Genomic DNA, 57,519 nt, shown 5'->3' with positions numbered 1-57,519 from the left:
AGAGGATCAAATCAAATCAGGCTAAGCCTAGGCATGGCCTGAGGGAGGTGGGGGGTTGAAACTCTAGAATATCAGAGGATCAAATCAAATCAGGCTAACTAGGAATGGCCTGACGGAGGTGAGGGGGGGTTGAAACTCTAGAACACCAGAGGATCAAATCAAATCATGCTAAGCCTAGGCATGGCCTGAGGGAACATCAGAGGATCAAAGCAAATCAGCCTAAGACTAGGCATGGCCTGAGGGAGGTGGGGAGGAAGGGGACCTACGTGGAGAGCATCATCCATCATCCATTCCTCGAAGCAGAACTATGTCTCCGGCTTGCGCTCAAGGATGTCGATACCCTTCTACATGAAGCTCCACCCATTCCCTTCAGACCAATCATCTTGCAGTCATCCTTGCCCTGCCCACCTCGAAGCAGACCTACGTGGAGAACACCAGAAGGGATGTGTTGTGTTGCGTTCGTCGCCGCGTGGGTTTGTGTCGTTTGGGGAGACATACGCGGGAGGACGGGATTGTCGCACACTGGCATCAAAGACATTTTGACTGGTTCCGACAGTACAAAAAAAAGGACATATTGGCTGTAGAACCGGGTGGTTGACTGGTTCCGACACGTACGATTTGATTCTGCTGCCGCGGGTTGAGAAGGAGGAGCCATCGCAGTGGTCTGGTACATGCGAGGGATCAACAATTTGGCTGTAGATCCGAGTCACACGTTGTCAGGTCAGTCAGACGGATGTTGCACCATGCTGATGTTGAGAGAATTGCTAGTAGAGGATCAGCTTCTTAAGAATGTGCCAGCAAAAGCATACACCTTGTTAAGAATGCATGATTTTTCCACTAGTATTCACTTCTTATTAGGGATCCCTTTCTGCCTGTTCGCTGCCGCTTCTTCTTGTTGGGTGTATGTCACTAATCAGAGCAGGGCAGGGGATTTCTGCCCTTCCTAGTCGATTTCACCCTGAATATCCTGGGGGTCCGCATCGCCGTATCCGTGCGTCTTCTTCTGATTATCCGTGCGTGTTATTACAGGGGGAGCTGGCACCAGTGCCGGATCACTCGGCTATAGTGCGGTACAGCCAAATCAGGGGCTTAATAAGCTGCAGAATCGCACACATGTCGAACAGTACAGTCGATGCCAGGCCACACGGCCAGTGGCAACGCAGGCATCTGCTCGGCGTCGGCTGGTGTCCGAATTGCTGCTCCGGCGGATAACCACTCTGCTTGTTCTGCAGAAAACAGAGCTTCTCTCGCCTCTCCTTAGCTGCCCTGTTTGACTTATGCACCATGTATTGTTCTCTTATTACTGTCTCCGTTCTCTTGTTGAATTCATGCTGATACAAAATGTTTGAAATATCGCCTCAAGGCCGCAGCTCCTTCCGGATTCGCGGCAGGAAGCAGCTCTCCCTCGTTTCGCCCCCGTTGGTCTCGGTGCCCCCCACCAGGAAGCAGCTCTACCTCGTTTCGCCCCCCAGAGGGTCTGGCTGCCCCCAACTAGGCAGCATACAAATAATGATAACCAATTGGACACCTTAATTGTTTTTGTTCAGTCTAGGACACAATCAGTAGATGAGAATGCTTCTCCTCGTTGGATTAGAAGGGACGTGGGTCCTCTTCTGTTGGTAGTTTCCACGTGTCCCACTTCATAGAAATAGTTGCACCCAAGAATCACGGTGGATTAATTAGCATTAGGAACGAGTGGGTGGTCCACATTTGTTCCCGTCTATTTTGCTTCGTCAAAGTAACAACACCAGAAAATCAAGCATGTACAAAACTGCAAATCTATTTATTTCTTTCTTTCTACTTTTTCATATTCACATATTTTCTACTCGATGAAAATATGTTTCCACTGATCCTAGATTTGCTTCCGGTACATGTTGATTTTGGTTAGGGATGGCAGTTTTGCCCATGGGTATGGGTATCCACGGGTACCCTACCCGAAAATACTGGGCATGTGCAGGACTTCACAAGATTTTGTACCCATGGATAATGGGTATCCTTACCCAAAAATGTATGGGTAGGGCATGGTATGGAATTACGCCCATGAATAACTCAATGGATACCCAGAAAAATTTAATAACTAAAAATAACTCCTTTGAGATGTCGGGTCAACGTCCTACTCATATGGCCCAATCCATAATACCTTATTTCCTCAACCAACCACAGCTCATAGGCCCATAGCCACAAGCTTGCCACTCCCCCTACGTCCCATGTGACCCCTTAAAATGATGAAATCTCGATTCATCACTAGTGGTTGCTTGTCCAACTCTCGAACCAGCGATCTGTAGTTCCCGCCGCTGCCTCCCACTATATTTGGCCTTGTACCAAATTATTATTGTACTCCTTTGCCGCCTCCAATAGCCACCCCACGGAAAGAGGCCGTGTCGGTGCTAGACCGATCGCACAAAATCACTTAAAATTTAGAATCATGTATCTAGTTTTTTAAATGTGAATGCTATACATTGTATCCATCAGATACCTTATAGGATACCCGATAAGTATGGGCATGGATGTCAATTTGTGCCCATGAGTATTGAAATGGCTGGGTATAGAAAGTTTTTATGGGTATGGGTCTGGATAGAAATGAGTTGTACCCGCCCATAACCTACCCATTGCCATCCCTAATTTTGGTTCGATTTAAGTATCAATCTAATTTTCTTTTAGTGATTTTTTCTTAAAAATCATGAACTTTTCATAAATTCTTGAACTTGTTTCAAACCGAGATACAAATTCGTAAACATTTCTCAAATTCACATACATTTATTTTTAAAACACGCAAACTTTTTTTTCAAATTCATACACTTTTTATCAAATCGGTGATTCAAAACCGATGGACCTTCTTTCCAATTTTGTGTTTTCTGTATCAAAATCAATGAGTTTTTCGGTAAAACAAAATAACCGAAAATAGCTTTGCTGTTTGGAAAATAACCGCATATATAAGTTGAACCACTCGTCACCCTCCTTTTATTGCCCTTCATCCGCCTCACTGCAGCTCACCCAACGACGTGGTACTAACTGCGCAACACATCGGAGGGTGGCACACGCGGGACGCGGAAGGCCTCTAGCCTAGGTTGCCTGACGCACCCAGGCCCGCCAGCATGTGGGCATGGCCATTGAAGGTCTCCATGCAAAATTTGAAAGAACCCGGACACCAAGCGCACGTTGCGCCACCTGCAGACTGTATTTTATGTTTTTTTACTAAAACACCCCTAGAAAACGTATATAATGTCAGAAAGCAACGGAATTTGGCATGCATGCTTTCCATGGTGATGCCAGTGTGTGGAAAAATTTGGATCCATTTCATTAATATGAAAAAAGAACACGTTCGAGACTACCGATAGACGCGAACGATCCCAGTCAAACATGGCGTAGGTCATGTCTTGCATGAAATGACACAAAAATTTGCCAGCGTGTGGGCATACCCTTGGAAGGCCTCCATGCAAAAATTGAACGAATTCGGATACCAAACGCATGTCGCGTCACATACGGGCAATATATTAGGGCTTTTTCACGGGGAAAACCACGAAAAATGCATAGAATGTTAGAAAACAAAGAAATTTGGCGTGCATGCCTTCCATGGTTATTCCAGTGTGTGGAAAAAAATTGTTCCGTTTTATAAACCTGAAAAAAATGCTTCGAGACTTGTCATACTGGCAGACCCGAACGATCCCGGTTGAACATGGTGTAGGTTCTGGCATGCATGAAATGACACCAAATTTTTCCAGTGTATGGATATGACCAAGGTAGTCCACGTAAAATTTGAATGAATTTGGACACTGAACCCACGTTGCATCACGTGCGGGCAGTATTTTAGGGTTTTTTCACTAGGAGAACCCTAGAAAATGAATATAATGTCAGAAGGCAACAAAACTAGGCATGAATGCCTTCCATAGTAATGCCAATGTGTGGAATTTTTTGGCTCCATTTGGTTAATGTGAAAAAACTGGTAATAGATGGTGTTGTTGATGGTGAACTCCTTGCTCTTGAGTTCAAATGATAGTCTCCCAACACTCAAACAGTCTCTCATAGATTTGGCTTTGGCAGGAGAGGGGATTGAATGGAAAGCAACTTGAGGAAGGCTAGAAATCAAGGTTCAAATGATTGGATTGGAATTTCTTGATCTCAACACATGAGTAGGTGGTTCTCTCTTTAGAAAATGAGTAGTGAAAGTTGTGGTTCGTTCTGATGTCTCTCTCTAGAGTTGGTGGCGGTGGAAGGGTATAAATAGGCAGCACAAAAAATCCAACCATTACAAGCCTTTGACCCAACTCGATGACATCGACATGACAATCTCGGTGAGACCGACTAGTGTAAACAGATGATCCATCCATCGGTCCTATGCATAGCTTGGTGTTGGCCGAAAACAAAACGACAGACGTGCCACACAAGATCGAGTTTTAGCTTTTCTCCATCGCGTGTGTGCTTCCGCGGGAATGGGCAAGACGTAATGTATCAGTACATGCTCACACGTCAACGCATGCATATGTGTGTCAACACACTCAATAATCAAAGGCAGTCTTGAAAAATGCATTAGGCCCTACATATATGGATGAAGGGAGTAAGTGCTGTGACGGGTAAGAGACGATGATGCCAACAATGCAAACACATCGTTCAGCAGCACTCTACAAAATGTCATCCTTCCAAGCAAACTCAAAACAAACAGCTATCTTAATGAAAGGCAAAGAGATAACACAACAAAGTTTTACAAACATCAATATGATCCACAATCTTTCAAGACCAGCTTTGGTTCACATAATAAACTGGACGAGCAAGTCTCTCTAGTTATCATGTGATACACAGTACCACAAAGGAACTCACAAATCCACCAGCAAGACATCAGCTAAAGCTTCTACCCACCACCAACCGTGGAACCCATGCAGCCAGAATCTTTTACTCGAATCCAACCTAGATAAGATGAAACACAGGAAACTGGAGTGCACAGACAAACTAATCTTCATCCATACCACCTTGTTTGGGGGGTCGCGGACCTCCTGCTGGCTTTGCCATGATGATCTGTGTTCCACATATTAGCATATGAATAAACGGCCATTGTTTTATGCATATGAAGATGACATGAAAGATTGACAATCCTACCTGGTCAACCCGTAGTACTGTACATACAACATCTGCTGAGTATTTTAGAGCGAAGGACCTGATTGAAGGGGAAAAAGTGAAGTGGGACATAACAACCTATGTACGCACTTCAAACTTTAAATACACAAATTAATATATATTTTGTGGAATAAATACACATATTAATAAACTGGGCATGAAAGCACGGAAAATATAGATGACAACACAAATTATTGAACTGGGTATGAGAAAGAACTGATTATGTACAAGGCACCTTGACGTAGCATTTTCGTGGTATCATGGACAACAGCCGGTAACAGTATATTCGCATCATATCAGGATATAGATTGAAACGATAAGGACCATAAACAGACATTGTCAAAGCTTGTAGAAGGATTTCCACACCTATTGACAACAAGATGTTGAGTAAGGCTTACTTTGTAATGTAGAGGTCCCATATTTTCATACTTGACGCATCCTTGCAAGCACCATCCTTCAAGTCAATGCCAACTTTCACATTGCCAGCAGCATGCTCAGCATAGAGGGAAGATATTATCCCCATTGCACCAAGTCCAGCATTTTCAGAAAGTGTTCTTGGAACCATTTCAAAACTTTCACCAAATTTTGCAATGGCATACTGATCCAACCTGCATAATTGACGAACAACAGATAGTGTAAATTAAGAAAAGATTAATAAGTAACATTTAGTTTCATAAACCAACTACCAAAGCTGATTATAGCAATTACATGGTTCACATATCAAATATGTCTGAGTCCTGCAGAGGAATGGAACTCTAACAAAAAATACAAACAAATGATTTTATTAATACAAAATTCTGGATACCAATCCATCTATCCTTGTATCCTAATTAACCCCAGGACAACATGCACAATAGGACATGTATATTTATTGCCACTGTGCTTGAAATGCATGAGACAATAAAATTTGCACAGTTGAAGGTGGTTAATCAACAGAACTATTGTTTGTAACCAATGTGCTCTTTTACATGTACATATGAAATTTATTTATCTCCGAATCAAATATAGTTACCCTGTTTCCTTCAGAGAAAACTGCTTCAATCTCTTTGCCAGTTCTACTTCTGTTGCGGCAGCTCCAGGAATAATCCGACTGTCCCTGCACATACACTGTTATAAACACGAACAGTTATATTACATTTCACAAATCAGACGATAGTGGAGCATGACTAATTAAAAAATGTATGGAGATTGGTTTCCACCTACATCACATACATACCTTGTACGTGTTTACGCCATCATCAACAGCTCTTTCAAGATCATCTAATATACTATCAGTACTGCCTCGTAAGACAACAGTAGCCACTGAATTTCCACCTCCTTCATTTTGGACAACAGTCACCTATAGAGCAAAGCAGATATGTTGAGAAAGCACAAAGTGATGTTACTCGAGAAATCGTGAAGGCATGAAACATACTCGAGCACCGCCAATTTCTTCCACCGAAACAGAGTCTGCATATCCTAATTCGGCCGCAGTTGGCCGGCTAAGCTTCAACTGTTTTTTGTATAACACATGGCATCAGAATAAAGTTATTATTGCTAATAAATAAAGAGTTTTTGAACCCAGAAATTACAAGTGCTACAGCCCCAGTAGTACGGCACAATCTCCGAAGCTCAAACTTTGAGCTGACTTTCAGAACCATTAGCCTGTAAACCATAATATCTATAATTATAAGTATCACTTGTAAAGCAGGACCAAATCATGGTACAATAAAAATAAACCTATATTTGAGATGTCTTCCACTATTACAACCTCCAATTAATGGTTATCTTAAAATGTAGAAATAAGTTTCACAAGAAAAAACTATACTAAACCAAGATGACAGTTCATATAAGAAGCAAAATACTTACTTGTAACGTTCACAAAAATGCAATGCCATATCGCCAACTGCTGCTCCACTGACAATAGCCTTGGCACCTGAATCAGCCACAGATTTAATAAGCTCCTCCACCTTTGCTTCCTCAGTTTTAGCATAGTTTTCAAGCTGCACAACATCACAAGCATGTGTTTTATAATGTTACTACATATATTTGTCAGACATAGGTAAATTATGTATAACCCGTTCTGAGTGCATTGAACCAGCAAAGAATACAAACAAAAAATGAATGTTTATCTTATACAACGAACATACATGCTCAGCAGAATGTATAAGAACTGTTCCCTTCATTTCAGTTGCAGCAGTGTCAACACCACCGGCAAATACCGCAACCTAAATAATGAAACAAAATTAGAACAATTGAAGGAACCCCAAAAATCATGCTTAAAATATTACACATGCTTAAAAGGGGGATTACAGCATGTAAAAATTACAGTGCATCATGGTACATTGATGTAAGTTGCATTCTACTGTGGATCGGTTCGTGAAAACACTGTTGGAATAGTTGATTTCATGAATGATGTAATGCTATATAAGTGTACACTAAACAACAGTCCATGATCAGAGCAGAGCATACACAATACTGATCGTCTATGTGTACCAAAAATCTCATATAAACCATGCAGGATGGTTGACGAGGTTGCAATCAGTAAAACTTAGCTACAAAACACAAAATAAGCTTCAATGTTTATTAATAAGATGGATATGATTTAACTTGGCTAGAAAATACTATGCAGCCCACAAATTTAGGCAACCAACATTAAAGAGAAAGCAGTATCATCATAACTCACAGCAAAACTTCAAAAAGGTTAAATTTTGAATTATTGAGAACTTAGATTTTTGTCGGAAAATACATATAGCAGAATAAACTATAGATAGTGGACGATCTGATTGTGTGTTAGTACTGAGAATGTTGGAGCTGTTTATACATAAGAAAATACATTATTGTAGGTAAACAGATAACACACACATTATCGATAAAAACACAGTATTAACATAGTGTACAATTTTGAGCTCACCATCGCATTCTCCACTTTTTTAATGCTCCCAACAGCGTCATGTTTCAGAACCATCCCACGGACTACAGAAGAATCGTGCAGGCCGCCTCCAACCAGCTTTGCCACTCTAACATTGTCAACATTAAAATTTGCCGGATTTTCTGGGCAAACTTGGATACAGGCCTGAAAAGCCATGATAAACAGATGAAACAAACCAACGGTTAGTGATATATATATATTTCATAATGTCGAAAAAAAATACTTGCTGTCAGGTACAAGACAAGTATTAGCCTACATCAGCGACAAGTGGACACATCACATCCTCCTGGCCAAATTGCTTGCTGGCAACAACAGATTTCATCCTCAACACGACCTCTGTTGGACCTTTGAACCTGAGCATTGATAGTTGTGGATGACACTAGGAGAGTTGGGACAATTTTCGTTGGTTTATTTCTCACACAATGCCATGCCAACCTGAGGGGTTGGGGATACATATTTATAGGCTGCTAGCCAGCCAAGGCATATGCTAAGATGCTGCTAAGATGCCAGTCTAAGATGCTAGTCTAAGATGCTAGTCTAAGATGCTAACTGACAGTCCTTGATGGTCAAGAACAGAACTCTATCCTAACAGCCAGTCCTTGATGGTCCAGGACTTTATCCTCCTAACTGCCACAAGGACCATGTGCTGCAGCCCCACAAGGACCCTAGTACACAACTTATCCATCATTCTCCCCCTAAGTCTTGTACGTCGTCTTGTGGGAGAGTTGAATCATCCCAATCCTGGAGCAAAGTTCGAGGAACTTGACCCTCCCAAGGGGCTTGGTGAGCAGGTCTGCGAGCTGATCCTTGGTGTTGATGTAGCTCGCCTCGATGCTCCCTTCTTCCACACAGCCGCGGATGAAGTGATACCTCAGTCGGATGTGCTTGCTCCGTTCGTGGAACACGGGGTTCTTTGCCAGGGCCAGGGCGGACTTGCTGTCCACCAGGAGCTGCACCGTTCTGGTGTCTTGAACGAGAAGATCACCAAGCAGTCGAGCAAGCCAGAGCGCCTGAGTACAGGCGGTGGAGGCCGCTATGTACTCAGCCTCACAGCTGGACAGGGCCACCACCTGATGCTTGACTGATTGCCAGCTCACGAGACACTTGCCGAGGAAGAGGAGGATCCCGCTCGTGCTCTTGCTGGTGTCGATGTCGCCGGCGTGGTCGCTGTCGCTGTACCCGACGAAGTGTGCCGCCCCAGGGCACCTAGGGTAATGGAGGCCGTGGTCGAGGGTCCCTGCTATGTAGCAGACGATCCTCTTCACTGCCTGCTGGTGTTCCGACGTTGGTCGCTCCATGAACCGACTGACATAGCCGACGAAGAATGCCAAGTCCGGCCGTGTGTGAGTGAGGTAGCGAAGGCTCCCCACAAGGCGTCGGTACTGCGTAGCATCCACTTCCTCCGTCGTGCTGTCGCGACTTAGTTTCAGCCTCTCCTCCATCGGAGTGAGAGCTGGATGGCAGTCGGTGAGCCCAGCTAGCTCAACGATGCGCTTGGCGTAGGCGGACTGTCGAAGCGCGATCCCGGAGTGGTCCTGGTGGACCTCAATCCCTAGATAGAAGGAGAGGAGCCCCAGGTCACTCATCTGGAACGTGGCCTTCATGTCTTCCTTGAACGCCGCCACCTCTGCATCTTTGGTGCCGGTGATCACCAGGTTGTCAACGTAGACGCCCACCAGCAGGGCATTTCCTCCACTCCCCCGTCGGTAGACGGCAGCCTCATGCGGGCTCTGCTCGAAACCCATCTTCTTCAGTGTGGAGTCCAGCTTGGCGTTCCACGCCCTGGGTGCCTGCCGCAGGCCATAGAGAGCCTTGCGCAGGCGGAGCACCTTGCCCTCCTGGCCGGGAATCGTAAACCCCGGTGGCTGATGCACGTAGACTTCCTCCTTCAAGTCGCCATTGAGGAATGCCGACTTAACGTCCATGTGGTGCACACGCCAGCCCTCCTGGGCAGCCAGTGCAAGGAGAAGTCGCACGGACTCCATCCGTGCCACGGGAGCGAAAGCGTCGTCGAAGTCGACTCCTTCCTGCTGCAAGAAGCCTCGGGCCACCAAACGAGCCTTGTGCTTGATGATGGCGCCGGCTCCATCCCTCTTCAGCTTGAACACCCACTTAAGGGTGATTGCGCGGTGACCTCGAGGGAGATCAGCAAGCTCCAAGGTGCGGTTTTGCTCGACCGCATCCATCTCCAACTTCATCGCGGCGCGCCATGCCGCGTCTCTCTCGGCCTCTGCAAAGGACCGTGGTTCGCCGTCTTCACACACGAGCTGTAGCTGCGCCTCCAGGTCACGTGGCACCAGTCCTGGCACCGGCTGGTCGCCGAGCACATTATCCATCGTACGGTACCGCAGCGGTTCGCCTCCATACCATGCGTCGACCCGCTCCTCGTCGTGAGTGAGCGGGGAAGCGAACTTCATCGGGTTGTGCTCTGCGTGAGCTGGTGCTGATGAAGACGAGCCCGGAGTGGCGACCGCCGGGGCTGGAGTATGCGGCGTCGCCGGTTGTGGTGTCGTCGGTGTAGCAGGCGCCGGAGTCGATGTAGTTTTGGGGGCCGGGGTAGACGTGCCCGGTGAAGAGGAGCTGCTTGCTCCCCCAGCTTCCTTGAAGTGAGCGTACTCGACAATGAAGTCGTCATACGTCGGCGTTGAGCCGTCGTCCACCGCCTTGTCCCATTGCCACCCTCGCCCTTCGTTGAACACGACGTCTCGCGCTGTGCGCACATGTTGTGTCTTTGGGTCGAGGAAGCGGTAGGCCTTTGAGCCCTCCGCGTAGCCGATGAAGACTCCCGGAGTGCTCCTGTCGTCGAGCTTGCCGATGTGGCCGAGCTCCTTGGCGAACGCAAGGCAGCCAAAGACCCGCAAATGAGAGACCGCCGGCTTCCGCCCATGCCAGGCCTCGTACGGAGTTCTGCCGTCGAGTGCCTTAGTAGGAGAGCGGTTGAGGATGTAGACGGCCGTTAGCACCGCCTCTCCCCAGAAGACAGCCGGCATCCCTCTTTGCTTGAGGAGAGCCCGAGCCATCCCCACAACCGTCTGGTTGCGCCGCTCGACGACGCCGTTTTGCTGCGGGCTGTACGGCGCGGAGTAGTGGCGCTGGATGCCCTCATCGGCGCAGTACGACGCGAATTCAGCCGCCGTGAACTCGCCGCCGTTGTCAGTGCGCAACACGCGCAATTTGCGGCCGCTCTCCGCCTCCACACCAACCTGCGCGCGCCTGATGGCGTCCGCCGCTTCTCCCTTACTGCCGAGGATCATCACCCACATGTAGCGGGAGAGATCGTCGACGAGCAGCAGGAAGTAGCGTCGACCTCCTGGTGTGGCTGGCGTCACTGGGCCGCACAGGTCTCCGTGCACGAGCTCCAGCTTCTCCTTAGCCCGAAAACTCGCCTGTTGGGGAAAGGGGAGTCGTCTCTGCTTTGTCAGTACGCAGATGTCGCAGAACTGCTCCACATGGTCGAGGCATGGCAGGCCTCGCACCATCTCCTTGGCACTTAGACACTTCAGGGCCTCAAAGTGAAGGTGCCCAAAGCGCTCATGCCACTGCCACGCCTCGTCGTCTCGACGGACAGCGAGACAGACCGGTTGTGCCACCTGCACATCAAGGACGTAGAGTCGATTTTCACCTCTGGGCACCTTGGTGAGAAGGTGACGCTGGCGATCCCAGATGCGTAGGACCCCATGCTCAATCAGCACGCGTGAGCCGTTCTCATCCAGCTGTCCCAAGCTGATGATGGAATTCCTTAGCGCCGGGATGTAGTAGACACCGGTGAGCAGCCGGTGCTCTCCCATCTTGGTGGTGAAGATGACGGAGCCGACGCCCTTTATCTCCACAGCGGAGGCATCCCCGAACTTGATGGAGCCTCGCGCATCGGAGTCGAGCTCGGCGAAGAATTCCCTTCGACCGGTCATGTGGTGGGTGGCGCCTGTGTCGAGGCACCACCCCGTAGCCTTGTCCTTCCCGGAGCCATCGCCGAGAAGAGCGTGTGCTTTTGGCTCATTGAGGTGGATGAAAGCCTTTGCGACTGGAGTCGCCGAGGGTAGCTCAATGCTTGCATGCGCCATGAACAGAGCCGTCTCCTCCTCCTTTGCCTATGCGACGTGAGCTTGGCCTTGTCGTGGTTGCCGACACTCATTGGCCCAATGGCCAAACCGGCCACAGTTGTGGCAACTGTTGTCTTGTGCCGGCTTGGGCTTGCCAGCGGCGCCGTCCTTGGCGCCTCCGCGGGCGTCACCTTCGGCACGTCCTTGTGCCCTGCCCGGGGGGCCTCTTCGCGCCTTACGCTGCTTGCCACGCTTGCGGCCTCCCGTCGAGGAGGAAGGCTCCCCCTTCCTCCTGTCACCAAGGCTGGGATCCCACTGCTCCCGAGTTAGGAGCAGCTTCCCGCCGGTGGTGACGGGCCCCGAGGGGGGCTGTGGCTCGTCGGTGTCGATGACCTTGAGACGGCCTATCGCCTCCTCGATCATCATCGTGGAGAGGTCCAGCAACGACTCGATCGAGCGAGCCATCTGCTTGTACTTCTCGGGAATGCACCGAAAAAGCTTCTCGACAGCTCTCTCCTCGGTGTAGGTGGCATCGCCAAACTTCACCATCTTCTGCAGCAGAGTGTTGAGACGGAGTGCAAACTCATCAACGTCCTCACCTGGCTTGAAGCCTAGGTTCTCCCACTCCTTATGAAGTGCCTGCAGGGTGGACTTGCGAGCACGGTCGCTGCCGATGCATGCTGCGGCGATGGCGTCCCAAGCCTCCTTGGCAGTCCGCTTGTTGGAAAGCGAGAACTGCATCTCGGGCGGGACTGCGGCGATGAGGGCGTCCAGCGCCCGTCGATCCTCTAGGTAGTCGACGTTGCTGTCCTGGACTGCCTCCCACATGCGCCGCACCTGGAGCCTGACCTTCATGATCCCGGCCCACTCGACGTAGTTGGTTTTAGTGAGGGTAGGCCACCCAACACTGGAACCAACATCCCTGACCACAGTCCGGACCTCGTAGAGGCCGCGGTCCTGGTCGTTGCAGCCGCCGTCGCGGTGCGCGCCTCCACCTGGAGCGCGGGCGTGCTCGGCTGCCCACTGCGCCGTCCGCTCCTGCGCCACTTTGGCGCGATCTGCGTCGGCGCCGTCGTCCGCAGGCGCGGAGCTGCTGGAGCTGCCGGGGCTGCCGCGGAGTGCCTTGGCATCCGCCGTAGCCTCACGGGCTGCTTCTGCTGCTGCTGCTGCTTCTACCTCCGCCCTGGCTGCTTCTACCCCCGCTCTGGCTGCTGCCAGCTCCGCTGCAGCCAGCCTCGACACTCTTGCCACCGCAGCAGCCGCTGCTATAGTCGCTCGCTCACGCTCCTCTGCCACGGCGCGCTCGGCCTCTTGCCGGCGCCGCATGCTCGAGGTAGCCGTGTGCTGAGAGCGACCTGCAGACATGGCTCGCTGCAGGGGGGCTGTTGCGTGAAGAGGAGGCTGATGAAGACGAGCTGCTGCTCGACAGTCCGGAGGGAGGAAGGTAACCAGAGGCAGACGGAGCAGCTGCTGCTACCGACTTGGGCTGCTCACAGGAAATGCTCAGGGTGCAGGTTAACCTGGCTCTGATACCACTTGTTGGACCTTTGAACCTGAGCATTGATAGTTGTGGATGACACTAGGAGAGTTGGGACAATTTTTGTTGGTTTATTTATCACACAATGCCATGCCAACCTGAGGGGTTGGGGATACATATTTATAGGCTGCTAGCCAGCCAAGGCATATGCTAAGATGCTGCTAAGATGCCAGTCTAAGATGCTAGTCTAAGATGCTAGTCTAAGATGCTAATTGACAGTCCTTGATGGTCAAGAACAGAACTCTATTCTAACAGCCAGTCCTTGATGGTCCAGGACTTTATCCTCCTAACTGCCACAAGGACCATGTGCTGCAGCCCCACAAGGACCCTAGTACACAGACTTATCCATCAACCTCCTCCTTGTTCCTTACATCCATATTTTCCGAGCCTTTCTCAACTAGATTCTCCAAAATCTCAAGCATCTGCTCGTACAACACAAAGATTAAACAAATGCAAGAGTTGCCCACAATCATATACTCCAATATGACAGGATCAATAATACAATGCCTACTTATTGGGCGGTGAATGGATACCTTATTAATGGCCTTGGTGTACCCAATGATGATCTCACTTGGATGCAGTCCCATCCTGATGAGCTCCTCGGCCTTGTCGAGAAGTTCACCCGCAAAAGATATGGTGAGGTTAGCCCCATCTCCGATCTCCTCCTGTTGCGCTCTGGCGGCGAGCACCAGGAGCTTAGCAGCAGGGTGCTGGACCTCAAGCTCGTTCACAATTGTTGCAGCATCATTCGTGATGAAGTGCTTGTCTAGATGATTAATGACCATCTTATTCATTCCTAAAACAGAAAACTAACACTGTTAAAAACCCACCTTCAGCACACGAACAACCCAACACAATCAGTCGATGTTACCCTGACGGCCAAACACAATTTCATTGGTGATAATGAGCTCCAGCCCTGGTCTCTTTCATCACCAGAATCAGCTCATCGTTAATGGACCCATAAAAAGAAAACCTGTGGAGGTTCTCTGCATCTACCATCCTAACGGACTGCGAATCGCAGAAAAACGGGCCGTGTGACCAAGACCCTTAACCACTGCTAGGGTTAGACTAACAACCTCCACGCAACTGCCCGTGTCGGTGTCGATCAAAAGAGCGCGCCGGCATCCGACAGCCAAACAGCGTCAAAGGTCCACGGAACGGGAGAGGAGCACTCACCGTTGGGGCCAAGGGAGGTGCGGGTGATGGCGGAGAGCTCGCGGGCGGCGCCGATGTTCTTGAGGACGGCCTCGTCGAGGCCCGAGAGGTGCTTGTGCCCATCCTTGAGGATCGACTGGATCCTGTGCCCCCCGCGATTTGCGCCAAGGCTCACCATCGTCGGCGGCGGTGAGAGCGTGCGGCCTACGCGGAGGCGATCTGGTGGTGGCCGGCGACCCGGCGTGGGGTGAGGAGAATCGGTAAAACCCTACGACGTGTGTGGCGGAGTAGAGGGACAGGACAGATAGTTTTTCTTCAGATGAAGAGGCCCCCCGGCCCTAGAAGCTGGAAAATTCGGCCTAGCTACTGAACGGGCTGATTTATAGGCCCGAGAGACAACACATTTTGGGCTGGCCCCGAACTGCTCTCTTGGAGCTGGCCCGAACGGTAAAAATCTGCAAAGCTGAGAGAGAAAAAAATACAGAAAGAAAATTGTGTGGAGGCACCTCAATGGTTTACTGAGAGGGACGAACTACAACTTTGTTTCCTCCATCTGAATCACTTGGCTAGCTTGGCAATACATGTTATGTACCTCGGATAGACGCATAAGGCATGGCTTGCAAGCGCAGACCTCCCCATGCTTCTTTTGCCTTTCGGATGAGGAAACGGTCCATCACATTTTGATGCACTGTGTGGCGGCTAGGGAAACTTGGTGTCGCTGCTTTGCATGACTGCGGATTAAGGCCGCCATTCCATCCCACCATCACAACCTTGAGAATTAGTGGCTCCTTGCTCGGCGGCCCTTTCGGAAGAAGGACCTAAAGGAATTCGACACATTGTCATGCTTACTGCGTGGAGCATGTGGAAGTAACGCAACAACCGAGCATTTAATAACACTGGTAAACAATGCTCGGTCTATGCCCTTGTTGATCAGATCATTCAGGAGCTCTACACTTGGAGGGTGGCCCGGACGGTGTCTTTAGATAGCTTTGTGAGGAGTCAGCCTTCACTCGTTCTAGGTGTGCCGTGTGTTCTGGCAGCACGACTTATAGTGTTTCCTCGAATTCTTGTAAACTGTTTTGATGCCTTGTATAAAACTAAGGTATGCCATTGGCACAATCTAAAAAAATAGAAGGAGGAAGACTCATATAACCAATTAATTAACTCGTGATGGTGGTACCTTGTGTCATGATGAGAGGATACTGGGTGGAATGGCCCCTGGCATTTATGAAAATCGGTAGAAGTCTGATAGCACGGTGGGTCTTGAAGAGGTGTTATCGCATGTACCTTGCAGAGTTGATGCATATATAAATGAGATGCTCAATGTGTCATACTTTGCTAAGGAAGTGAAGGACGTCCTTTTTTGAATGTTGCAAACAAAGGCTCCGGATCCCGATGGTTTTCTATCGCTATTTTTCTGAAGAATTGCATTTTATGTCATGGTGAGGTGTCAAATTATGGTGCTTCGTGTTCTGCGCAGGGAAGACACCCCGGATGCTATAAATAAAATAATCATTGTTTTAGTTCCTAAGGATCTAATCCAACCTCCTTAACCGAATGCCCACCAATAAACTTGTGCGCTGCAGTCTTTACGATTATCGCAAAAGTTCATGATAACCGGTTGAAATGGAATTTCTCGGAGATATTCTCTCATGAATAGTATGTGTTTGTCCTAGGGAAGCTCATTACTTGTAGTAATATAACGGTTTATTAGTGCTTGCATTTCATGAAGAAATCTAGAAGTAAGAGGAAAGTTTATTATGCCTTAAAGGTTGATATGATGAAGACATATTACCATGTGGAATGGAGCTATCCCTAAGTGGTTATGCGGAAGAGTCATTTTACAGTGTATCCGATCGATATGGACCGTCCATAGGAACGAATTCGACGGTCCAGATCCGATGCAATACATTGATGTTACATGTATTATATCAGACCCCGAGGGGCATATTCGAGAGAAAAGATATTTCGAACTGATCAGATTTTCCCTCCCAAATATTTTGAGGGTATTTTTGGTATGAATTTCAGGGCTATTTTCGGTTCGATTTTTATCCCATTCGTTAGGGTTTTACTCGCTCGCCACGGCAAGGTGTTGCAGCAAGATCCTCGCCGGTGGGGAGGGGCAGCGGCAAGATCCCTCGCCGACGGTAGGGTTTTATCCCCGCGATACGATCTTGTCGCGCGTCGTGGCCCCTCCCTCTATCCACCCGAATTCCCTCACTCTCTCGCACCTCCTCTTCACCGACGAACAAGAGAGGACGATGACTGCCCTCCCCGCGGCAGCCGCCGGCGAAGATTCGACTTCATCCCACCTCCCATTCCTCTATGCTGGTGCCTATAGCCACGAGGTCAGTCTCTACCTCTTTCCCACTCTCCACGTGGTTGTTCGCGTCCTCAGACTCACCTCTTCGTCATGTCCGCAGCTTGATCTGGCCATGCATCTCGCCCGAAGGCAAGGCGGTTGGGCCTATCATGTTTTCACTGCTGGCAGGGTATTGTGTGACTGAATGAAGCCGGCCGGCCTCGACGTCCAGTCCCATTCGTCAGACCTCATCCACATGATGGCAAGATCTACGAATGTTCGATTGGTGCATACGTATTCTTGTATATTTCATTCTAGCTCTATTATTTCAGTTTGACTGATAGGTCAGACGTTGGATTTGGAGATCACGAGAGATGAAAATCTATCAATTCTGAAATGTACTATAGACAATTCATAGCTTATGTTGCTCAATATTTATAATGCTCGCTGCTGATTGTGCAGTTGCTGCACTGGGATCAACAGACTTGGCATATGCTTTATAATTGTTTTAGATTCACATTGGATATCCACCATTTGAAGATTAGTGTAAATTCTTATTATGATGTTTTAGCCTTGTTAAAGGCAGAGTAATGATCCTCGAAGAAAGCAGATACAAAGGAATGAGCATTCGATTCTTGAATATGTTGCAATACATAATCTTCCGTGTTTTGTTATGTGCAGTGTATGTTAGCTGGACACATTTGTCAAGGTGAGTATATGCCCGACCCCTTGCTTCACTGACAGCTCGCTTTGCGGCCTTCTTCGCTATCTTGTACTTCTCTATGTTGTGTGCACTCCTATCCAGGTATAGGCGTCTGAAGCAATCTTTCTTCTTTTTAATCGCCTTCTAGACATCATCATTCCACCACCAGGTATCCTTACCTTCGCTTCTCCTTCCCCTGGACACTCCAAACTCCTCTGAGGCCACCTTATGAATGCAAGTCGCCATCTTCATCAACACATTGTCTGCATCCCCTCCTTCCTCCCAAGGGCCCACCTTAATGACCCTCTCCTTGAACGCCTGAGCTACCTTCCCCTTGAGCTTCCACCACTTCGTTCTAGCAACTTTGGCACGCTTATCCCACTGGACACGAATCCGAAAGTGGAAGTCAGCAACCACTAGCATATGCTGAGGTACAACACTCTCTCTAGGTATCACCTTACAGTCTAGGCACGCACGCCTATCTTCTCTTCTCGAGAGGATGAAATCAATCTGGCTAGAGTGTTGGCCACTACTAAAAGTCACCAGATATGATTCTCTCTTTCTAGAGAGGCTGTTAGCTACAATCATGTCGTAGGATAGAGCAAAGCTTAAGACATCTTCTCCTTCTTGATTCCTGATGCCATAGCCAAAGCCCCCATGCGCCCCTTCAAACCATGTGTTAGATGTACCTACATGGCCATTGAGGTCTCCTCCTATGGAGAGCTTCTCGCCAATCGGTACACTCCTAACCATGTCTTCTAGGCCTTCCCGAAACTCCCTCTTGGTGTTATCATTGTGGCCTACTTGCGGGGCATACATGCTGATAACATTGAGAACTAACTCCCCAACTACCAGCTTGACCAGGATAATCCAGTCCCAACATATCTTGACATCTACCACTCCATACTTGAGGCTCTTGTTGATCAAGAGGCCTACGCCATTTCTGTTTGCAGCCGTTCCCATGTACCACAACTTGAAGCTGGTATCCTCCACCTCCTTCGCCTTATGTCCCCTCAATTTGGTTTCCTGGACGCATAGGATATCAACACCTCTCCTCACCGCTGCATCAACTAGCTCCCGAAGCTTCCCTGTCAGAGGCCCTATGTTCCATCTACCTAAGCGGATCCTCCTAGGCTCGGCTAGCTTCCTTAACCCTTCCCACTCATCGAGTCAAATGCGAAGACACTTGCTCATTTTCCACTACATCCGGGCACCGATGTAGTGCGCCACTAAGGATGTGACGACCCGACCATCGCTCACTTGCCACCGTATCCGGATCAAGATACGGCGCGGCACCAGGGGGTGACGGCCCCGCCCTTGCCCATTTTCCACCATACCCGGATTCCGATGTGGCGCGTCGCTGAGAGGGTTACGCCCCAATGAAAATATTTTGGGTTTCATCTCCATAACAGTGGCTTAGTTTTTACGTTGGCTCGCCAAGCCTATCACAACCCTCCTCCTTTACCCGGGCTTGGGACCGGCTATGTTTAGACAACATAGGCAGAATTATTTTCATAATACCAACTGAAAATCTTTACGTCTTTTTTTACCCCCGAATTCGACTACTTTGCGTGAACAGGATAATTGGCCCACAGCTCTAATGAATCATGACATAAAGTCCTCCAAGACCGACTTCATTGCCACAGATCTGGAACAATTTTTTTTGTGAAATGTGACTTTTCATACTTTTTTTTTGTGAATCAACAAGACAATCTGAAATGTCTCTTACTTAAAAAGCATGTTTGTGGCCGATTTTTCTCATTGGGTTTCCTTCAAAACGCCTTCGACTGTGCCATGTTTTATTAACTTACCAAATAGAAGCATGCTTTCCGCCGATAACTGCCACATGTGTGGCACAATGGACACTCACCCACACGACCCTGTGTGGCATATCCAGCAGGCAGCCCACACGATGTTGTGTAGGCGAATATTAGAACTGTCCACACGTGTGGCAGGAGAAACACCCTACCACACGATTTCGATTCGTTCGGTACTAGGGGAACGATCCCCCGTACGAATTCGTTCGTCATGGGAACCCATAGCCTGCAGGCCTCCACAGTAGGCCCTTTCCCTGTGAAAAAAGGAACAAAAAGCCCATTGATAAAGAATTAAATGAAAATGCCCAGATCTTGTTTTTTCCCATGGTAAATAAAAGACCAGATTTTGCGCAGCTACAAAAAAATGCCATCAGCTTTGAAAATAGTAGAAAATTTTCCATTCGAATTTGACCAAAATATTTGGCATTATATTGTTTTTTAACAATGCCAAAGGTTATAAACACATATTTAATCCCCCAATGAAATATGGCAAATCTGCCATGACAAAAAAAATTCAATATTGCCATGAGAACAAAACACAAATAGTCGACAAATTCATGTGAAAAGAACACACAAATTTGACAGGACAATAAAAGATTAAAAAGCAATGGCATTTTTAATTACAATTGCCATGAAAGTTTAAATTAAATTGCCGTGTTTTGAAGGAGAATTTGGACGTGTTTGAGAAAAAACACAAAAAGTTGAAAATCAAGTATGGACAAAAGATATTTTCCATGGCAGATTGGTATCAACGAATTGCCGTGTTTCGTATGATGAATTTATCGTGTAGAAAAAAAACACAAAAAGATGGGAATTCAAGTATGAACAAGAAACTTACCATGGAAGGTTCGTATCAAGAAATGCCTTATTTTGTATGATGAATTTACCATGTGTGAGAAAAAAAATGAAAATCAAATATGAACAAGAAAATTGCCATGTCAGATTCATAGTGAAACTTGCCACGGCAGAAAAATTCATGTAAGCTAAAGTGCCATGATTTGAAAACTAAATTTGCCATGACCAATAAACTAAATTTGCCATGATTTGTAAACTAAATTTGCCATGAACCAATAAACTAAAATTTTCCATGATCAATAAACCAAATTTGTATCAAAACTTGGCATGGCAGGTTTGTATCAAGTATTGCCGTCTTTTGGTATGATGAATTTGCCATGTGTGTAAAACACACAAAAACTTGAAAATCAAAAATTGGAAAAATTGCCATGGAAGATTCGTATCAAAACTTGCCATGGCAAATTCGTATCAAGAATTGCCGTGTGTTTGTATGATGAATTTGCCGTGTATGAAAAAACACAAAAAGTGGAAAAATCGAGTATGAACATGAAAATAGCCATGTGAGATAGGGATGAAAATGGCGCGGAAACGGATGGAACTGGTTGCTATCATATTTGCTTTCATATATTTTTACAGAAGCGGAAACGAATACAGAAACCCCGGAAACGAATACGGAAATAGATACTACCGGAAACAAACACGGAGCGAATACAGAGCGGACACGGAAACAAAATTGTGTGTTGACCAGAACTTAAACCCCCTGGAATCATAGAGAAATACAAACAAAAAACAAACAAATTGATGGAATTCTTAACATGGCTACAAATTAATATGGTTGTGTCGGTAACATAGGGTAGTATTGTAGTAGTACATGACAATTCCGTATATAGTCTAGCTGAGTATGTATGTGGTAGTAAAAGTTGGTACTCAAATGATACATTCTGCTCATTCTACTCATTGTGTCATTGTGTGTTGTTTGGTAGTTGGCTACAAAGTAGCCATGAGGCTATAGTAGAAACAGAAATTCCATATTAACCAATATTTTAAATAGCGCGCTACAAAATATAGCGAGGCCCTTCTCTAAATGCTACACAAGTTATAGCGCGCTAATAGCGTGCTATATTTCAAAATAGCGTTTGCAAAAAAAATCAAAATATCTATAAATAAAGTATTTAAGCAACTAATTTTTTCATAGGAGCAAGCAATATATGCATCTGATAACAGGAGTGAGAAAGCTAGTGAGAGAATCTGATAAAAGGAGTGAGAAAGCTAGTGGCCGTGGGTTGGTTTTGGCCTGCTGGGCCTGTTGGGCTGTGCTTATTTCAGTTTTGCATGGTCTGCACGTTATAACGTTACAACGTTACAACGTTATAGCGTGTGTAGCGTGCTAATTACGCGATTAGCACCGTAGCGTCTGATTTTGCCAAAACGTAACGTCTCCCTTCCAAATATGCTATAACCGCGTTATAACGGCGAAATAGCGTGCTATTTAAAATATTGATATTAACTGAAACAGAAAGTTCCATTTCCACGTGTGTTCCACCGGAAAACACCATTCCGTTTTTGTTTACGTTTCCGCATAAAAAATGCCATTTCCATTTTCATTTTGCAAATTTCCATTTCTGTTTTCATATTTCCTCTTCGTTTCCATTTTTCCTCCGGAAAAGCGGAAACTTTCCACTCCATTTTCATCCCTAATGTGAGATTCATATCAAAACTTGCGACGACAAAAATTGTGTAAAATGAATTTGCCATGATTTGAAAACTAGATTTGCCAGGATCAATAAACTAAATTTGCCATGATTTGTAAACTAAATTTGCCATGATCAATAAACCAAAATTGCCATGATCAATAAACTAAATTTGCCATGATCAATAAATTAAATTTTCCATGGTTAAGTGAGAAAAAAATATAAAGATTGTCATGGGAGTGTTACAAAAAAACACCTACATTTGCCATGTTTAGTATACAAAAAATGTTGTGAATTTGCCGTGTGAATTTAGAAAAAATGTTTCTAAGTTTGCCATGTGTAGAGAAAACTTGACATGTGAACATTACATGAAAAAAATGCCATTTGACAAGTTTTAAATATTGTCATGTGAAATATTCCCCATGTAGTTTGCCATGTGATAATTACTAGATTTGCCATGGTATAATTAAAGTATTTGCCATGTTTGGAAAATTGCCATAGTGCTATATTTGTGTGGCCACCTCTAAAATAGTTTATGTGTTATATTTTGTACAATTTGAGATGGATGATGTGAAAGCAAAGTGTTATGGGTTTGCCATGTGCAAATATAAGTTGCCATGTGCGATGATAGTAGTTTGCCATGTTATTGAACTAACTTGTAGTTGCCATGGCAACATTCTTCTGATAGATATGGCAAAAGAACGTAGAAATTTGCCATGGCAAAAGTAGAGTAAACATTTGCCATGGAAAATGAAGTAAATTTTCCATGCTACAAACGATGTCTAGTCATAGTGATTTGCCATGGTATAAGAAATTAAATGATGTCTAAAATTCATGAGAAATGATAGAAAAAGATGAGTATAAATTAAAACAAGTTGCCATGGCAACTTGTTATAATTTTTGAGTTGCATCGTAGCGTAGTTTGACTTTACATGGCAAAAACATATTTTAGTTGACATTAACTATACATTTGGTAGTGCTATGAACTATAATTTGTAAATTTGTCATGAAATTTGGTTAATTAGCATCACATCAGACTAATTAGAAAAATCTGTAAATTAACTACATATAACATGATCGACTGAAAATTGGATCTCACAGAGTTGCATCGTATATATAAGAATCGAGAACAGTGCATCCCCTTCAGTGAGGAGCTGTGAAGTCATCTGAATAGAAAGACATAAATAAGACGCAAACATACATAAGCTCTTGATTAACATCATCATCCAGCTTCTTGACTTGGTCTCGAATCTCCAAATTAGCACACAACAAAAACAAGTGCTCGTTTACCTGCGTGAGTGAAAGGTGTCTCCGTCGTCATGGCTTTGGCAAAGTAGGACGTCCAAGTCCATGGCGGCATGTACAACAGAAACGCCCTCCATCGCCTCTGCTTGACTACAGTTAATTCTGAAACATTTTTAGATGAATTGCATCGAATGGGAACCTGAAGAATTGAGGCGAAATTGTAAAATGCAAGTGAAAGAGAATTGTCAAAATTTCCTAAAAGTGGTGGTTCTTTTCTTTATGGATCGGGTAGATCCATATGTTCTGAGGGGGAGACGAGGCCAGTTAATTCATTATGCTTATTTTTCAGTGAAAGTTGTATCCGAACATGTTTCTCAACATGAAAAAAAAGTCATATTGAGTTGTTAGAGAAATCAAGTTATAGCCAAAATAGTGTATAAATGGCACCTCACGTACCATAGAAGAACTGTGGGAACTTGACAGGAAGCACCACCGTCTCTTGCGGCGCCTGACGGGGATCCCCTCTGTATCGGAGACGAACCCCGAGCCTGGTGTCGATGGCGTCGTGCAGCCATGGCGCCACCGCAGCTCGACCCTGCCGTCCCACCAACTCCGACCAGCAACGCCGCCACGACCTAGCTCTCCAAACCAAATCCATCCAACTCGCTGAAGCCCAGGCGTGCACAGCCTCACCAACTCCCTATTGTCTTTCCCATCCTCCTCCTAAGCTCGGCTTGGGGCGGCAACGGCGAGCTCGGAGGGGACCCGGGAAGCAGGACGACGACCTTCGGTCTGATTCCGGCCAGGTCCGCCCCGTGCACCACCAGCAGCACCTGCTACATCGCCGGCTGATTCCCTTCGGCGCTCCTCTGCTCCGAGATGCTAGGGGCCGCCGCGGTAGCCAGCGCGTCCGCGAGCACAGACAATAGCCCATTCCGTCAAGCTCAGCGGTGAGCCTCGCCATCTGCCGCTCCACTACCAGCTCCCATCACGCATACACTCAATCTCGCACCGGAAATCCGTGGACTGCGGGCTTCCGCCGGAGCACGAACAAGGCTGGGGGCGGAGATCGAACCCCAGCAGCAGCCGCCCCTGCGTCCTTCCTTCTCCGGTACGCCTTCCATCGCCGTCGGCCGGATCCACCTCCGCCCGCCACCGCTCGGTGTCTCCGTCCGCCTCTGCTCGGGGCTGCCGTCAGCCGCTGCCCGGGCTATAGTGTGTGTGACGTGCGGGTAGGTGGGGAAGAAAGGTGAGGCAGAGTGGGGGGAGAAGAACGCGAGATCGGGAGTGAGGGTGCGGCAGAGTTTGTCGCGGCCCGCACGCGGCTGTGGGATGACGTGACGACGTACAATGCTCTAAAAATCATGCAAACTGATCCAACCACAGATGAGGCGTTCGGGCGGGATGCTACGCACCACACGTGTGGGTGTTAGTATTTTCCTAATTTAATTGGCTGCTAAAGTATATTTAAGAAAATAAACATTAACAATAAAATGAACAATAAAATGGTAGGTAAATCATGATAAATGCGTAAAAACCATTTGTAAGCCCTTTGCAGCGCACATATATTTATCTAATGTATAAAGAAATTAGCGCACATTACCAGATGTGTTTGTAGCTTACGATGAGGAGAGTGGTAGTCCATAGATAGGGGAGTATGGTTGTTTCTCTTTATTTATCTACTTGTGAGGGAAAGATGATGATACTTTTTTATTTCAAAACTTTTCTCTCACACGCATCGACCGATCGTGCATTGTACATTTTTTCTAAAAAATTAAGATTCTATAGATCTGATGGGTGAGAAGGAAGAGCTAGCTATAGTTCAAGCCTTCAAGGAGAGGCTGCTTCGGGTGCCGGAGCCAAGGGGCACTCCTTCTTGCATATCTTCATCGTCGCGTAGCAATATTCATCACCTGCCAAGCAGCAGTAGCACAACGGTATGTCGAGTTTGCAGAATGACGAGTCTTTCTTGTAGGCGCACAGCCCATTGGGCAAACTAATCTTCTCGTCGCCTCCGCCGTCGATGATCTGGCCTGAACGAAAACAGATGATTAAATAAGATTGAAACCAGGGTGATTGATCCATGATTAACAAAGAAGCAACACAAGCAATCGTTGAAATTGTGGATCTTACATCGTGCATTGGTGGCAAGGAGGAGGCATACGGTGAGAAGAAGTGCAACCATGCGGATGCTGGTCATGTGGTTGTTCATCATGTGTTATGTATGCTGATGAGTGATGACGGTGAAGTGATCAGACCGATGGACTGGAGCACTGCCTATAGGCGTACGTATATCTTGTACTTGTACTACGACGAGATGCTCGCTCCATGGAGGGATAAATGGTCTTCATGGGTACAGAGAGAATGGAAACTAATCTTCTGTGTTATGGTCGAATCAAATGATCAAATCAGCCGCGATTGTCTCCCATGTTTACACCTGTATCTATCCAACGTATAACTTGCCTTTTCTACCAACGATTATCTTGCAAATTACGACCTTCTCCCTGCAATTATCTTACAAGTTACAACCATCCTCTGGTAAAAAAGAAAAACTACAATCATCCTGCATATGCAAAACCCGTCTTGCATGAATCTACGCTGATGAGCGGCAGTGGCAACAACGTGGAGTGGACATGGATGGCATATATATAAATTTTCTACTATACTTAAACGACAAGCAGAATAGAATGGTGCCATATATATACATCAATGTGCATTCAGGTATTGTACGTGCATTCTAGGGAATTTGTGGTTTGCGTTTTCCTTAAATGTGCTCATATAGTTTTGAAATGTATTTGGATGTTTTATTTATTTTTTGTATAAATATGTGTTCGTGCCTTCATAAAAATGCTTTTGTAATTTTGAAAGTGTTCGTGCATTTTAAATTGTTTGTGTAGATTTGAAAAAGTGTTTCACATATTAAAAAAATGTTCATATAATTTAAAGAATTTCACCCTTTTAAAACATGAAGTTATAAACGGTTTTCCCATGTTTGAAAAAGAGTCCACAATGTAAAAATTACTCGTGCAGTTTAAAAGTCTCTAGTTTCAAATGTTCACCTGTTCAGAAAAATAGTGTTCTTGCAGTTTAAAAAATATATAATTTGAAACTGAGTGGGAGTATGAGTTACGGTGTATAGTTCTGTGCAGGGTATATCTCGCGGATGGCAGCCCTCATGGCCAGCTTAATGAGATTAGTATATAATGTTTTTAAGTATTTCCTTACGCTGGCAGCATTGAATGACAAGTTTGTCATGAAGTGACCGAGATCACCACCTATTGATTGACCATTCTTGAATGCAATCCGATAAGATGTATGTTGGCGAGGGCGGAAGGAGCATAAGAGGGGACAAGGGTGGGGGCGGCGTACTGAAATAGTGGGCGTGGATCAGTGGAAGGTCTTAAACCCTGCTTACTGGGTTAAAGGCATGCAATTTTTTCTCCCAATGCAAGACAAGGTGTGTATTTCCATATATGATACTAAAGTACAAAGCATTTTACAGTCTATCGTTCGTGAGCACATATATCACCCGTGAATGAAGTTTCCCCAACAAAGTTAGCCCATTGATATAATTGCTCACCTCCTCAATGTTCCTGAAACAAAGTTAGACCATCGACTCACCGACGATCTTGAGTACTTCACATGGTTGATCGCAAGTAGGGCGACGAGGTGAAATAATGGCATTGTGGTATTCTTGGCTTACCGCTACTGAGAGGTGTCACACCAATTCTATGTTGCCATCATGGTCACACATGGCTCGGGGACGTGGTTGAAGGTGAGGGAGATGGGGCTGGAGCTAGAGGGAGGAAGATGAGAGGGCAGGAGCTAGTCACGACGGGGACAACAAAAATTATAGCGGTAAAGGCATCTAGTGAGGGAGACGAGAAAAATCTCTACCTAATAATAAAGCACGTAGGGTTTCTGGTCGTACGTCGTCGGCGTGTTTACAGAAAATCCCATGCTGTTTTGGGTATTCAACTTGCAGTACTATTATAACTCAACCGGAAGCCGTACTAACAAGAGAGAAAAAATAAAATAAATAACCCACCCACCCGCACGTCCCTGCCTCCCAATCCCATCTCCACCTCCTGCCGCCGCCTGCTGGCCAAACCACGCGCCGCCGGCCACCCCCGCTCCGTCGTGTGTCGCCGGCCCACCCCCACGCCGCTACGCGTCGTCGGTGCATCAGTCCTTCCCCACATCGGGGGGCCGCCTGGACGAGCAGTACGACAGTAATCACCCTTGCCTCGGGAAAGCAGAACAGAGTCGTGGGCCGCTGGAGTGAAGCTGGGGCGGCCGTCGTAGCCTGCAGTGGAGGAGCGGCGCTAGTATCGAGCGGGACTTGCGCTTGGACGTCACGGGTGCTCCTGACGGTGGCTCCCGACACGGTCGGAGAAGGTGGGGCGGCGCGGATCTGGCACTGAACAACATCGGGAGCTTGGGCGTCGGGGTCGGAGGTCCATGGCGCGGGTGTGATGCTCCCTATACAGAAAAGATACGGGGAGGTGAGAGGTGAGGGAGAGATCCAGAAGGGGGAGGAATAGAGAGGGAGAAGGTCAGCAGAGCAACAGCCGGTCGCCGGACGGGAGGCAGGCGCCCTGGGTCGAGGGGAGCTCCTTGCTCCAGCGTGGTTGGTGCTGGCGGCGGCATACGGGCGGTAGCGTTGTGCAGCGCGGCTGGCTTGTTTATGGGCTCCTAGCTGGCGGCTGGACTGCGCGCGCGAGGGCAGGTTGGGCATGTGGCGGAGGCGTGGGAGGAGGAGGTCTGGTGGGGAATCCGTCTGGTGGTGCTGGTCGACAAAGCGTTGGATGGATGCGTGGAGAAGATAAGATTCTCGGTGGGATTGAATGCTTGTCGCTACTGCTTTTTCTAAACAATGCGTTGTAGCTGCTGCTAGAAGTCGGTCTCATTTTTTTTGCGTAGAGCTAGATCTCTACTAGCATACAATCTACTACTACTTGGCTGTTGTTTAAGCCTACCATAGCTTAATCTTAATTATGAATATTAGTAGTTACAGTACTTAAAAGATGTGTGAATGAAATATTGGAAAGATTTGTTCAAAAAAATATTGAAAATAAATACTATTTCTGAAGGGAAAAGATATCTGGGGCTCACCTATGGACTATCTGATTATCAATATATTCCTCAAGTCTCGATGTTCCTGATACCGTTGATGAGATAGAGAGGAGGGAGGGACGAAGAGTTGAGAGGGTACGACAATGGTGCATCCTGCTCGAACTGGGTCTAGAGGAGGGGCTCCGTCCTATTTGCCCCGCACACCGGCTAGGGAGAGAGAGAGAGAGAGAGAGGGAGAGAGAGAGAGAGAGAGGGAGAGAGAGAGAGAGGCATGCGGTCATGGCTAGGTCGACCATGTCCTTGGTCCTTTCGTGCACCACCTTCATGCATGTAGCTACTCCCCTCCCTCATATCATCTCACCCGCAATTCTGCATGTCCTAATCCTAATCTTGTTCGAGCTCTTATGATGGTGTCAAGGGAAGTAGCCGCGTTGGCGCAGTCGGTGTGCTCCTACTGTTGGCGGTAGCGTATCAACAAAAGAGCACCAAGCAATGTAAACTCTTTACTATCTAATACGTCGTCTAACCTTTGAAGTGGTCAAGTATAAAATATGAATTCATGATAAGACGAAGAAGAATCTAACAGATTGAAAGATAGAGCTCGGTATTTCACCATGAGATAAACTCTCAAATATCACGTAAACCCTGGAATTTATTTCATACCCGTTGCAACGCACATGCTCTTACTAAAACGCTAGCTTTTATTATTAATAAGGGAATTCTCACATTCGACCATTGTCGGTGTCAAAACCGGCGGATCTCAGGTAGGGGGTCCCGAACTGTGCGTCTAGGCGGATGGTAACAGGAGACAAGGGACACGATGTTTTACCCAGGTTCGGGCCCTCTTGATGGAGGTAAAACCCTACGTCCTGCTTGATTGATATTGATGATGTGGGTATTACAAGAGTAGATCTACCATGAGATCAAGGAGGCTAAACCCTAAAAGCTAGCCTATGGTATGATTGTTGTTATTGTTGTTGGCCTACGGACTAAAACCATGAGATCCGGCGCGTATATTGCCTTCGGCGTTGCAAGGCGGGTTCTTCTTCAAATTCCATGTGCCTGCCGAATAGTGTCCGGCTTCCTTATAAATGTTGCGCTCCTTGGCTTCCACATCTAATAATGGCCCTCTTCCACGTGTCGTAAGAATGCGAAAAGCTAGGGTATTTTTGCGTTTTACCCCCTAGCCACGCGAATGAGCTGCCTATAAGAGAGGCGAGGATCTAGATCCAACTCACACCATCCTCCTTTCGCAAGTACTCATCGAAGCGCCTCTGACAAAAATCCATTCCATCATGGATAGTCGACGCGGCTCCTCCTCTCGCGCTCCCAGCCCTCAGCCAGGAGATTGAGGGAGATGTTCAGTTCCACACAGCGAGCTAGTGACGCTCCAAACCGAGGGATATCTTCCCCCAGCCTTCATGGTTCTGGTTCGAGCCGGACTGGCCACCTACAGGGGTGGAAAGCAGGCGGAGAGCGTCCCCAATCCCTCCAAAGGAGAGCGGGTATGCTTCGTCCCTTATCTAATATGGGGACTCAGATTTCCCATACATCCGTTTCTCCGGGGGCTCATGGAGTTCTATGTACTCCAGCTTCACCATCTTACACCTGCCTCCATTCTGCACATCGCGGGCTTCGTAGCTCTTTGCGAGCTGTTCTTGGGCGTCGAGCCCCATTTATCTATCTGGAACCCCTAAGAAGGCGTCCGAAGACTGGCCTTCGGAATGGTTTTATATGGAGGACGCCCCTCTGCCGGATCCAGTTCGGATCGGCCTCCCGGAGTTCAGCAACGCTCCCTTGAAGAAATGCCTGAGTTGGCGCCCGCGGAGCTCTCAACAGGAAGATGATGGGAGCGTCCAATATCTGATGGGCCGGATAAGGTTGCTGGCCCACTCCGGATTGACCATGATTGGAGTCATGGCCACGTGCATTATGCGAGGGGTGCATCCGCTCCAATATAGGGGCCACCCCATGTGGGATTTCAACGGGGAGGATGACTCCACCCGTCATGGCTGCAAGGGGCCGGGATCGGCCGCCGATCTGGTAAAGATCCCATCCGGCTTGTACAAGGGGGAGAAGGAGGACTTCCTCCGCACGAGTCCATTGAATGGATTCTCCATGAATAACCCCCGGAGCTGGGTAAGCGGACGTTTATCTGTCCGATCCATATTCCCAAATTCAAGTGTCTCACTTTGTGATTCTGACGCAGGAGCTGCGTCGGGACGTGGAGGGCATACAAAGCCTGACTCCACGGCCTGAGGATCTGGGACGATCTCTTGATCCGGCCTCCGCAGAGGATCCGGACACAAAGGTGGAGCTGATTGACGGGGTGTTCCACCAACTTAGCATGGACAATGCTCCAGTCGCCATTACGGCTGACTACCCCGGTTTATCTCCGGCTTCCCAGGTGACCACGACCGGAGTCCTGACACCACCATTTGATCCATGCTCATTTCTGACCATCGTATACCAATGGTGCATCGCAGGAGGCGCCTTTAAGGCGGGAAGCCGAACCCGCGGCGGCTGACCAACAAGGGTCAGTTCAGCCCAGCAGGCGGAAGAGGAGTGCGGCGCGAATCGAAATGTCACTGCAACGGTACGGCGCACCGCTGTTTTTAAGGGAAAGATCCCTAGGAGGTATATTAACGCTCATGATTTCCCAGGAGGAAGAGCGCTCGCCGGACAGTGTCCAGAGAGGTTGCCAATCAAGCCTCCGCCAGCCATGCTCCAACGCGTGGTCCGGAAGGGGAGGCGAACACAAGGCATGAGCCGGATGCTGCTCCAACGGAGGATGCCGATAGGCTGTCCGCCACCAGGTCCAAGGTGGCGAGCGCCATGAATCACAGGCGCCGCTGGATGGTTCTTCGTGACGCGTGTTTCTCTCCGGAGGCACTGAGTGTCTTTAATGCGGGAGACGCGCACCTCCGTGCCGCTCAAGATGGTTTAACCAGAGCCATGGAGCAGTATGTGAAAGACATACGGGTGAGGAATTTTAATAGTTATATATGCCAGTAGCCCCCAAGACTTAAAATAGTTAGAATAACTGATTTAAGGATCATTTGTTTATGCAGGATCTTACGGAGAAGAATACCTGTCTGTCCTAGGAGCTTCAAGAGTGCAAGGCCCAACTTGAGGCCGCACTAGCCGCCGCAGGTGGAGCCACAGAGACCCCCTTTGGTATTACATACTTTGAAAAGATAAGTAGTTGATGAAGTGCGGCGTGTGCGTAAGTCTGACAATTAAATTGCAGAGGGTGCCGGACTGGAAACGGACAAGCAACATCTGCTACGCCAGCTGAAGGCTGGCGAGAAGGTTCTTATGAGGGTGCAGCAGGAGAGGAACAAACTCCAAGAGGCCAACACCCAGCTGGGCGAAGAACTAAAAGATGTTCGGGTCCAGCTGTCCGACTCCGTAAAGGAGAATCGACGGCTTCGTCGCGGCATTTACAGTAAGTGTTTGAGAAAACTCTTTTGAAAAGAAGAGTTCGGCGAGGAAGTCGATTGACAGAAATGTGTCTGTAGGTGTGCTCACGGGTCGTCCGGCGGAGGAAATGCCTGCTTCCACGTATTCGGCAGGCGATGAGCGGCGTCGTCCGGGCCTTATGTCCGTCCGTCTCCCTACCCGAGGGTCTTCGAGGGCTTGCTGACAAGCTTCAGGGAGTACGACAGCGCTTCCGTCTGTGGAAGATATCGGCCTGCCGTCAAGGCGCCAGGGAGGCCTGGGCCATGGTGAAGACGCGATACACGAAGGCTGATCCAAACCACATGGCCGAGGTCGGACCTATGGGGCCCGATGGGAAGGAGATCCCTGTGAGCTTAATGTACGGCCATGTAGAGTTGGCCGCGTAATATTCCCAATGGGACTGTAAACTAGACAGCCTATTAGATGGGATTGAAGAGGAGTTCAATCAGTCAATTTGACGATGTAATTTTAAAATGACATGTAAAATGCCTTCTAGCCGGATTGTTGATCGTTTGTCTTTGCGGACCTTTTCGCTTCAACCTCGGGACCCAACAGTCCGGAGTGTGTCCGAATACCCTAGCGGTTATAAAAACCGGGGCATGCATGGAGACCAGGCGTAGGGGTCATTAGTGCTTTATCAGACAAGTGCCCAACTAGTTATGTTATATTACATGGTTAGTAAGAAACATCTTCCAGGGAGAATAGTTCGGTTAGGGGTTCCTTTCCCTGGGGGGCATGCCCTAAGGTGCATGTCCGTACTGTGAAAAGAGCAGAAAAAGCATCTGGGGGCAGATAAGTTTAAATAAGTAATAAATCATCTTTCAAGTCACCGACCGAATATTCCCTTAAGAACGCTAGCTTTCGGCTTCATCCAGTCTGAGGTACACATTCGGCTGACCTGGCAGTAACAATCGCAGAGGTGCTCCCTTTACCTCCTAGCCGAACAATCGGGAATGTAGGGGTAAGCATAGGAGCCAGGCAACCCAGATTGGCCAAAACTTTAGTCATATCGATGCATATAATGGTGAATAAAAGGTACATGCGGAAGTATGACACATGTGTTGGGCATGAAGCCCGTATAAATAAGCTTCTGTTAAAGAAGCCCCCAGGTATAATGAGTGCTAGTAGCACATCAAGTATGTGCGAACAATGCGCAGATCAGCCCGTCAAAGGCTTTTACTAAAAAAAGGAAGGAGGAAGAGAACAAGAGACAACGAAAATGTAAAAGGTGGATGGGGGAGGGAGACGAACTCTGAGTCCGGCGCTAGGCGTAGAATCTTCGGAGACGGGCTGCGTTCCATGGGTTCGGCTCGAGTCGGTTGTCAGAGGCGTTGCGTAGACGGTATGCTCCGCCGGTCAGGACTTGGTCGATGATGAAGGGACCTTCCCATTTGGGCTTAAGTTTGTCCTTTTTCTTGTCCGGCAGGCGTAGAACAAGTTCGCCAACATTGTAAGTTTTGGCCCGTACTTCTCTGCTTTGATATCTTCGAGCCTGCTGCTGATAGAATGCGGAACGAGCTTTTGCCACGTCCCGCTCCTCCTCTAAGGCGTCCAAACTGTCCTGCCAATCCAACTCGGCTTCTCTTTCTTCGTACATGCGCACGCGAGATGAGTCATAAATTATATCGCAGGGCAGAACTGCCTCTGCGCCGTACACCATAAAAAATGGTGTGAATCCGGTAGTGCGGTTCGGCATGGTCCGCAGCCCCCAGAGTACGGAGTCGAGCTCCTCTACCCAGTGCGTGTTAGATTCCGTGAGGGCCGTGAAATTCGTGCCGTTATCAGTGATGATGCTGTGGGGGACACCATAACGGTGTACTACCCTGGATATGAAGTCTATCACGGGTCCGGATTCGGCCGTTTTAACTGGCTTGGCCTCTATCCATTTGGTGAATTTGTCCACCATGACCAATAGGTATTTTTGCTTGTGGGTTCCCCCTTTAAGGGGTCCAACCATATCAAGCCCCCAGACCGCGAACGGCCAGGTGATGGGTATAGTTTTGAGGGCGGTGGGTGGCATGTGGCTTTGATTAGCAAAGAGCTGGCAACCGACGCATCGTTGGACTAAGTCCTGAGAATCTGCCCGGGCAGTCGGCCAATAAAATCCCGTACGGAAGGCCTTGCCTACAAGGGCCCGGGCTGCGGCGTGGTGCCCGCCGAGTCCGGCGTGAATTTCAGCCAGGAGATTTTGCCCTTCCTCTTCGGAGATACACCTTTGAAGGACTCCGGTTGTGCTTTTCTTATAAAGTTCTCCCTCATGGACCTTGTAGGCTTTAGATCGCTGAACTATGCAGTGGGCCTCATTTTGGTCTTCGGGGAGTTCCTGCCTAGTTAAGTAGGCAAGGAATGGTTCCATCCACGGGGCGATTACTGCCATTATTTCATGGGCTGAGGGTGTTATTTCATTGGCTGAGCCACCGACTGTGTCAGAATGTTCCGTGTTGGGTGGCACGGTTGGTTCCGGGTTGCTATTTCCGGACTCCTCTTCCCATAGTACGGATGGCTTAAATAGCCGCTCCAGGAAGATGTTTGGAGGGACGGCGTCGCGTTTTGCGCCGATGCGTGCCAACACGTCGGCTGCCTGGTTATTATCCCGGGCTACATGGTGGAATTCGAGTCCTTCGAACCGAGCTGACATTTTTAAGACGGCGTTACGATAGGCTGCCATTTTTGGATCCTTGGCGTCAAAGTCTCCATTTACTTGAGATATTGCGAGGTTTGAATCCCCGCGCACCTCTAGGCGTTGAATACCCATGGAGATTGCCATCCGGAGACCATGTAGAAGGGCCTCGTATTCAGCTACATTGTTAGAGTCCGTGTACATTATCTGAAGTACGTATTTGACTGTGTCTCCGGTTGGGGACGTCAGTGCGATGCCAGCCCCCAAGCCGGCCAACATTTTAGAGCCGTCGGAATGCATGATCCAATTGGAGTATGCGCCGTACTCTTTAGGGAGTTCGGCTTCGGTCCATTTGGCGATGAAGTCAGCCAAAACTTGCGACTTTATGGCTCGCCTTGGTTTGTAGGTTATGTCAAATGGTAAGAGCTAAATGGCCCATTTTGCAATCCTGCCCGTCGCGTCGCGGTTGTTTATAATGTCGTTGAGGGGTACTTCGGAGGCCACTGTTATCGAGCACTCTTGAAAGTAGTGTCGCAGCTTCCGGGATGCCATGAACATCGCGTACGCTATCTTTTGATAATGTGGATACCGGGACTTGCATGGGGTTAAGACAGTGGATACGTAGTACACTGGTCTTTGAAGAGGGAATTCGTGTCCTTCTATTTCTCGTTCGACGACGAGCGCTGCGCTAACAACTTGATGTGTTGCCGCGATATATAATAACATTGGTTCGCCTAGGTTGGGCGCGGCCAGGACCGGATTTGTTGCTAATATGTCCTTTATTTCTTCGAGTCCGGCCGTGGCAGCATCTGTCCACTCGAAGTGTTTGGTGCGCCTTTTATTCCGGACTAAGGTTGTGTTCAGGGCCGGATTGTCCCAAAATCTAGTTTCGGTTTTCCAGGCACTCTCCATCGCATAGTATTTTCGTACTATGGTCGCCAGGTCGGCGAAGCGCGTGACCTCGCGATGACTTATGGCGTTCCTGATTCCCTTGTCCATGCAATTATTGCAGAAAATAGAGATTGCGTTTTCCTCATGGCAGTCCTTTATCCTGTCCATAACTAGGAGGAATCTGGCCCAGTAATGATGTACTGTTTCATCGGGCTCTTGCTGTATTTGAGATAGAGCGCTTGTGTTTGGGTGGGCGGGTGGAACTAAATTTGGAACCCTGCCCAATCTGAGGCTCAAAGGCCGAGGAATTTTCGGATTTGGAAGCTTGGATTGCTGGAGGTCGTCCAACGAATCTAGTCCGCTGCCTGACTTTAGGTTCAGTACTCGATTGACGTCCATCCCTCCGCGGGAATCCGGCATGGAGCGGGAATCCGGACATAACTGGTTTTTAACATAGAGGAAGAGTCGCCGCGTTGTTCTTCTACCACAGTAACATGGTGGGTAGCCTGGGGAGAGTTAATTTCTCTCAGATTGGTTTTAAGCCCAATCTGATCGTAGTCTGTAGCGACTCCCAGGGCGGCGATGCGATCCAAGAGCTCGTTTGCGGAAGAGAGCTCTATCGGATCCAACTGCTCGGCGAATTCCGAGTTGATGCGAAGATCGCTTTTGATGACCCGAGAGGTCATCGTCGAAGCGGTGGCCGAACAACCATAAGAAAACCACCTAGCCGGATAGCTTGACCGGCGGCCAAAGCTCCTTTGGTGATGGTATCGTCTTTAAAGACGGGAAAAGGCATCCTTCCTGATTGCGACGGCACAGAGGAACTCTCAATGAAAGCACCAATGTCGGTGTCAAAACCGGCGGATCTCGGGTAGGGGGTCCCGAACTGTGCGTCTAGGGGGATGGTAACAGGAGACAAGGGACATGGTGTTTTACCCAGGTTCGGGCCCTCTTGATGGAGGTAAAACCCTACGTTCAGCTTGATTGATATTGATGATGTGGGTATTACAAGAGTAGATCTACCATGAGATCAAGGAGGCTAAACCCTAGAAGCTAGCCTATGGTATGATTGTTGTTATTGTTGTTGGCCTACGGACTAAAATCATCCGGTTTATATAGACACCGGAGAGGGCTAGGGTTACACAGAGTCGGTTACAATGGTAGGAGATCTACATATTTGTATCGCCAAGCTTGCCTTCCACGTCAAGGAAAGTCCCATCCGGATACGGGACGAAGTCTTCAATCTTGTATCTTCATAGTCTTGGAGTCTGGCCGATGATGATAGTTCGGCTATCCGGACACCCCCTAATCCGGGACTCCCTCAACCATATTATCAACACTTATTAACAATGGATGTAAAAGGATGCACAATGGCATATGAAGCATGTTATGCCCATTCTTCCGTCCGGTGCAACGCACATGTATTTGTACTATTTCTAACAATAAATGGGCTATTGCTTTTTGCGGCACGTAACGGAAATTGTCCCAAAGTTGTAAAGTATTACCCATCAATACCACCTATAAGTGATAAAAATATTTCGCACAAGGGAATCCTCTGCCTTGGCCGGCTCATGCAGTAGGGACCTCCCATACTGCGCTCTGCGTGCCGGGAGAAGACGCCGCACGTCCGTTTGGACCGGCCCATGTCCGGGTGGCCTGGTTTTTAAATTTTCTTTTTTTTTTCGTTTTCCTTTTTGCTACTTTAAATAATTTATGACTTCAAAGAGTACTGAAAATTTAAAAAATGACTTGAAAAAGTCCTGAAAATTAAAAAAAATGAGAATTTTGAAATAAATTGTTTAATAAATCATAAAATATTTGTGGATTGCAAATATTCCGCAATTTTATCAAAAAATATTCAAAAAAGTTTGAAATTTCAAAATCTATTGTTTTGGAAATAAATCATGATTTTTAAAAGTTCAATTATTAAAAAAATGTTAATGAAATTGAACAAAATTTCGCCAATTCAAAAAAAGTTCATGAAAAATATCCTAAAAATTTAAAAAACGTTCATGACTTATAAAATAGTTTATTCATTCATAAAAAAATTATTGATTCAAAAAATGATCATGTATTTCAAAAAATGTTTGTTAAATGAAAAAATGTTCGTTAAATAAAAAATATTCGTGAAATTAAGAAATTGTTCCAGAAATTTCCAAAGCAATGTTTGTCCATTCTAGAAATGCACCGATTCAAAATTGTTAAAAATGTTTGCAAATAGTTTAAAATGTTGATGAATCAATTTTTTTATTTTAGAAAATGTTCAAAAATTTGTAAAAATGTTAATGAATTTGGCAAATGTTCATGATTTCAAAGATGTTCACGAGTTTTAAAAAATGTTCATGATTTCACAAAATTGAGAGTGATAGTGTATCTCGGTGATGATGTAAAATGTGATCATGGTTATTGAAGATTATGATTTTTGTCCCGTTGCAATGCACGGGCCCTTTTGCTAGTAGGTGCTAATAGCCTAATGGGCACCTGCGTGTAGTACATGCCACATACATTCAAATTGAGTACTCGAGAAGCAAACATGTGGATGCCCATCCTCACCTCAAGTAATTCACATCTTCTCTGTTTGTCAAATTCGATACATAAGAAACAAAGCACACCATCCGATATGTCCTAAATATGTGATGTCGAGTAGTGTTTCTGAAACATACAAACTTAATGATTAGATATGTTTTTTCTATATATAGTTTATTTCTAAGGAACCGGCAAACTCTGATTCATGGCGATTGATGTTTCCTCCATAGGAAGCATAGGCCTTGTCCTAGTTAAGTACAAAGACGAAAACATAGTAAATTAAATAATATGTTATGGTAAAATAAAACCTAAATAAAAAGTTATCGTGGCAACATTGTCTCGAATATTATTTTTTACTCATCCGTTCGTCGGTTCTGGACTGTCGCAATACCAGATAATTGCTAAACAAATTCAAGTGGAGGATCTATTTTACAGCAATTCCATGCAACAAACCGTTTAGTTTGAAAGCTTTCCGCACGATAATATAAATCCACTTATTGCACATAGTTCCATGAGTATAATTGTAAGACATATGTAAGTTAGAATTAACCGAACAATAACTCAACAAGGAGGCACACATATAATGGAGAAGTAACACATTAATGTTCTATAAACTCTGTGCATAACCGGTGATATTGACAAAACAAAACTTAGCTAGAATATATCAAAGATATATATGTAAAAGACAGATAGATGCCACTGACAAAGGCAGAACCTTGCAAAGATAGTTGGATCATGGATCATATAACAAAACCGATTTGAAGATATATCAGACATATTAGTAGACTTGGATTTAAGAGTTGTTGGTGTCAGAGTCCTCTTCAAACTCCCCATCGCCCGAGTGGTACTCTGAGGCCTTGTACAATGGGAGGTGCTTAGAGAGATGCTTAGAAAAATAAATCGGGTTTTTCAAAGCACCGGTGCCTATTTTTACAGGAGAGAGGCTTAGCTAAGCGTCTATCTTGTACAAATAAGCATTGGTGCTTAAAAAAAGCCTGATTTATTTCTCTAAGCACCTCTCCTAAGCACCTCCCATTGTACAAGGCCTGAGTAGTCTGAGTCGTCTTCTTGCCGAACCTCCTCCTCGAAAGCAGCTATCTGCTCTTGCCCTTGCTCAAATACTGGTGGCCACCGCCTACAGATAGGTATCAAACTCCCACAAGAACTGCCGCAGTATCCAAAAAGATATTTGAAATATGTTAGTACTACATACGAGTACCTGCTTAGTCAACTGTGAATCTTAATGCAAGAAATTTGATCAAGCAGGTACCATTGGTTGTGGATCCATATCGCGCAATCTCCTTAGAAAAGCGATAATTTCCTGGTCGGCCTCCTCTTCTGTCTTCTCGCCTCCATGAATCCGCCTAATGTTGTTGTGAACTTCTATCTCATCCTGGCCTTCCAAAGAATCTGAGGGATCGCCTTCCAAGAATGGCTGACGGATCCGTAGAGGGAAAGCTCCCCATGGAATGGTGCATGCTCTGAGGAGCTTGGCAGCAAAGTTGTTGGGGTCATTAGAGTCGGTGACTGTGATCTCACTAGAATCCTTCCTTGCCTCTTCCCACAATTCCTTGGCCTGCGCCTGCAACTCCGCCCTTCTGAAATTGTAGTCCTCATCCACCTCCATGTAGCCCCTTGTCCGAGACTCCTCCATCCAGTCCTCTTCACCTTCGTCATCATAATCATCTTCTTCATCTTCATCATCATCCACATCATCGTCATGCTCATCATCATTATCTTCCCCAGAAGGCTCCTCCTCGGTGAGGTCCCCGCTCCCAACCTCCTCGGAGATATCGTTTCGGGCTTGTCGTCGGGCGTCGAGGATACACTTTAGGACCAGCGATTGCATGATGTCAACATAGTCCAGCCGGATCTTGCCACGCAAACGGAGGTGAAGATCGATGAGGTCATCAGAGGCTAGCTTTGCCGCCCATGCGTGGGAGTGGCTACGGCACCGGTGGAAGTCCCTTGGCGGCAGCCACACGAAGATCGCCTGCAGCACAAGGTCAGGAAGGTCCTGCTGCTGACGTTGCACCGCCACCTGATCACCCGTGGTCTGCTGGATCGACGACGACAATACTTTGGTCGACAATTTTATTTATTCTTCTCAAAGATCGATCGATTTTGTGAGCACGTGTTGAGAGAGATGAGATCTTTTTTGCGGGAAAATTAGAGAGCTTTATTCATTGAAAGCACACTCGGTGCCGTCAGCCAATAGGCTAGTCACCAAGAAGCTAGGGGTTTCATTGAGCCAGCTTTCCGTCACATTCAATGTGCAAGCACGCTTCGCACATAGACGCGCCGGAATGTTCGCCACCCGATTTACATGGTGAATATCGAAAGAAGAAAAAGTAGTACAAAGCTCTCCTATTTCTAAAAGTAAAGGAGCTACAATTGAAAGAGAATTGTGTCGAGATAGCCAGAACTTCGCCAGTTCCAAATAGTCAACTTCCATAATCACATGCAGAAATCCTCGAAGACAAGCAAAGTGCACTCCATCTTGCAGCGACAAGCACTCCATCATCAAGGGATTTGAAACTCCCATTTATGGTTTGCACCAAGAACCCAGGAGTGCAGAGGATGATTGGGCCACTCCTCCTGCACCGCCCCGGCCTTCATCAAAATTCAGAGCGCCGTCGGTTGTGATCTTGACCGAACCCACATCCGGGGGCTGCCAACCGTAACCCGGTAGAACCAAGGTTTTCTTATGATGTAGCTGAAGGAGGGAGATATACTCCTTAATATTTCTGATAGTTACTGTAGGGTCTCTCCCCTCGTCGCCATGTTTGATTCGGTTCCTGGAATGCCAAATTGACCACATGGTAGTAGTGATCTTGGCACATTCATCGGCAGTGAACTGAGGATCACATGTGATGTCTCGTGCCCACGTATCCGAGTGGAGAGGGGGAAGACGAAGACCAAGCCATGTCCACGCCTCTTCCCAGAAGCTATGTGCATGTGTACAATGAATCAGTGCATGCTTCAAATCCTCCTCCATAGAGCGGCAAACATTGCATTGACGAAAATCTGCAATGTGTCCATGGTTAAGAGTAGCATCATCTGGAAGAATGCCACGTAACACTCTCCACCAGAAGACTTGCACTTTTGGGATAACAGTCAACTTCCACAAGGATTTCCACAATTGTTGATCGTCCGATGAGGTTTCAGTAGCCGTCCCTTCCTCTAGAGCCAAACGCTCGTTCTGAGTCACGAGAGAACCGTACACCGTCTTCACAGTGTAGTTACCTGATTTATCAAATGCCCATGCGAGAAAATCATCACCCCCGCCTTGCCTGAAAGGAATATTAAGTATGGACGTGGCATCCTGGGCGGTAAAATTGTCCTTGATCACTTCATGCTTCCAAGACCAACTCCGTGTGTCGATGAGATCCGACACCCGATCAATGTTTGTATCTGTAGGCCTCTGAGTTGGTGTCATTGAGACCGTGCTTGGGATCCACTTGTCCTCCCAAACTGAAATAGTAGAACCATCTCCCACTTCTGAGATTAAACCTGTCTTCAGGGCATTCCTTCCCGCCACAATTGCCTTCCAAGTTGCCGACGCTGACTTGGGAACTGGAGCATGCATGAAATCGGTGTCTGGGAAGTAGCGGCCCTTGAGAACTCGTGCACAAGGCGAATTTGGGTTGGTGATGAAGCGCCACCCATGTTTGCCCAACATAGCTAGGTTGAAGAGATGCGGGTCTCGAAACACCATCCCACCCTTGCACTTGGGTTTAGATGACTCCTTCCAAGAAACCCAATGCATTGTTTTTTTGTCAAGAGAGCTACTCCAAAAATATTTTGCCATGGGAGAAGTCAGACTCTTACAAACTTTCTTGGTAAGAAGGAAAGTTCTCATGGGATAAGTTGGGATAGATTGAATTACAGACTTGAGCAGTGTCTCAGGGCCTACACGCGCAAGCAGTTTTTCCGACCACCCTTGCATCTTTCCGCGAGCTCTCTCAATGATGTGATCGAAGATACCATTAGTGATGCATCCAACCGCAGTGGGGACACTACTAGGGAAAACCCTAGTAGTAGCGCGAGTTTAATGCCCACTAGTAGCGCGGGACACCGCGCTACTAGTAAGGCGCTACAGCTATTACTTAGCAGTAGCGCGTGCGACACGCGCTACTGCTAAGACATATAGCCGCAACGTGTGTCCACTCCCGCGCTACTGCTAATCTAGCTAGTAGCAGCGTGTTTACTATCCATCGCTACTAGTATTCTTTTTTTCATTTTTTTATTTTTAGTGTATTTATACGCCGTTATACAAATTTTGGTACAATACTAATTATGAGGTTTATATCATTATGTCCATAATAGTGTGTCAAATGAAGGTGGATTAGGTTCAAGGGGAGGCAACATGTGGTGCATGTCAAAAGTATACTACTAATCCAAACTTGATCTAGTTTGGAGTAGTAGTACTTTCGATGTGCACCACATGTTGCCTCCACTTGAATCTAATCTGCCAGCACAAGCTATTTAATCATCATCATAGTCATTACCACCAACAGTAGCTATTTAATCATCATAGTCATAGTGTAGCACATCATCATCTTCAAACTCATTCTAGCTAGCTAATCACCACCAACACTAGCTGCGATAGCTATCTAATCACCACCAACACTAGCTAATACTAATCATCATAGTCATTACCACCAACACTTGCTATTTAATCATCATAATCATAGTGTAGCACATCATCATCATCAAACTCATTTCTCGGGAGCTAATCACTCCTGCTGCTCTCTCTCAGGTAAAATAGCATAAAACATGTGTAGCACTCCTGTTTCATCATGTTGGAGCATGCAGATGAACCTGTCTCCTAATTGTGGGCTACGCTACTGATTGATGCCCCCTAGTACTTCCCTATGATCGTTCACAATTTTGCTCTAGTCTTTAACTATTAAGCATTCCTCACTTTTAGAAATCCTGAATGCACTAAAGTGCATTGTAGGATGTCTTGACCGTAAGCTAACCATTCTTATACGACCTTTAGTCTCCATCCAATGAGGCACAACATTCATCGGGAGTCCCTGTTGAAGAACATCGTATAGTAACATACTTAGCAATGAAGTTTAGCTTAAAAAATAATGTATGCAAAAGATGCACTGAGGAAAAATAGTAAAATCTTACCATCTTTCCTAAATAGATTTGACCATAGTTCAGTACGAACACTATTGGTCACACGTTTTGAGTTCTAAGATTTTTAAGTCCAGAAAAATAATTTGCCTTGACAATATGAAGATCCTCAAGCCATGAAATGTAATGACTTATCTCCTCGCAGTTTAGTTCAGCCCTGGGACAGTAGTAGGTCCGGTCTACCAAGCGCTGGACATGTTTGCTTGAATAGAAATAAGCTGTCAATACAAATTAGTTGTCAACTATTTTTGAATAAACAATGTCAAAGACATAAATATGGTTGAGAAACTCACATGATGGTATAACTGGAGGCATCTACACATCGACCCAGATGTCGATATTACCTTCAATATCATCTTCCGGACAAATATCAAAGGTGATAACCATATCAGGCTCAAATGCATAAGTCTTGCATAGTGCTTGCCAAGTTTTGCATTCAAAATAGGTGTAGGTGTCTCCGTTGTATAACTTTGCGTGGAAAGTATAACCATGCTCGACAAACTAGAGTACAAAACAAGAGGAAAACCATTAGGAAAAGTAGATACGACGGAGACGTATCAGTGCTCTACATTACGCTCTTACCTAGTGCTACCTCTTGAGCACTGCGTTAGATTTTCCCGAAGAGGAGAGGATGATGCAACAAAGTAGCATAAGTATTTCCCCCAGTTTTTGAGAACCAAGGTATAATTACAGTAGGAGACCACGCACAAGTCCCTCGTACCTACACAAAACGATAGCAACTCGCAACCAACGCTTAAGGGTTGTCAATCCCTTCACGGTCACTTACGAGAGTGAGATATGATAGAGATGATATTTTTGGTATTTTTGATAGATAGATGCAAAGGAAAAAGTAAAGGCAGAGTAAAAACAAAGCAAGTAAATAAAGTGATATAGATTGATATGATGAGAATAGACCCGGGGGCCATAGGTTTCACTAGTGGCTTCTCTCAAGAGCATAAGTATTCTACGGTGGGTGAACAAATTACTATTGAGCAATTGACTGAATTGAGCATAGTTATGAGTATATCTAGGCAATGATCATGTATATAGGCATCACGTCCAAAACAAGTAGATCAAAACGATTCTGCATCTACTACTATTACTCCACTCATCGACCGCTATCCAGCATGCATCTAGAGTATTAAGTAAAAACAGAGTAACGCCGTAATCAAGATGACATGATGTAGAGGGATAAATTCATGCAATATGATAAAAAACCCATCTTGTTATCCTCGATGGCAACAATACAATATGTGCCTTGCAACTCTTTCTGTCACTGAGTAAGGACACCGCAAGATTGAACCCAAAGCTAAGCACTTCTCCCATTGCAAGAACTACCAATCTAGTTGGCCAAACCAAAAAGAAATTCGAAGAGACTTGCAAAGATAACTCAATCATACATAAAAGAATTCAAAGAAGAATCAAATATTTTCCATAGATAATACTGGATCATAAACCCACAATCCATCGGTCTCAACAAACACACCGCAAAAAGAAGATTACATCGAATAGATCTCCACGAGAGCGGGGGAGAACATTGTATTGAGATCCAAAAAGAGAGAAGAAGCCATCTAGCTACTAGCTATGGACCCGATGGTCTGAAGTAAACTACTCACACTTCATCGGAGGGGCTATGGTGATGATGTAAAAGCCCTCCATGGTGGATGCCCCCTCCGGCGGAGCTCCGGAACAGGCCCCAAGATGGGATCTCATGGATACTGAAGGTTGCGGCGGTGGAATTAGGTTTTTGGCTCCTGTTCTGATCGTTCAGGTATACGTAGGTATATATAGGAGGAAGGAGTACGTCGGTGGAGCTCCAAGGGGCCCACGAGGTAGGGGGCGCACCCAGGGGGGCCTCTATCCTCGTGACCTCCTCGGGCACATCTTGGAGTAGGGTCTAAGTCTCCTGGATCACGTTCGGTTGGAAATTCACGATCCCGAAGGTTTCATTCCGTTTGGACTCCGTTTGATATTCTGTTTCTCCGAAATACTAAAAAAGGCAAAAAAACAACAATTCTAGGCTGGGTCTCCGGTTAATAGGTTAGTCCCAAAAGTAATATAAAAGTGGAAAATAAGGCCCAATATAGTCCAAAACAGTAGATAAAGTAGCATGGAGCAATCAAAAATTAGAGATACGTTGGAGACGTATCAGGCATCCCCAAGCTTAATTCCTGCTCATCCTTGAGTAGGTAAATGATAAAAAAGAATTTTTGATGCGGAGTGATACTTCGGCATAATTTCATTGTAAATCTTCTTAATTGTGATATGATTATTCAGATCTAAAAGATTCAAGACAAAAGTTCATATTGACACAAAAATAATAATACTTCAAGCATACTAATCAAAGCAATCATGTCTTCTCAAAATAACATGGCAAAAGAAAGTTCATCCCTACAAAATCATATAGTTAGGCTATGCTTCATTTTCATCACACAAATATGTTCCCAACTTCTATACCCCCGATGACAAGCCAATCAATTGTTTCATACTTTAAATAATCTCAAACTTTTTCAACCTTCACGCAATACATGAGCATGAGCCATGGATATAGCACTATGGGTGGAATAGAATATGATGATGGGATTGTGTGGAGAAGACAAAAAAGGAGAAAGTCTCACACTGACGAGGCTAATCAACGGGCTATGGAGATACCCATCAGTTGATGTCAACATGAGGAGTAGGGATTGCCATGCAACGGATGCACTAGAGCTATGAATGCTCAACAAAAGAAAAACTAGTGGGTGTGCATCCAACTCGCTTGCTCATGAAGACCTAGGGCATTTGAGGAAGCCCATCGTAGGAATATACAAGCCAAGTTCTATAATGAAAAATTTCCACTAGTATGAAAAGACAACTTATGAGACTCACTACATGAGGAACAAGGTGCTACTTTGAAGCACAATATATGAGACTCACTACATGAAGAACAAGGTGCTACTTTGAAGCACAAGTGTGGAAAAAGAGATAGTAGCATTGCCCTTTTCTTTTTATTTTCTTTTTTTGGGCCTTTCTTTTTTTCTTTTTGGCCTTTCTCTTTTTTTTGGCAATGCTCTAATAATTATAATCATCACACTTCTATTCATTACAACATAAGGATTACAACTCGAAACTTAGAACAAGATATGACTCTATATGAATGCCTCCGGTGGTGTACTGGGATGGTGCAATGAATCAAGAGTGACATGTATGGAAAATAATGCACGGTGGCTTTGCCACAAATACGATGTCAACTACAAGATCATGCAATGGCAATATGACAAAAGTAATGTATGTCATGATGATGATGGTGGAAGTTGCATGGAAATCTATCTCGGAATGGCTATGGAAATGCCATTATAGGTAGGTATGGTGGCTGTTTTGAGGAAGATATAAGGAGGTTTATGTGTGATAGAGCGTACCGTATCACGGGGTTTGGATGCATCGGCGAAGTTTGCACCAACTCTCAAGGTGAGAAAGGGCAATGCACGGTACCAAAGAGGCTAGCAGTGGCGGAAAGGTAAAAGTGCGTATAATCCATGGACTCAACATTAGTCAAAAGAACTCATATACTTATTGCAAAAAATTAGAAGTCATCAAAAATTCAAGTACTACGCGCATGCTCCTAGGGGGATAGATTGGTAGGAAAAGACAATCGCTCGTCCCCGACCGCCACTCATAAGGATGCACAAGCTAGGTACACTTCATGTTTCAAATTTGTTACACAACTTTAACCATATGTGCATGCTACGGGACTTGCAAACTTCAACACAAGTATTTCTCAAATTCATAATCACCCAACTAGCACGACTTTGATATTATCACCTCCACATCTCAAAACAATTATCAAGCATCAAACTTATCTTAGTATTCAATTCACTCAAAAGAAAGTTTCACATATCTTGAACACCAAGTATATTAACATTAAGCAAATTACCATGCTATTAAAGACTCTCAAAATAATCTATGTGAAGCATGAGAGATCAATAGTTTCTTTAAAACAAATCCACCATCGTGCTCTAAAAGATCTAAGTGAAGTACTAGAGCAAAAATTATCACGCTCAAAAGATATAAGTGAAGCACTATGAGCAAAACTATCAAGCTCAAAAGATATAAGTGAAGCTCATAGAGTGTTCTAACAAATTCCAATTCATGTATGGTCCTCTCAAAAGATGTGTACAGCAAGGATGGTTGTGGTAGACTAACAAGCAAAGACACAAATAATACAAGACGCTCCAAGCAAAACACATATCATGTTGGTGAATAAAAATATAGCTCCAAGTAAATTACCGATGGAAGTGGACGAAAGAGGGGATGCCTTCCAGGGCATCCCCAAGCTTTGACTTTTTGGTATCCTTGGATTATCTTGGGGGTTCCATGGGCATCCCCAAGCTTAGGCTCTTGCCACTCCTTGTTCCATAATCCATCAAAAGAATTCACCCAAAGCTTGAAAACTTCACAACACAAAACTCAACAGAAATCTCGTGAGCTCCGTTAGAAAAAGAAAACAAAAGACTAGTTAAAGGTACTGTAATGAACTCATTATTTATTTATATTGGTGTTAAACCTACTGTATTCCAACTTCTCTATGGATTATAAACTAATTTACTAGCCATAGATTCATCAAAATAAGCAAACAACACACGAAAAACAGAATCTGTCAAAAACAGAACAGTCTGTAGAAATCTGTAACTAACGCAAAATTCTGGAACTCTAAAAATTCTACCAAAATAGGAAGTCCTGGAAAATTTGTTTGGTGATCAGAAGCAAAAATAATCAATGCAAAATCACGTTCCTGTGATTTATCATAACTAAATTTGTGCGCGCAAAGTTTCTGTTTTTTAGCAGAATCAAATCAACTATCATCGTAGGTTATCCTATAAGTCCTACTTGGCACAAACACTAATTAAAACATAAAACCACATCCAAACAGAAGGTAGATGGATTATTTATTCCTAAACAGAAGCAAAAACAAAAAACACAAAATAAAATTGGGTTACCTCCCAACAAGCGCTATCGTTTAACGCCCCTAGCTAGGCATAAAAGCAAGGATAGATCTAGGTATTGCCATCTTTGGTAGGCAATCCATAAGTGGCTCTCATGATAGATTCATATGGTAATTTTATTTTCTTTCTAGGGAAGTGTTCCATACCCTTCTTTAAGGGAAATTGGAATCTAATATTCCCTTCCTTCATATCAATAATTGCACCAATCGTTCTAAGGAAAGGTCTACCAAGAATAATAGGACATGAAGGATTGCAATCTATATCAAGAACGATAAAATCTACGGGCACATAATTCCTACTTGCAACAATAAGAACATCATTAATTCTTCCCATAGGTTTTTTAATAGTGGAATCCGCAAGATGCAAGTTTAGAGGGCAATCATCAAAATCACGGAAATCTAGCAAATCACATAAAGTTTTGGGAATAGTAGAGACACTAGCACCCAAATCACACAAAGCATGAAACTCAAAATCTTAAATTTTAATTTTAATAGTAGGTTCCCATTCATCATGTAGAACTTAACAAAATTCATCAGTTTACATCTAAGGAGTACCAATCAGAACCATTTCTTGCAGGGATCTCAACCTTTATTATTGAACAGGAAATAGTTACAGAAATAAACTAATGAAATAATCTTCTCAGAAGAGTCCCAACAATTTGCATAAACTATTAACATGGTTGCAAAACTTCAGTAGTAAAGAGGGTACCATGTTTCTTTTGTCTTTACTTGACTGGAATTACAACATGAAGCACATGAACAAATCATATGAGATGTTTCTTAGATCAGCACAAACAATAACAAGAGCTATGACAGCGAACCCTTGAGCAACATATAATGAGCAGGGTATTCAAAGAAGGTCACATCTTCCACACAAGGCTGATCAGAACAAGAAATATTCAAGTCTACTAATTTATTATTGAATCACATAGCATCATAGGAGAAAACAATGAGTCAAGTTTAAATAAGACATACATATATGCTAAGGAAAACTGAATCACAACCAAAAGCATTTTGACTTCCATTTATTTGCACACGCAAAAGCATCAGGTGCTCATAGTTCAGATCAGGTAAGGTAATTTTGTAGCTCCCCACTGTTGCTGGCCTAACAAGACTTGTCCTCCAGCATAACAACATATTTGAAATCTCCATTGTAGTAAATAAATGAGAGGACAGTGCATAAGTTACATCATATTATACAAGCAAGCTAAATCTAGGGTTTGTGGTCGGTGGTGTATATACATGCACATAGAGGAGGCTGGAGTTGTGGAAGTCAAACATACTTGCCACCACGGTAGACTGAGGTGCCATGGAGCAGGTAGCGGAAGGTCGCCGCCATCCAGCACCCACTCACGCCCAAGCCTTCTTTCTTCTCATCCTCTTCCTCTGCCCAATATTGCACTCCCGCCATTGCCGTGTACAAGAAAAAAATGATGGTAAGGCTCAAAAAGCAGACCAAGGAAACTAATATGATAGAGAATCAAATACTAATGCATAGATAAGCCTCTATGCAACGAGCCGCATATAATAAAAATAGGGCAGTCGACAATAACAGACTATAGGTTCATGCACATGTACCACAAAACATATCCTTATATTATTTATCTCAAGAATTCCATGTAGATGTTAGACATGCTTGAAAAGAAACCTAGCTTCAAGAGAAAAATAAATCTACAATCTTAGGATAATCAGGACAATCTTGGTATAACAAGGATCTGGCAACAAGCAACAAATCAGGCGACATATAGATAAAAGAATTAACTATTGTAATTTCAGCTAATAACCAGTTCTAAAAATTCTACTTAAGCAGATGCTGCTAACAATGGATAAATTGTGAATAATCTGTAGCAAGTAAGTTTACCCATAGAGGCAAAAGGGAGGGACAAGGCCGGTGTAGAGCTTGTCGTGGACCTGGAAGGCCCTCTAGAAGTCAATGGTGATGGTTTGGAGCTGCACGCCGAGCCTGTAGGGCAAGTGGAGCAAGCATGAAGGTGGGGAAATCGAGATCTGAGGCAGGGAGGCGCGGTATTGAGGTCCTTGGACGGGGTGGACTTGCCGACATGGCCAGAATCTTGGGTGGATTCTTCATTTGGTGAACAGGGAGGCTATGTTCACAATCACTAGTAATTGAATTTGTGTCATGTTGGGGATTCAGAATGTACACAACATATTTATGTCAGATTGTTCATTATTCAGAGAAGTTAAACTAGGTGCAGGTCACCCAAAACTGAATTTCTTGCAATCCAGACCATACAAACAGGAAGGAGATGGTTGCATAGATACAAATCCATGAGGTGGCAGCCAAATTGACCAATTTGGACCTCATCTTCTCTCTCTGTTTGGCACTAACTAACTAAATAAAAAAATTGGACTTGTTCATACAAATCCCTCTTGAATTCCTTGAGGCAACCAGGATTTGCATCAATATTGCTTAACTTAGCATCATTAGTGAGCAGAGGTAGAGGGGGAGGGATATGCTACCTGCCGCAATGGGTCGTCGTGGCCGTGCTTGAGCTCAGCAGGATCTCTTGGTTGCCCTAGCAGTAGACCCCTCCTGCCCCTCCTCCTTGAGCAGAGCATGGCTAGCGGCTAGGTGCGCCCCTCCTCCTCCTCGAGCAGGGCAAGGCCGGCGCCCTCCTGCCGCTGTCGTCGTCGTGGTCTCCACGTCATGGTGACCTGTAGCAAAGGGGCGGATAGGAGGAGAAGGTGAGACTAGGAGGAGAGGGTGGATCCGGGCAAGGAAGGATGGGAAGGGCGTGCCTGGGCAATGCCGGTGACGGATCTCGCGAGCTTCGGCCTCGCCATCGCCGGTTCTAGCGGGTTCCGACGAAGGAACCCTAGCCGCGGGCGAGGTTGCGGGCCTTGAGGCGCGGATCTGAACGAAGGGGGGGGATCTTGGGGAGCTCAGGGTCGTGTTGCGCGTGGCCTGAGCTCGCTGGAACCGGCCGGCATGGTTGGTGGCGGCGGCGAGGAGATCGTAGGTTGGGAAGGAGATGTTCGCACGAGAGAGAGAGGGAGAGATTCGTGCGGTGGGCTTCTCCCTTTTTCTCCTTTTCTTTAGATTGGATGGATGGATGGATGGATCATGGATGGATGGGTGGGCGGTGGGAGTGCTCGGAATGAATGGCAGGATGTTTGCCATGTCATCAATCCATGGCACAAATGATTCCACCAATGAGAATTAAGCATATGCAAATTGTCTGTTTTTCCTTTCGTTTCTCTTATACTCGAACGGAGGGAGTATATTTTTACCCTCCAATTCCGGGTAAAGACTCAACATATTACCCTCTTATAGTTTGTTCAAATTACCCAATATTTTTCAAATGGCCTCTTATTTCGGGTAAACAATGTTACCGAATCGAGTTTTTATTTTCATTGCACAAATTTTTTTCTAATTCCAAAGTGCCAAAGATGGGCTTTTTTAAGAACCTACCAAATATTTGTCGAAAAATTGTACCAAAACAATTTAAAAAATATTAGACCACATTTTATGTACAGATAACCAAATGGTTGCATGTGAAAAGCTTTCGATACACCTCTTATCAAAAAGACATATTATCGCCGATTCAGGAGGAACTAGGTCAAATTTGAAGTACAACTGCTTTATAGTTTGATCTTTTTCTCCCAAAAATCATTTCTGAACAGGAAAGTAGTTACTCATTTTTTTTGTCGTCCCTCCTCATTTTTTCCTCATTTTTTGTTCATTATTATTTCGCATCCCACTGTTCTCCTGTGCCCACGTGATAGCCCTACATGTCAGCTTGGCGGGTCCTGCGTGTTACTTGCAGGAGGTTGATTTGTGGATTCCATATTCCTAATACATCAAATATAAAATTAACACATGGACATGACATATAGACGTGGATCTGCACATGAACACGCCACGTAGGAGAAATTGGTGAGGTGTTCGATCAGTTGTTTTGAAGCATTGTGAATTAGTAGTCATGACCATTTAAATTGCTCGTAATCCGCTTGGCGGGTACCACATGTCAGGTCTGAGGCAATGTTGAGGTGGCTTGACACATGGACACGCCACATCGGCAAAACTGGTGACGTGTCTGACCAGTCATTTTGAAGCATTGTGAATCAGTAGTCATGACCATTTAAATCGGTCAAGATAGACTAAAATGAAAGGTGTAGATCAGTGTTGTCTATATTATGACCATTTTAGATAAGAAAATTGTGACCTTCTTGACTAAAATGGTCATGATGATTTAGAGTTTGGACCCACGGCTTACGACCATCTGCCGCACAATGGTCATAGATTTATGACCAATTCACCCACGGTCACTACGAGAAGGTCACAATTAAGCATATCTCTTGTAGTGGAATAGCCTGCCGATGGGCAGCATCAACACATGGGTCGATTTCGAGGAAGCATTTGTCTGCAACTTCACGGGGACGTACAAGCGATCCGGTCGCCCCAGTCAGCTCACCATGTGCGTGCAGGGGCCGACGGAGACCGGCCGCGAGTACCTTGCATGCTGGACCGAGCTCCGGAACAGCTGTGAGGGCGTCCATGAAGTCCAGGCAATCCAATACTTCATCAGCGGGTGCCGAGATGGCACCCTCCTCAAGCACAAGCTTCTACACTCCAAGCCGGCCACCATGGCCGCACTCATGGTGACGGCGGACAAGTATGCCAAAGCCGACTCGGCCATGAAGATCCAGGTGGCGTTGGACGAGGCTGGCAAGGCGAAGCCGGTCCCTCCACAGAAGCCGGCCGGCGAAGGCAGCCGACAACAACACCACCAGAACAACAAGTGCAAGGCCGAGCAGCTGGCGCAACGTCACGACAACCGGCTCGTCGCGGCCGCCGAGCCCGCGGCGGACCCGGCAGCGAAGCGCCGGCAGACCAGCAAGATGGCATGGCAACCCACCATGAGCTTTGAAGAGATGCTCGACGCCCCATGCAAGCACCACAGCGGTGCAAGACCCTCCACGCACACGCTTCGACTGTGCGCCATCACCAAGCGCATCATGAGGGGCGACGTCCCGCCTCCTCCGGCTCCGGCTCTGGCTCCGATCGCAGGACAGCCGCCTCCACCTCCACCGCCGCCCCCTTCCGGCAGCGCGATGCGGAACGACGCTTACCCGGACCAGAACGCAGCCTATGTCGTCTTCACCAGCCTTGGTGACGACAAGCGCAGCGAGCGCCTCCTCCGACAGGAGGTGAACACCGTCGTCCCGACCAAGACGGATTTGATGCATTGGTCGGAGCACCCGATCACCTGGACCCGGGAGGATCACCCGGTAGTCATGCCGAGTCCGGGTGGATACGCCCTCGTCCTCAACCCTACAATCATCACGCGGCGCACCTGCAAGTTCTCCCGAGTCCTCATCGACGGCGACAGCAGAATCAACATCCTCTACCGCGACACGATGACCAAGCTCGGCCTTAAGGCCGAGGACCTGGAGCCAACCCAGACCATCTTCCACGGCATCGTACCCGGCCTCTCCTGTTCACCCATTGGCCGGGTCCGGCTCGACGTCCTGTTCGGCGACAGCAGCCACTTCCGACGTGAACCAATCTGGTTCGAGGTGGTGGACCTGTCCAGCGCGTACCATGCGCTGCTGGGCCGGCCGCGCTCGCCAAATTCATGGCGGTTCCCCACTACGCGTACCTGAAGATGAAGATGATGGGTCCCAAGGGCCTCATTACCGTCACCGGCAACTACCACAAGTCTCTGGAGTGCGCCCGAGACGGCGCCAAGCTGGCCGAGTCGCTGGTCATTGCTGAGGAGCGGCGCCAGCTCGACCGGATCGTCGCCTTGGCCGGCGAGGCCTCCGACACGTCGATCCCGACCCTGGACCCGGCCGATGAGGCCGCCTTCAAGCCCTCCAAGGAAACCAAGAAAGTGATGCTGAACCCGGAAGACCCCAGCTGCAGCAAGTACGTTGTCGTAGGTGCCCGCCTCGACAGCAAATAGGAAGGCGAGCTCGTCGACTTCTTCCGTGAGAATCGGGATATCTTCGCATGGACCCCCAAAGACATGCCGGGTATCCCGAGGAAGTACGCCGAGCACAAACTCCATGTCCGCAAGGACGCCAAGCCTGTCCGTCAACCCCTCCGTCAATTTTCCGAAGAGAAGAGAAGAACCATTGGTGAAGAGGTCACCAAGCTCTTGGCGGCCGGCTTCATAATGGAAGTGTTTCACCCCGAGTGGCTGGCCAACCAAGTCCTCGTCCTGAAGAAGAACAAGACCTGGCGCATGTGTATCGACTACACCAGCCTCAACAAGGCCTATCCCAAGGATCCGTTCGCCCTCCCATGGATCGACCAATCATCGACTCGACCGCCAGGTGCAAGCTGTTGTCCTTCCTGGACGCGTACTCCGGCTATCACCAAATCAAGCTAGACCCAGCCGATGCCCTGAAGACGTCCTTCATCACGCCCTTCGGGGCGTACTACTACATCACCATGTCATTCGGGTTGAAGAACGCCGGCGCCACCTTCCAACGCTGCATGCAGAAGTGCCTGCTACTGCAACTCGGCAAGAACATCCACGTGTACATGGACGATATCATGGTGAAGACCAAGCAGCACCTCCTGCTCCTCGACGATCTGAAGGAAACATTCGCCAACCTCCGCGAATACAAGGTCAAGCTCAACCCGGAAAAGTGCATCTTCGGTGTCCCAGCCGGAAAGCTCCTCAATTTCCTCATCTTGGAACGCGGCATCGAGGCGAACCCGGAGAAGATCAAGGCCATCGAGCGCATGTGCAAGCCAACCCGACTACGTGATGTCCAAAAGTTCACAGGCTGCCTGGCCTCAGTCAGCCGGTTCCTAAGCCGGCTGGGCGAGAAGGCATTGCCCCTATACCAGCTAATGAAGAAAACAAGCCCGTCCGAGTGGAACGGCAAGGCGGACGAAGCTTTCCAAGACCTCAAGCGCATGCTCTCCACCGCACTCGTCCTGGCCGCACCGACCGACAAGGAGCCGTTGTTGCTCTACATAGCCGTGACCTCGCGGGCGGTCAGCACGATGCTGGCGGTCGAGCGACCGAAGAAGGACAAGATCCAGGCCGTCCAGCGTCCGGTCTACTACCTGAGCAAAGTGCTCTCCACCTCCAAGCAGAACTACCCGCACTACCAGAAGATGTGTTATGTCGTGTACCTCACCGCCAAGAAGCTGAAGCAGTACTTTCAAGAACATGTCGTCACCGTCGTCAGCACGGCGCCTATCGGAGAAATCATCGGGTATCGGGACGCCTCTAGCCGGGTCGCCAAGTGGGCGATCCAGCTAGCCGGCCACACCATCCTCTACGAGCCCCGCACCACGATCAAGTCTCAGGCCCTGGCCGATTTCCTCGTCGACTGGAGCGAGACCCAGTACCTGCCGCCGCCTCCCGACTCGACGCATTGGCGCATGCACTTCGACAGGTCCAAGATGCGACTCGACTTATGGGCCGGCATCGTACTGTCATCTCCGAAGGGTGACCGACTCCGCTACGCACTCCAGATCCACTTTGCTGCCTCCAACAACGTCGCCGAATACAAAGTCCTTGTGCACGGCCTCCGGCTTGCCAAGGAACTCGGCATACGGCGCATCCTGTGCTACGGCGACTCGGACTTGGTGGTGCAACAGTGCTCTGGCGAGCGGGACGCCTGCGACTCCAACATGGCAAGCTATCGCTTCCTCATCCAGAAACTGTCCGGATCCTTCGATGGCTGTGAGTTCCTCCACATCCTGCGCGCAGAGAACGAGGCAACTGACAAGCTCGCCAAGATCTCCTCATCACGCCAAGCCATCCCATCCGGCGTCTCCCTCGAGCACCTGCACAAGCCATCCGTCAAGCCGTCGCCGGACTCCGAGTCCATCCACGTCCCAGAAGATCCGGCCGCGCCGCAAGCCGGCCCGGGGACTACTGAACCCGGCCCGGGGGCTGCTCAGCCCAACCCGGACACCATCACCCCGGACCCAGCCGTCTCCATCACCAACCCGGGGGCTACTCAACCCGGCCCAGTAGCCGCTGACTCGGAACCCACCCAGGTGGCCGTCTTCACTGCCATCACAGCCCCATCTTGGGCCTTGCCGATATAAAAATGGCTGGAAAAAGGGGTTCTCCTCATGGACGAAACCGAGGCCCGGCAAGTTCAGCGCCGGACATCCGCCTACAACATCATCAACAACGAGCTCGTCAAGCGCAGCTCTACCGGCGTGTTCCAGCGCTGCGTCGAGCAGGACCGCGGCATCAACATCCTCCTTGACATTCACCAGGGCGAGTGCGGGCACCACGCCGCATCTCGATCCCTCATGGCCAAGGCGTTCCACCATGGCTTCTGCTGGCCAACGGCCCTCAAAGACGCCGAGTCGCTCGTCCTCAAGTGCGAAGGATGCCAGCGCTTTAGCAAACGCAGCCACCAGCCGGCATCAGCACTCCGCACCATCCCGATCGTTTGGCCCTTCGCGGTCTGGGGACTCGACATGGTGGGACCCTCCAAAACCGCTCGAGGCGGCATGACACACTTGCTGGTGGCAGTGGACAAGTTAACCAAATGTATCGAGGCAAGACCAATCAAGAAACAGGATGGGCCAACAGCCGTCCGATTCATCAAGGACATAGCGGTGCGCTACGGCATGCCGAATAGCATCATCACCGACAACGGCACCAACTTCGCCAAGGGCGCGCTCGAGCAATACTGCTCCGTCTCCGGCATTTGCCTCGACCTGGCCTCCGTGGCACATCCGCAGTCCAATGGGCAGGTCGAGCAGGCCAACGGACTCATCCCGCCCGGCATCAAGCCACTCGTCCGCTCACCCGGCAGTTGGCTCGATGAGTTGCCTGCGGTTCTCTGGAGTCTGCGCACGACACCAAACCGGTCGATCGGGTTCACCCTGTCCTTCCTCGTCTATGGATCTGAAGCCATCATCCCGACCGACGTCGAGTTCGACTCGCCGCGCGTCACGATGTACACCGAAGCAGAAGCAAGAGAAGCATGCGAAGACGGCGTCGACCTGCTCGACGAGGCGCGCCTTCTGGCACTTAGCCGCTCGGCTATCTACCAGCAAGGCCTGAGGCACTACCACAGTAAGAAGATCAAGTCTCTCGCATTCCGCGAAGGCGACCTCGTCCTCCGACTCGTCCAAGAGTAGGCAGGCCAGTACAAGTTGTCCTCTCCATGGGAAGGCCCGTTCATCGTGAGCAGGGCTTTGCACGACCGCAACGCCTACTACCTCATCGACGCACGCAAATTGAAGAAGCGCAAGAGGGACACCGCCGGCAAAGAAACGACCCGGCCGTGGAACGCGGAACTCCTCCGTCCGTTCTATAGTTAGCCGAACGAATGTATGTATCAACGCCTTTTGTAAGCATGTGAAACTTTGGGGTCCCCGAACGAGACTCGGGGGCTGCCTTTTGCTGACCAATTTATTGCGTCCATGCTTCACACCACTTTACTACCGAACCCGGTCGCTGGCTTGACAAGCTCGACCCGGGGGCTCGGGGCTGGCCGGCTCGATCATCACCCCGCCGCTTCACTTAGTGATTCCTGATAAGTTGGGATGCT

General features: G+C 47.1%; 1 protein-coding gene and 1 long non-coding RNA gene across 2 annotated transcripts; both read right to left on the bottom strand.

Moving 5' to 3' along the window:
* Positions 1-4,698: 4,698 nt before the first annotated feature.
* Positions 4,699-14,941, bottom strand: LOC119325677 (T-complex protein 1 subunit theta-like). Its single transcript, XM_037599393.1, has 12 exons — positions 14,774-14,941; positions 14,131-14,393; positions 8,003-8,164; positions 7,239-7,316; positions 6,958-7,091; positions 6,681-6,753; positions 6,524-6,601; positions 6,326-6,448; positions 6,122-6,216; positions 5,508-5,717; positions 5,092-5,149; positions 4,699-5,010 (listed from the first exon to the last, which is right to left on the bottom strand). The coding sequence occupies exons 1-12, from the start codon at positions 14,928-14,930 to the stop codon at positions 4,945-4,947; spliced, it is 1,497 nt and encodes a 498-aa protein (XP_037455290.1). The 5' UTR covers positions 14,931-14,941; the 3' UTR covers positions 4,699-4,944.
* A 12,258-nt stretch (positions 14,942-27,199) lies between these two features.
* LOC119324576 lies at positions 27,200-28,345 on the bottom strand. Its single transcript, XR_005157037.1, has 2 exons — positions 27,875-28,345; positions 27,200-27,787 (listed from the first exon to the last, which is right to left on the bottom strand). It is a non-coding gene; the product is annotated as an uncharacterized LOC119324576 (long non-coding RNA).
* Between the last annotated feature and the right edge of the window lie 29,174 nt (positions 28,346-57,519).

Source organism: Triticum dicoccoides, chromosome 6B, assembly GCF_002162155.2.
Source record: "Triticum dicoccoides isolate Atlit2015 ecotype Zavitan chromosome 6B, WEW_v2.0, whole genome shotgun sequence".
Taxonomy (NCBI): domain Eukaryota; kingdom Viridiplantae; phylum Streptophyta; class Magnoliopsida; order Poales; family Poaceae; genus Triticum; species Triticum dicoccoides.
The sequence above is the reverse complement of the archived record's forward strand: the minus strand, read 5'-3'. Positions and strand labels throughout refer to the sequence as shown.

Coding starts and splice junctions, on each gene's coding strand:
- LOC119325677 (XM_037599393.1), bottom strand. CDS start 14,930: ATGGTGAGCCTTGGCGCAAATCGCGGGGGGCACAGGATCCAGTCGATC. Junction 6,217..6,325: donor ATGGCGTAAACACGTACAAG/GTATGTATGTGA, acceptor TGTTTATAACAG/TGTATGTGCAGGGACAGTCG. Junction 5,150..5,507: donor TGGGACCTCTACATTACAAA/GTAAGCCTTACT, acceptor CCCTTCAATCAG/GTCCTTCGCTCTAAAATACT.